The 72,089-nt window shown below is 40.2% G+C and overlaps 1 protein-coding gene and 1 long non-coding RNA gene across 2 annotated transcripts; one reads left to right on the top strand and one right to left on the bottom strand.

Moving 5' to 3' along the window:
* Nucleotides 1–15,680: 15,680 nt before the first annotated feature.
* On the bottom strand, nucleotides 15,681–40,176 carry LOC122435465. Its single transcript, XR_006267675.1, has 3 exons — nucleotides 40,166–40,176; nucleotides 30,722–30,724; nucleotides 15,681–15,827 (listed from the first exon to the last, which is right to left on the bottom strand). It is a non-coding gene; the product is annotated as an uncharacterized LOC122435465 (long non-coding RNA).
* Nucleotides 32,997–35,173, top strand: LOC122435464 (calcium-binding and coiled-coil domain-containing protein 2-like). The gene has a single exon (XM_043459659.1). The coding sequence runs from the start codon at nucleotides 32,997–32,999 to the stop codon at nucleotides 33,846–33,848; it is 852 nt and encodes a 283-aa protein (XP_043315594.1). The 3' UTR covers nucleotides 33,849–35,173.
* Nucleotides 40,177–72,089: the final 31,913 nt, after the last annotated feature.

The raw sequence follows: 72,089 nt of genomic DNA on the forward strand, positions 1-72,089 counted from the left end.
TTTTTATTCCTTTCATCATTAGACATTATTTATAGAATAAGGTCTATGCTCTGGACACTGTGCTTGTCACTGAATATAGAAAATCAGACAGCTGCAACCACTGTCCTCTGGAGCTAGTGGAAGCTTGTGCAAATGGGGAGGAGGGAATTTACCTGTGATACATGCCTAGGCCTATGGAAGCTTCTCAGTATATACCTGTGGTCATCTCACCATATTTTGAAGCCATAGCACCATATTATGCTGTGTAGAGAAAACACATGGATTTTGAAATCTAACAAGCTTCTCTTTGAATCTTGGTTCTGCCTCTTCCTAGATGTGTCACCTTGGACAAGCTATGCTCCAGTTGCTTCATCTGTAAAATGGGTGCAATAGTGGTACTTAGTTTATCATATTATGTACACACAAAACACTAGATTTGCTCCTTTCATCCCTCATAATTTGAAAGTAAAGCCATTGGTCCTCCATTCAGAATGTGCACATTTGGACAATTTCTTAGTGGTGGAGATGGGTAATGCTGATCCATTTATCCTTTTTAATTTCTCTTTGCCATCCTTCATGCTGGCCTGGGTTGCAGTTAGTAAAAAGTCCAGGAATCCTGGCCAGTGGTGTGCAGAAGTCAACTTGCATCAGCTTGTAAGAGCAGTTTGGGCATGTTTCCCCACTCTCTGTTTGGAGACATTTCACTGATTGCTTCAAATGGGCCATGTGGGAATATTTACACCACAGAAATTGGCAAACATTGTAAATCACAGTTCACCCTGCAAAGAGATGGTTGGTAAGCATTTACCTCCATTCCACTGTTCAGGACTAGATGGAACCCCCCACTAGGTCATCTGGTCCATCCTCTGCTTTCAGGGCTGGTACTGGGGTGAACAAGCAAGGTGCCTAGGCTGAAACTGTAAGGTGTCACTTTCTTAAGGTTATGGAAAATCAGGCTTGGGGTTTGAGAGTGAGTGCTTTCTTAAATATGCCTTGGGCACCTTGCTTGTTTCATCCTAGTCCCCACTCTGCTTTGTTTCCATACAATGATGCTTTCAATCAGTATTTATTGATCATCCACTATTTGCCAAGTTCTTGTCTAGAAACAAACAGCATCTTTGGCTTTATGGAGCTTCAATTGTAGTGGGGAAGGGCAGGAATAAACACAATAAATAATCAAACATAATATGTTAGATAGTGTGAAGTGCAAAGACAAAAATAAAAGAAGCAAGGAAGGGGATATAGGAAATATTTTGGGTGAGTTACAATTTTAGATAGCGGGGTCAGGGTAGAACCTCACTGAAAAGTAACCTTTGAATAGAGACCTAAAGAGAGTAAACAACTTAAGACTAATGGCTTCGTCCATAGTTTGAAAGCTCTCTAGGCAAAGAGAATTCACAGGCTCGTACATTGATCCATTTATCCAACACTTTGATTGAATGTCTGGTGCCCAGTGTTGCACATAATAGCTAATACTTATCTGTGTGCTCACCCTAGGCACTGTTCTATGCATTTTACAAGTATTAACTTTTTCTCATCATAACAACTCCAGGAGGTAAGTACTACTAATATCGCCATTTACAGATAAGGAAATTGAGACACAGGTATGGGGGTAACCAAAACATGCTACCTATTCCCCCAAAGCTCTCACTCTGATGAAGAATATAGATATTTAAATAATTATAATGTAGTTTGATTGAAGGAAGGACAAGATGTTATGGGAACATAGAAGGGCCCTATTTCAGCCTTGAGAAGCTGGGGGTGGTAACCAAGAAAGATTTCTCAGAGGAAGCGATTGTGTTGCAATGAGGAATATTAATAAAATAAGCAATTTCCTATCAAATTCATCGTAGGAGTGTTGTGGAGAATTCCATCCAATTCATCTTGCAGTATCTCTTTTTTTGAGAATCCTTGGAGGATGTTTCTCTCATATCTGAGGGGAAAAAAATGAGCTTCTTTTTAAAATGAAGGGGGTAGGTATTTTTTTTAACTTATGGAAACTAAGAATCCTGTAACTAATCAAGTTTCTATCCTTGCCTTTGCTGCTAGCAAGCTTAGAAATAAATTTGTGGCCCACATCTTCAGAAACAGAGAGTCTTTTAACAAGCACTTTTTTTCCAGGTGAATCTTGCCTCACTGGGTTTTTGTTTCTTTTGATAATTCTAATTTTCTTTTGGCTTTGCTTTTAGCATTTCTTTGTTTTTCTTGTTTTCACTATGAAAGCCATCTCAAATAATTTTCAGAATAAAGTGGAATATAAAAAGTAGAGTAATCATAAGAGACAATGACATGAAGTGAGTCTTAAAGGATGGGCTTATAGGATGGACAGAGAAAAAAGGATAGGGTTGGCAGCAGGAGCAGAGAAACCAAAGCATGAGAATTAATGGTGTGCACTGGGGAGACTGAGATGGACAAGAGAGGGGGTCCAAGGAGAACTTCTGGAATCAGACAAACTTGGGTAGGAGTCTCAACGCTACAACTTTTATGAGTTTTTAAAAAATTTTTTATTGAAGTATAGTTGATTTACAATGTCATGTTAATCCCTGCAGTACAGCAAAGTAATTCAGTTATACATAGATACACATTTAAAAAATATTTTTTACTATATGGTTTATCATAGGGTACTGAACATAGTTCTCTGTGCTATACAATAGGACATGGCTGTTTATCCATTCTATATACAATAGTTTACATCTGCTAACCCTCCTGCCCATCCTCCCCCATTTCTCTTCCCCTTGGCAACCACAAGTCTGTTCTCTATGTCCATAAATCCATTTCTGTTTCATAAATGAGTTCATTTGCATTATATTTTAGATTCCATGTATAAGTGATAGTGTGTGTATTTGTCTTTCTCTTTCTGAGTTACTTCATGTAAGTATGATTGATAATCTCTAGGTCCATCCATGTTGCTGTTAATGGTGTTATTTCATTCTTTTTTATGGCTGGGTAATATTCCATTGTGTATATATACCATATCTTCTTTATCCCTTCATCTAAACGTTGGTGGACATTTAGGTTGTTTCTATGTCTTGGCTATTGTAAATAGTGTTGCTATGAACATAATAAGGGTGCACATATCTTTTTTTTTTCATTTATTTTTATTAGTTGGAGTCTAATTACTTTACAATATTGTAGTGGGTTTTGTCATACGTTGACATGAATCAGCCATGGATTTACATGTATTCCCCATCCCGATCCCCCCTCCCACCTCACTTTCCACCCGATTCCTCTGGGTTTTCCCAGTGCACCAGGCCCGAGCACTTGTCTCATGCATCCCACCTGGGCTGGTGATCTGTTTCACCATAGATAATATACATGCTGTTCTCTCGAAACATCCCACCCTCACCTTCTCCCACAGAGTCCAAAAGTCTGTTCTGTACATCTGTGTCTCTTTTTCTGTTTTGCATATAGGGTTATCATTACCATCTTTCTAAATTCCATATATATGTGTCAGTATGCTGTAATGTTCTTTATCTTTCTGGCTTACTTCACTCTGTATAATGGGCTCCAGTTTCATCCATCTCATTAGAACTGATTCAAATGAATTCTTTTTAACGGCTGAGTAATATTCCATGGTGTATATGTACCACAGCTTCCTCATCCATTCGTCTGCTGATGGGCATCCAGGTTGCTTCTATGTCCTGGCTATTATAAACAGTGCTGCGATGAACATTGGGGTGCACGTGTCTCTTTCAGATCTGGTTTCCTCAGTGTGTATGCCCAGAAGTGGTATTTTATGAGTTTTATTTAATGTAGCTGAGCCTTGGTTTCTTATCTATAAAATGAGAACAAGCTATATGCATCTGATAGAGTTGTTGTGAGAGCTAGATTCATTCAGGAATGAAGAAATATTTACTGAGGGCCCCCCATCGGCCAGGCACTTGGCTGGACAGTGTGGGTACAAGGGTAAATCCATGACAATGGTGGCCTTGCTCCTCATGGAGCTGACAGTCAACTGGTAATGAAGCCTATGCTTAACACATGGCAAGTGCTCAACAAATGACCTAAATAATCATATAAATAACAAATAATTACAACAGGCTAGATAGTCTTGCATGTTCAGGGCATGAGAATTATGGGAATTCTTGTCTGAGCTGCAGTGCAGAGGAAAGGGATAGGAAGATGATGAAGCTGGAAAAATATAAAGAGGACAGAGATCTTGAAAGGCTTTGTATATGATTCTATGGAGTTTGGAGTCATATAGAGTTTTTAAGTGTGTATGTGTTTTGTGTGTGGCGGGAGTGGGAGGAGGAATCAATTTAGAGTCACTCTATAGAAAACAAAATTACAGTTACCAAAGGGGAAAGGCAGGGGAGAGGAATAAATTAGGAATATGGGATTAACAGATACACACCTCTGTATACAATAAACAACAAGGATTTACTGTATAGCACAGGGAACTATATTCAATATCTTGTAATAACCTATAATGGATAATAACCTGAAATATATATATATATATATGTATGTATGTATGTATAACTGAATCACTTTGCTGTACACCTGGAACTTTGTAAATCAAATATACTTCGATAAAAAAATTTTGCATCACTAAGTTCTTATGTCTAAGTCAAATCTCTTCCTGCAGTTTTTGCGTACATTTCTATCCTCTTCCTCCTTCTTCTCCTCCTCCTCCTCTTCCTCTTACTACTCCTACCATTACTACTAGCTTTCACTTCTTAAATGATTACTCTGCCAGGCACTGGTGCTATGTTTTTAATCTGTATTTAGTGGTAATTAAAGTAAGTAGTGGTATAAATGAACCTTCAAGTTGCGAACTTTCAAAGATGTGAATGTGTGTTCAAATGTCCAATCACCTGTTAGTCTATGTGTCTGGTGTACATTGTCGTGTGAGTGCGTCCTCAACGAGTGGTTGTGCTTTTGTGTACTTTACAGTACTGTATAGGGTACAGTACCTTTATTTCAAGCCCAGGATGTCTGGAAGCAAATGTAAAAGCAGTGGTGACGTAGCTGGTATTGCTAAAAGGAACCAAGTGATAATGATGGAAACAAAAGCGAAAATAATTGAGAGAGTGGAGTGAAGTGAAAAGATGGAGGAGAAGAGAGAAAGGACGGAGGGAGACAAGAGGAAGAAGTAACTGAAAAACCAAAAAGATTCATGATGCAGGAAATGGCAAGATTTTCTTTATTTAAGGAGGCACTGTTAGTTTTGAGGCACAGGACCCAAACCTAGAAGAGTACAGGTAGGTTGCAGCAGACACTCAGAATGCAATCCAGTGCCACCATGTCACCATGTCACCTATGACAAGAAAGAAAGAGCTATTACCCAGACATCACTGGATTATTTTTTCAAGAGGGTAGAATCCAGCAAGGAACCAGAACCTGTGCCATCAAAGTCAGATGTGAGTGAAATTGTAGCTTGCCCTCTGTCTCCTATTGCTGACGATCCTTTAGCTCTACCATCCCCCACCCCCTCCATCCTCCAGTCAGTATCTCGTCTTGCCTGTTCACTCAATGCCAGCCCCTGTATGCCAACCGTTGTACTGTACTACTGTATTTTCCAAGGGACTGAGCTGTAAGATTAAAAATGTTTTCTTTATTTTTTTGTCCTTGTTTTTTATGTATTACTTGTGTGAAAAGTATTGTAAACCTATACTATATAGTACAGTACTATATAGCCAACTGTGTTAGTTGGGTACTTAGGGTAACTTTGTTGCACTTAAGAACAAATTGGACTTACTAACACACTCTCCGAATGTAACTTGTTCATATGTAGGGGACTTACTGCCCTTCCTCATTGGCCTGTGAAGATTATTATTTCCTATTTAAAGATATGAAAATTGAAGTTTAGAGAGATTAGGGAGCTTCCTAAAGATTAATAAATGGTTAATAAATGCTGGAGTTAACTTCTTTTTTTTTTTTTTGGAGTTAACTTCTGATCCCTGGGTATATGCCTTAATGGCAGATAATGCATAACTTTATCTCATTTCATCCTCACAACCCCCTTGTTAGATAATATTATCTTCATCTTATAGACTGAGTCTCAGAGAGGTTAAGTAACTTTTCCAAAGTCACACAGCTTATATGTAGTATAACTCTACATGCAAATTTTTGCTGGTACTACTATTTAAATGGGCAGATTTACAACGTTTGTACTTAAATTCTATGTACTATATAGCTTTATGGATTTCCCAGGTGGCTCAGTAGTAAAGAATCTGCCTTCCAGTGCAGGAGATGCCAGAGACACGAGCTTGATCCCAGGGTCAGGAAGATCCCCTGGAGGAGGAAACAGTAACCCACTCCAGTATTCTTGCCTGGAGAATCTGCATGGACAGAGGAGCGTGGCGGGCTATGGTCCATAGGATCACGAAGAGTCAGACATGACTGAGCACATGTGCTATAGCTTTAATGTTTTAGGTCAATAGACAGATCGACTGAACAGTTGTTATTGTTTTAAATGGGCCACCTTTTTCCATGTGTGCCCTGGGAAAGAGCTAGAAGCAACTCTTGAACTTTACCTCCCATTGAAAGAGCTTTATAGATGTTTCTGAGGCTTCTGCATTTTAACAAAGGTTGGAAACCAGAGCTCATATCCAAGTTAGCCTTGTCCCCTGCCCTTCACACCCATATATCCCCTCTCCCACAAAGCTTGTTGCCACAAAAGCCACTGGAGAAGGGAAGGGGGAGCTGTGCACAGGGAGATTTGGCCTGTCTACTAAAGAAGCCAACAGCAGCAGAAGCTAATGAATCTGGGCTTGACAGGTCTCTTTCTGCAAATATATATATAATTATAAAATGTCCCTGTCTCTTGAAGCCTCTCAGCACTGCTTCTGATTCATGGGAGATAAGCTTAGAGTTGCAAGCCTGCCACCTTATTGCCACACAAAACATTAATCTTCTGGGTTTTTTCACCCTCCTGACAGCACAGAGTAATCAGACAGAATTACAGCTCTGAGACATTCATGATCATAGGATTTGTGCCAAATAAACTGCCCAGGTTTTTATATCAGTGGCTGGTTATAGCTTTTTCTTTTCCTATCTTTTTTTTTCTTCTGTTTCTGGGAAGTCAAGGGCACCTTTCTACGTTTCTGTTCCACATATATTTCTTCAAAAAGCCTCAATTCTCCACTAGCAAAAGAAATTCATTTATGCTACCCAAAGCTAGCATTTGCAGATATACAGCCAGGAACCTGGTATTAGCCCTGGATTCTAGGAGCCTACCTTCCAGGCTCTGTTTCCTGAATGTGTGGGCAGAGTGTAGAGCTGGGGATGAGAGCAGGGGCTGCACTTAGGAAAGGCAAACTCTGTGTAAAGTCACGATAGGGGATAGGATTGAGGGGGTGGGGTGCTCTTCCTTCCCCTCTTCCTCAGTGGAAGGCTTCTGTTGCCTGAAATTTCACCATGCATGTTTGATTTCTTTGGCTTCAGGTTCGAGTCCCTGTTTGAAGGCACAGGTATTTGGGAGAAGCACATGAATATGTTTCAGGGACTGAGTTTGTCTTTTTCGATGTGTAACTAGCTGAAAGTAGGGCTGTTTTTTAGGTAATGTAATGCTTTCAAACAGGTGGCACATTCACATGATTCCAAAGTTTAAAGGATCAAAAATTGATCCTATTTAAAAAGGATACATTAAGAAGTCTTCTTTCTACCTTGTCTTAAATTACCCCAGTCTTTGCCCAATCCTCTTGCCATTTTTATCAACTTCTGGTTTAACCTTTAATATTTGTGCAAATATGTGTGTGTGTTTCATCTTTTCCTCCTTTCTTTCATGAAGGTAACATATTATATAGCCTTCACTGTACTTTGCTTTCTTCGCTGTAGTATGAATCATAAAGATACAGTAGTTCTTCGGTATCCACAGAGGATTGGTTCTGTGACACCACAGAGATACCAAAATCTGGGGATGCTCAAGTCCCTTATATAAAATGATATAAAATGACATAGTACAGTTGACCTCCATATCCAAGAGTTCTGCATCCACAGATATGGAAGGTCAACTATACTTCAGTATCAGTACAGAGACAGCTTCCTCAATCATCTTTTAAAAAAATATTTATTTATTTGGCTGCATGGGGTCTTAGTTATGGCATGTGGGATCTTCACTGTTGCACTCAGGCTTCTCTCTAGTTGTGTTGTGCAGGCTTAGTAGTTGCAGATTGTGGACTTAGTTGCCCTGCAGCACATGAGATCTTAGTTCCCCAACCAGGGATTGAACCTGCATCCCATGCATTGTAAGGTGGATTCTTCTTCTTTTTTTTTTTTCCTGTAAGGTGAATTCTTAACCACTGGACCACCATGGAAGTCCCTCAATCATCTTTTTAAACAAGTGTGTGATACTACATTGTACAGATGAACCACAGTTTATTTATCCAGTTCCCTGTGGACATTTGGGCTATTTCTAACCTTTCACCATTCTAAACAAGGAGTAACCCTGTGCATGAGTTGTTTCACAAGTGTGAAAGTTTACCTGTAAGATAAATCCTCAGAAGGCTAAATGTTTTTAAATGTTGATAGACATTGCCCAGGTGGCCTCTCTGGAGGTTGGACCATTTTGTAATCCCAACAGCAATGAATGAGAGTGTTCATTTCTCTACTGCTTTTCAGTGGAGTGTTGTCAAGCGTTCAGACTTTTGCAAGTTGAATAAGAAGGAAATAGTTTACAACTTTAGTTTTAATTTACACTTATTACGAGTGGGGTAGAGCACCTTTTCATATGTTACAGGTCTGTGGGCTTTGTATTCATTTGTTTCTTCATTAAACCTTCTGCAACATTCAACAGTTACTTGTTGAGCACTGACTATGTAGCATTTGGGATACATCAGTGAACAAAGAAGACAAAAATCCCTGCTTTCCCTAGAACTTACATTCATTTGCTCATTGGTTCATTCCTTCTGTTGCTGGTGAATTCAGAGATGAAGTTATAGGTAAGAAGGGAGGGGGTTTCCAGGAATTGGGCCACCACCCACTTTTTGGCCTTTTACAGTTAGCCTCAGAACTGTCATGGCGCCTGTGGGTGTCATTTAGCATGCTAATGTATTACAAGGTCTACTGGAAGTGGCCTCTTCCACCATCTTGAACGGAATTGGTTCTAACCAGTTTATGTCAAATCCTTAGGCTATATCATTCCTTTAGAGGCTATCCACTCCCTTCCCTCCTGTTTCAATTCTACAGACCCTCAAGCAGGCACTGGGAATGAGCAGATGAGTAAGACATAGTTTCTCCCTCAAGGTTCAGTGGTGAGATAATAGCTGTAAGAGAGGTTTTTACAGAATATTAACTGAGAGGAGAACAAGATGGCAGAGGAATAGGTGGACGTGAAGTACATCTATCTCCATGGATACATCAGGAATACACCTTCAGACACAGAAGTGCATGCAGAACACCAGCTGAGAGCAGACAGGAGTACCTGACCAGCAGAAAAGAATATATAGAACCACACAAAACTTGGTAGGATGAAGGAACTAGGGAAAAATAGGAGTGTTAGGAGGACTGGACCTGCCCTTGGCGGGTAGGGGAACTGAAGCAGGGGTCCGATCCCCACATCAGGGCAACGATCTGAGTCAGAGGAGAAACATTTAAGGCTGAGAGTGAAACAGCTGATCTGTGGCAGCCTAAATGGAATGAGAATCAGACAGTCCTTGCCACAGGCATATGTACCCCTGTGGGTACAGACAGGGAGGCGGGTCCCTTGCAAGGGGACTGGGAGCTGGAGTTTGGGGAGTCTGGAGTGATCCCAGGGCAAGGGCTGCTATTGACTGTGGAGAGACTGATCGAGGAGAGGTGAGGGAGGAGATTGTCTGGGGGAATTGCCTGTGGAGGAAAGCCGGGCAGCCATGGAAGCCAGGAGATACTGCTGAGTCATGCATGGGGGGTTGGAGCCATCACCATAGACTCTCTCTCCCTACACGCCAGCATGGGCAGCTGAACAAGAGAGAGGCTGGCCCATCAAACGCCTGATGCAATGTACTACAGAGGAGGACCCCACCCAGGGTGCCTGTTTAAGTGCCTGACGCATTGAACAATAGAGAAGGACCCCAGGCAAGGGAACCCTCTAAATGCCTGAACTGGCAGAGCTATGGAGAAAGACTGGCCAAAGGGGCCTTCTGATTGCCAGCTACAAGAGGCTTGAAAAAAGACTCTGATAGGACCATAACTCCTGCAGCAGAAGCAGTCCGTGTCCCTGCACACTTGGAGCTGCCAGGGTACCCACAAGCCAAGCAGCTGCGCCACCTTCACGCTCAACTCTCGCTGGGGCGGAGCTGCCACAGGCAAAAAAAGTCTTGCCTCTATGCATGCAGGGTCGCTTTGGTCATGTCCAACTCTTTGTGACCCTGTAGACTGTGGCCTGTCAGGCTTCTCTGTCAGGGAGGGGGGTTCTCCAGACAAGAATACTGGAGCATATTGGCCAAGACTGGTTGCCATGCCCTTCTAGAGCACTATATTTCCTGCTGCCCTGGCCGCCAACCCCCCTGAGTACCTGGTGCTGCCAGAACCCCTGTGGCCCAAGCAGCTGCACCACCTCCACACCTGGCCCTCACTGGGGCAGACCCAAGCCCTCCAGGGCAACCTCAGGAGCTAAACCCCAGTGGGGGACCCACATGCAGAGGTGGAAATAAAACCACAGTTGAAAACCAGGGGCAGGGTGGCTAAGGAAGATGATCCAAAACCTTCCCACCAGCTGTACAAGCTGCAGATTGAATCCACATGATCAACTAGGCAGACTCTGTGTCTATGGAATATATAGAAGATCATTGAGAGCTCCCACAAAAGAAAAACACAGTAGTTCTGATAGCTATGGACATTGGAGGCAAGAACACACAGGAGTAGGACCAGACTAGACTCTGAGCTGCCCCCACAGCAGGTCCAGAGATCAGCACAGTGATGGAGAGCATCCTAGGGAGGTGAGGTGGACTGTGACTCCCAGTGAGAGAAAGGACTCTGACAGCAGTGACTCAAGAAAAACATTTATTAGTCTTATGTTTTGACTTGCTTTGTAGATTCTTCTGGATTTTTTTCTCTACGTTGGGCTTTTTGCAGTTCTGTGGAGTTTTCCTTTTCTTTTTTTCTTTTCTCTTTAATTTTAATTTTTAAACCTATTATTACTTTTTTTCTACATTTATTCTTTTGTTTGCTTTTCCTACTGTTCTTTTCCCCTTGAACTTAATCTTTAATGTATATAATTCTTCTTTATCTATCTCTGTTTAACTTTGTATATGTATTCTTTCTTTCTTTTCTTTCTTTCCTTTCCTTAACATATTTGTTAGTTTTATTTTCATTGCTTTATTCCCCAATTGGCACCTTGCTCTAGCTTTGTTTTCCAGTTTGTGCTTTAGTTAGTTTTGTTTTGGTGGATATAATTTTTGGTTTCCTTTGTTCCCTGGGTCAATCTATTGTATTTTATTTTTGTTGGGCTGTTTTGATTTTCCTTATAGGTGTATACGTATATGTGTATCTTCAGTCACAATTTTTCCTGTTGCTATAAACCTATGCCTCTATGTTGGGCTTTTGCAGTTTGGTGGAGTTTTCCTTTTTTTCCCCCTTTCTTCTTTCTTCTCCCCCCCCCTTTTTTTGTTTGTTTTGTTTTTTTTCTCTCTTTTTTATAATTTTAATTTTTTAAAAAACCTATTATATTTTTTCTACATTTATTCCTTTGTTTGCCTTTCCTACTCTTCTTTTCCCCTTGCAGTTAATCTTTAATGTATACAAATCTTCATCTACCTCTCTTTAACTTTGCATATCTATTCTTTCTTTCTTTCCTTTCCTTGCAACATATTTGTTAGTTTTGTTTTCATTGCTTTATTCCCACTTGGCATCTTGCTTTAGTTTTGTTTTCCAGTTTGTGTTTAAACTAGTTTTGTTCTTAACTCATAACTGTAATTTTTTATTTCTTTTGTTCATGGATCAATCTACTGTACTTTATTTTTGTTGGACTGTTTTGGCTTCGCTCATGGGTGTATGTGTATATGTGTATATTCCATTACTAATTATTATTTGCCTGATTTTGTAACTGCCATTTGTCTGGGGTTCATCTTTGGTTTTTTGTTTTTGGATATTTGTTTTCCTCTCCCTTAATGCCATTACAAACCACTTGTAGAATCGTCATTCCTGACCAAAGATCAAGACTTGAGCCTGTGGAGTGGGAGCACTGACTCCAAGACCCTAGACTAGCAGAGAACTAAACTAAGCCTAGGGAGTATCAAATAATGAGAACTCACACAAAGGAAACCACTTGAATACCAGACTCAGCATTACCCAACCACCAGTAGCACCCTGGGCAGGATGCCTCATCTAAACAACAAACAAAACAAAAATACACACCAAATCATCTGCAGAGAGGATTACCATCTCACTCAACCTTGCCCATCAGAGGAAAAATGAAAAAAACAAACAAACAAAAACTCAGCACAAATCTTACCCTATACGAAGCTCACACAAACCACTGGACCAACCCGAGGAGGGCAGAAACCAAAGGGAAGAAAGAATTCAACCTTGAAGCCTGGGGAAAGGAGACCTTAAACACAATAAGTTAAAAAAAAAATAAAGAAAAGGCAGAGAAATAACTACACAAATGAAGGAGCAAACTAGAAACACAGAAGTCCAAATAAATGAAGAGGAAATAGGCAAACCACCTGAAAAACAATTCAGAATAATGACAGTAAAGATGATCAAAAACTTTGGAAACAAAATGGAGAAAATGTAAGAATCAATTAACAAAGACCTAGAAGAATTAAAGAATAAACATACAGGGACAAACAACACAATTAGTGAAATTAAAAATACTCTAGAAGGATTCAATAGCAGAATATCTGAAGCAGAAGAACGGATCAGTGAACTGGAAGATAAAATGTTGGAAATAACTTCTGAAGAGCAGAATAAAGTAAAAAGAATGAAAAGAACTGAGGACAGTCTCAGAGACTTCTGGGACAATATCAAATGCACCAACATTCGAATTACAGGGGTCCCTGAAGAAGAAGAGAAAAAGAAAGGGTCTGAAGAGTTGAAAATTTCCCCAACATGGAAAAGGAAATTGTGAATCAAGTCCAAGAGGCACAAAGAGTCCAATACAGGATAAACCCAGGAGAAACACACCAAGACACATACTAATCAAACTAACAAAGACAAAACACAAAGAAAAAATACTAAAAGCAGCAAGGGAGAAGCAACAAGTAACATACAAGAGAAGCCGCATACACTTAACAGCTAACCTTTCAGTAGAAACTCTACAGGCCAGAAGGGAATGGCAGGATATATTTAAAGTACTGAAAGGGAAAAATCTACAACCAAGATTACTGTACCCAGCAAGAATCTCATTCAAATTGATGGAGAAATAAAAAGCTTTTCAAACAAGCAAAACTTAAGAGAATTCAGTACCACAAAACCAGCTTTACAACAAATGTTAAAAGGACTTATACAGTCAAGAAATACAAGAGAAGAAAAATGATCTACAAAATCAACCCCAAACAATTAAGAAAATGGCAATAGGAACATATATATCAATAATTACATTAAATGTAAGTGGATTAAATGCTCCAACCAAAAGACACAGACTGGCTGAATGGATACAAAAACAAGACCCATATATATGCTGTCTACAAGAAACCCACTTCAGACCTAAAGACACATATAGACTGAAAATGAAGGATGGAAAAATATATTCCATGCAAATGGAAAGCAAAAGAAAGCTGGAGTAGCAATCCTCATATCAGACAAAATAGACCTTAAAATAAAGATTACAAGGGATAAGGAAGGACATTACATAGTGATCAAGGGATCAATCCAAGAGGAAGACATAACAATTGTAAATATCTGTGCACCCAACATAGGAGCTCCTCAATACGTAAGACAAACACTAACAGACATAAAAGGAGGAATTGACAGTAACACAATAATAGTAGGAGACTTTAACACCCTACTCACACCAATGGACAGATAATCAAAACAGAAAATTAATAAGGAAACACTAGTCTTAAGTGATACATTAGATGAAATGGATCTCACTGATATCTTCAGGACATTCCATCCAAATGCAAAAGAATACATCTTCTTCTCAAGTGCACATGGAACATTCTCCAGGATACAGCACATCTTGGATCACAAAACAAACCTCAGTAAATCTAAGAAAATTGAAATCATATCAAGCATCTTCTCTGACCACAACGCTATGAGACTAGATATCAATTACAAGAAAAAAACTGTAAGAAACACAAACACATGGAGATTAAACAACGCATTTCTAAATAACCAACAGGTTACTGAAGAAATGAAAAGGGATATCAAAAAGTTTCTAGAAACAAATGACAATGGAAACATGACAACTCACACCTATGGGATGCAGCAAAAGCAGTTCTCCAAGAGGGAAATTTATAGCAATAAAATCCTACCTCAAGAAACAAGAAAAACATCAAATAGACAACCTAACTTTACACCTAAAACAACTGAAAACAGAACAAAAAATCCCAAAATTAGTAGAAGGAAATAAATCATAAAGATCTGAGCAGAAATAAATGAAAAAGAAATGAAAGAAACAATAGTAAAGATTAATAAAACTACAAGCTGGTTGTTTGAGAAGATAAACAAAATGGACAAGCCTTTAGCTAGACTCATCAAGAAAAAAAGAGAGAAGAATCAAATAAAAAAATTAAAAATGAAAAAAGAGAGGTTACAGCAGGCAATGAAGAAATACAAAGGATTATAAGAGACTATTATGAAAAACTATATGGCAATAAAATTGATAACCTGGGAGAAATGGCCAGATTCTTAGAAAAGTTCAGTCTTCCAAGACTGAATCTGGAAGAAATAGAAGTTATGAACAACACAATTACAAACACTGAAATTGAAGCTGTGATTTAAAAAAATCTCCCAAAAAACAAAAGCCCAGTACCAGATTGCTTCAGAGGAGAACTCTATCAAACATTTAGAGAAGAGCTAATGCCTATCCTTCTAAAACTCTTTCAAGAAATTGTAGAGGAAAGAACACTTCCAAACTCACCAGGTGGCCACCACCACCCTGATACCAAAACAAGACAAAGACAACACAAAAAAATAAAACAACAGGCCAATATCACTGATGAACATAGATGCAAAAATCCTCAACAAAATTTTAGCAAACAGAATTCAGCTACACATCAAAAAGCTCATACACCACGATCGAGTTGGGTTTATTCCAGGTCTGCAAGGATTCTTTAATATATGCAAATCAATCAACGTGATACATCATATTAACAAACTGAAAGATAAAAATCATATGATCATCTCAATAGATGCAGAAAAAGCCTTTGCGAAAATCCAGCACCACTTATGATTAAAACTCTTCAAAAAATGGGCATAGAAGGAACCTACTTCATCATAGTAAAGGCCATATATGATAAGCCTACAGCAAACATTATTCTCAATGGTGAAAAACTGAAAGCATTCCCCATAAGACCAGGAACAAGAAAAGGGTGTCCAGTTTCACCACTATTATTCAACATAGTTTTGGAAGTCCTAGCTACAGCAATCAGAGAAGAAAAAGAAATAAAAGGAATCCAGATTCGAAAAGAAGTAAATCTCTCACTATTTGCAGATGACATGATACTGTACATAGAAAACCCTAAAGATAGGATCAGAAAATTACTAGAGCTAATCAGTGAATTTAGCAAAGTTGCAGGATACAAAATCGATACTCAGAAATCACTTGCACTTCTATATATTAACAATGAAAAATCAGAAAGAGAAATTAAGGAATCAATCCCATTCACCATTGCAACAAAAAGAATTAAATATCTAGGAATAAACTTACCTAAGGAGACAAAAGGACTGTATGCAGAAAATTATAAGACACTGATGAAAGAAATCAAAGGCAACATAGACAGATGGAGAAATATTCCATGTTGCTGGGTAGGAAGAATCTACCCAGAATACAGATGGCTAGGAAGAATACAGATGGCTAACAAACACATGAAAAGATGCTCAGCATCACTCATTATTAGAGAAATGAAAATTAAAACTACAATGAGTTACCACCTGACACTGGTCAGAATGGCCATCATCAAAAAGTCCACAAATAGTAAATGCTGGAGAGAGTGTGGAGAAAAGGGAACAATCTTGCACTGTTGGTGGGAATGTAAATTGATACAGCCACTATGGAAGATATATAGAGATTTCTTTTAAAAACTAGGAATAAAACCACCATATGACCCAGCAATCCCACTCCTAGGCATATACCATGAGGAAACCAAAATTGAAAGAGACACGTGTATTCCATTGTTCATTGCAGCACTATTTACAATAGCTAGAACATGGAAGCAACCTAGATGTCCATTGACAGATGAATGGATAAAGAAGTTGTGCTACATATACACAATGGAATATTACTCAGCCATAAAAAGGAATGAATTTGAGTCATTCTAATGAGATGGATGAACCTAGAACCTATTACACAGATTGAAGGAGTCAGAAAGAGAAAGATAAATACTGTATTCTAATACATATATATGGAATCTAGAAAAATGGTACCAAAGAATTTATTTACCAGGAAGCAATGGAGAAACAGACATAGAGAGTAGACTTATGGACATGGGGAGAGGGGAAGAAAGGGTGAGATGTATGGAAAGAGTAACATGAAAACTTTCATTACCATATGTAAAATAGATAGCCAACAGCAATTTGCTCTATGGCTCAGGAAAGTCAAAGAGGGGCTCTGTATCAATTTATAGGGGTGGGATGGGGAGGGAGATGGGAGGGAGGTTCAAAAGGAAGGGGATTTATCTATACCTTTGGCTGATTCATGTCGAGGTTTGACAGAAAACAACAAAATTCTGCAAAGTAATTATGCTTCAATAAAAAAATAATTAAAAAAAATTAACAGCACAAAAATGAAGCATGTAACTTAGACTGAGAGCTATACAGTAATCCTACTTTGAGGAAGACTGGAAGGTGGCTGGGATAAAAAAAGAAGCAAAGGATAGCCTTGGGCAGCACAAAAGCACCAAAACATGAAAACTCAGATCACTCTCATGGGGTTGGGGGGGTGAGACAAACGTGGCGATGTGGATAAAGAAGTAATTTTCATATTTGGTGCTCGTACTAGCACCAAATATGAAAATTACTTCTTTGACTGAGCAACTGAACTGAACTAAACTGATTTTTCATACTTGGTACTCATTATGTAGTTATTGGTTGTTTGGTTGAATGAATGAATGAATAAAGTTTGAGGACATATACTAGAGTGTTGAATGAGTTATCCATCACTATGTAACAAATTTCCCCCAAACTAGTCTGTTTAAAACAACAAGCACTTATTATCTCACATAGTTGCTAAGAATCAGGAACGTGGGAGTGATTTATTTAGGTAATTTGGGCTAAAGTTGCAATTAAACTGTTGGCTGAAGCAGCCATCTCAAGATTTGACTAGAGCTGGTTAATCAATCTAGTTTCAAGCTTACTCACATAGTTGCCAGGTCTTGGTTCTTCATTGAATGTTGGCAATATATATCTCAGAGGAATACCCAGCACATATAAGCAAGATATGAATACAAGCTTTTATTATTATTACCCAAAAACTCTAAGGTGTTGTCAAAAGATTTTAAGCAGATGAGTGACCTGATCATCTTTGCTGTTTCAGAACATTCCTTCCAACTTTAGTGTGGGGAATGGACAGCAGAGGAGAAAAGCAGAAGGGAATGACACTCATTAGAAAGCTGTTACAAGTGAGAGATGGTGCTATTCGGGTGGTGCTAATGAAAATGAATGGCAACCCACTCCAGTATTCTTGCATGGAGAATTCCATGTACAGAGGAGCCTGGTGGTTTACAGACCATGGGGTCACAAAGAGCTGGACACAACTGAGCAACTAACACTTTCACTTTCAATGGAAATGAAGAGCAGTGGATTCATGCAGGGTATATTCTAGAAGTAGAGCCACCTCCACATGGATTAGATGCAGCTGATGACAGAGACAGAACTAGGGAACATAGGAGGAGGAGCAAGGTTCTTCATGGAGATGAGGTGAGGATGGTGAGTTGAATTAAGACCATGTGGAATTTGAGGTGCTGGTAAGACATTCATGAGGAAATGTTCAGTTGGCAATTGGATCTATGGGTGTGGAGCTCAAAAGAGAGATCTGGGCTAGAGATTTAAGAGTCATCAGCATATGGGTCACTGAAGCATGGGTGTGGATAAGATTACCTGAGGAGAATAGGTCTAATGAGAAGAGAAGGTTGCCTAGGGAAGAACCCTGATGGTCACCAGCAGTGAAGAGATGGCTGGAGGAAGAAGTGCCTGTGAAGGAGAATCAGAAGGAGTGGCCAGAGAGAAAGAAGAAAACCTGGAGGGTGTGGTTGCATACAAGCCAAAACCACATCTCATGGAAAGAAGGAAACCTAAACAGTGCCAGTGTTGCCTGCTGAAAGACGAGGTCACAGAAGATAAGGGTTGAAAATGATCCATTGAATTGACCAAGAAAGAGGTCATTGGTGGTCTTCACAATAATCGTGTCACTGGAATGGAGTGGGGGTGGGGGTCCCCACCGCAGCCTCCTTCTCTCAGCTATGAATGTACCATCATGGAATTTCTAGACCTTGGAGTTGAGTACCATTTCCTCTTTGCAAACAGAACCTTTGATCCCACAGGTGTCGGCCTCTTAGAGATCTAGATCTATGGGTGGAATTTACTGGAACTGGAGTACTCCTTGACCAGGATAGTAGTAGTAAATAATAAGATCTAATATTTGAGTACTAACCACTTTATTTGGATAATCTGATTTAATCCTGACACTAACTCTATGAGACGGGTACACAGCTGCATACATCAACTTTCTTTATTATCCTCAGGTAAGAATCTGGTGGCCCACATCACAGTGTAGACCTGGGCTGAGCTGAGTCTGGCTAGGATCAAAGAAGACAGAAACCAAGACCCTCAGTCATTGGAGAACTTCTGCAACCTCTGGGCTTCAGGAAGTCTTTTCTGAGGACTGTAGAGTTATGAGGGTATTTTCTCAAGGGAATTGTTGGAGCGGGACTGTCTGGAGCAGGGGCTGTCAGTTCAGGGACTGTTTTAGAATATCATCCTGGAGACCATGATAAATAGCCCCAGGAGCCATCTAAAATGATACTCTGTAAGCACTGGGAAGCCTTTAGCCATGGTTTTCCACTCTTCTTGGGTGGAGAGGAAGCTCTAAGAACCTCAGAAATCTAATCTAATGAAGACCCAAGTCCTCAAGGGAGCAGAGAGAGCAGATTGCCATTTTAGATGGTAGCAGAGTGGGGACTGTGGTACTCCCAGCTCCTCTGTTAAGATCTCCAGGCACGCACAGGTGTCCATATGCCTGGCATATGGAGACTTCATTGCCCTCGGTGCCTCTCCTGTGGCACTCAGCCCATTAAATCACAGGAAGGTGGGAGAAGCTCATCTCCTCCATCAGGCCATGAATTTCTCAATCATGGAGAGGAAATACTTTTCGTGTGTTGTCCCCCATGCCTTTTCAGCCTCTAGCACAGTGCTAGGTTCAGAGTGATCCTCAATAAGTATTTGTTGAATTATTGAATGAAAGAATGAATGGCTTTTTCCTAGGGCGGTCCTTGTTCCAGCTTACTTCTTATTTGTATTCAAAACCAGACTAACCTCCCTAACCAGCAGAGCATCTGTTGCTTTTTCTAAGGCAAGGATAATGAACAATAGTGTGAGAGGGCTAGGTCAAGTTGATTCAATTCAACAAGTATTTAGTAAGTCTGCTATGAAGCCAGTACTGTGTTACGTGCCCTCTTAAAACAGACACAAGCCTATGGGATGCAAAGGTTTTAAAAATCAATCTTTCATTAAAAAATTGTGAATCACTACATTGTATACCTGAGACTTATATAAATCCACTCTACCTCAATTTAAAAAAAAGAAAGAAAAAAATGAATAACAGAGGCAAGCATACATACTCTTACTTAATATGTATAATATGTAAAGAATGCCATGACTATATATTCATACTAATAGATAAAAATGTTCAAATTATTAAGTAAAAAAGGCAATTTCTGTGACATGCAAAATGTGCTATCAATTATAATTATGTTATCAATGTCTAATTTATTTTTTAAAAAGTATTTATTTATTTATTTGGCTGCCCTGGATCTTAGTTGCGGCAACTGGACCTAGTTCCTGACTAGAACCTGTTCTCTGACCAGGAAGTGAACCCAGGGTTCCCATACTGGGAGCATGGAATATCTTAGCTACTGGACCACCAGAAAAATCCCATCAATGTCTAATTTAAATGTACTACCATCAGAGAAAAGATGGTATGATACCAATTCTTCAAATTTGAAGCTTACTTTACTGAAATGTTATTTGCATTAAAGTCTACTTTTGCACCTCCCCAAATTGACATTTCAGATATATAAAAAGGTATAAATTAATATGATAAACATCCAGGTATCCATGACCCAGATTTAAAATTTAGACATAAGCAGTTCACACAGTTCAAAAAGCTCTAAAAGTCAAGAGATTTTTTTAAGTTTGGCGTCAAAATTCTTCTGATCACAAAACCTAACCTGGACTGACCTAAAGCTATTTCATAATCTCCATCTGTCCCACTCTGTGAGCAACCATGCATTTCACAGCAGAAATAGTAATATGTTTGATTACGAGGTATTGCCCCAGACCATACTGGTTATGTTACTTAGTGTTGAGTACATACTGTATGCTGCTGCTGCTGCTAAGTCGCTTCAGTCGTGTCTGACTCTGTGCGACTCCATAGATGGCAGCCCACCAGGCTCCCCCGTCCCTGGGATTCTCCAGGCAAGAATACTGGAGTGGGTTGCCATTTCCTTCTCCAATGCATGAAAGTGAAAAGTGCAAGTGAAGTCGCTCAGTCATGTCCGACTCTTAGCGACCCCATGGACTACAGTCTACCAGGCTCCTCCGGCCATGGAATTTTCCAGGCAAGAGAACTGGAGTGGGGTGCCATACTTTTTCTAAAATCCAAACAACTCTGAATTCCCAAACACACACGGTCACATGGTCCGTAGGTAAGGCATTTGCAAGTTTGTGGTCTGTTGGGCCACAATTTGGGGCTTGGTTACTGAACAGTGTTTCCCAATGTTCCCCCAAAAGAAGGAGGAAGGGATGGAAACCGGCTAGGCAGCCCAGTGTCAGGTACACCTCCTTGTACTCCTCAGCATCCACCCCCATGCCTCTTCCTTAGGCTCCCCCTTTCTTTTGGCCTCTGGCTTGCCAAACTCAGCAGCAGCCTCACCTTATATAAATTTCTTATACCAACTTTTCTGTATTTGTCTCAGCTCCTCCCTATCCCCTAGGTTCTATGCTTTCCTCATCCTATCTTTTGCCCTGGTTTTCCCTCTGTTTTTTAAAATTATAATTCCCTGCCTCTTATATGTGTATGCTCAGTTTCTCAGTAGTGTCTGACTCTGCAACAGCTCCACTGTCCATGCCATTCTCCAGGCAAGAATACTAGAGTGGGTTGCCATTTCCTCTTGCAGGGGATCTTCCTGACTCAGGGATCGAACTCGAGTCTCCTTTGTCTCCTGCATCAGCAGGCAGACTCTTCACCACTGTGCCACCTGGGAAGCCTCTCACGTACACACTCCTTATTTATTTTATTTTTGGCTGTGCTGGGTCTTCATTGCTGTGGGTGCTTTTCTCTAGTTGCAGCAGGTGGGGGCCACTGTCTAGTTGCAGTGCTCTGCCTTCTCATTGTGATGACTCCTTTTATTGCAGAACACAGGCTCCAGGATGCTTGGGCTTCAGCAGTTGTGGCACATGGGCTCCAGAGCACAGGCTCTGCAGCTGTGGGGCACGGGCCCAGCTGCTCCGCAGCATGTGGGATACTCCTGGCCCAGGGCTCAAACCCATGTCCTCTGCATTGGCAGGTGAATTCTTTACCACTGAGCCACCAGGGAAGCCCCTCTCTCTCAGTTTTGCAATTCCTTTTTTTCTCATCTGCTCCCTCCATCTCTCTGCTATTGATCTGAGTCCCTTGAGTTCTGGATCATCAGCTTCAGACCCATTATCCTTTCCCATTAATATTTGGTGCAGCTCTTTCACTTTGGGGCCATTGTGTTGAAATATACCTCTCTTTTTTCTACCCCTCATCTTCCAGTTTACTTCTAAAATAAGCATATTTAAGTTAAAAATTGTCAATTTAAAGAAAAATATTTTAAAAGTATATAGTAGTGTGCTGTGATATGGCTCAAATTCATGATGGCGATACTCAAATGATTGTGGGAAACTTTTTTCCGAATGAAGGGATAATTTTTTTTATTTGATTGATGGGCCATCTAGTGGTGAATGGAAGATGACAATCCTAGTCTGAGAAAATACAGTAGATCTTTAAAAGAAAAGCCAGTTTCAACCCTCAGCCACTCTAACAGGTCCAAAGCACTGTCCTATGAAAATATGTGGACAGCAAAGGTCTAGTCCCACCTGGAACATAGCTGCATGTGATATATGACTTTAGCTTGGCATTGTTGAGGTAAATAATATGTATGATGTATGTGTGTTCATATCACATACATGCATCTCAGATGACCTGGCCAAATTCAGAAACTCCACAAATGCTCCTTACAGCCATCCCAAGGATGTTTTGACTGCCTTGTGCATGCATGTGTGTGAAGTTACTTCAGTCATGTCCAACTCTTTGTGACCCTATGAACTATAGCCCACCAAGCTCCTTTGTCCATGGGACTCTCCGGGCAAGAATCCTGGAGTGAGTTGCCATTTCCTACTCCAAGGGATCTTACCAATCCAGGGACTGAATCCACATCTCTAACATCTCCTGCATTGGCATGTAGGTTCTTTACTGTGAGTGCTACCTGAGAAGCATGGTGGCTGCAATGTATCAAACCTTTATTCTGGGAGGCCACATTAAGAGAGAATTAGTGCTGTGCGAGGGAGGAAATTGTTATTTGAGAAGGGAATGACTTAAAAATCATATTTCATAAATCAAGGCTCCAAAACACTCAAGTCTTGACATATTGATTGGTAGCCAGTTATTCATCTAACATTTATTGAGCTACCAAAGAGCATTGTGGGGTTTCCCAGAGGGCATTTGTGGTAAAAAAAGAAAAAAACAAACAAACAAAAAACTACCTGCCTGACAAAGCAAGGTCAGGAATATTCCCTAGAGGAGGAAATGGCAACCAGCTCCATTATTCTTGCCTGGAAAATTCCATGGACAGAGGAGCCTGGTGGGCTATAGTCCATGGGGCCACAGAGATGGTCATCACTGAGCGACTGAGCAAAGAGCATTGTAAGACTACTCCAAGTCCTGTTAACACACATCTGGGGACTTCCCTGGTGGTCTAGTGGTTAAGAATCCACCTTCAAACGCAGGGGAACACAAGTTCAATCCCTGGTGGAGGAACTAAGACCCCATATGTCTCGCGGCAGCTAAGCCTAAGTCCTCTAGAGCCTGCACCACAAGGAAGACCTGATGCAATCAAATAAAATAAAAAACACATGGCTACATGTTTACCAAAAGAAATATATCACCTAGTCTAGAAATACACACAGCAGAGCTGGGCACATTTCAGATACAGGGATTTCCAGGGAGCCGAGAAATGTGTTCCCCCTATGAGCTTCTCTCCAAGTCTCCCAAGTTAGAAATTTTAGCTAGAAAAGGTAATTGATATATAGTCAAAGCTATGGTTTTTCCAGTAATTATGTACAGATGTGAGAGTTGGACCATAAAGAAGGCTGAGCATGGAAGAATTGATGCTCTCGAACTGTGGTGCTGAAGAAGACTCTTGAGAGTCTCTTGGGCTGCAACGAGATCAAACCAGTCAATCCTAAAGGAAATCAACCCTGAACATTTATTGGAAGGACTGATGCTGAAGCTGAAGCTCCAATACTTTGGCCACTTGATTTGAAGAGCTGATTCATTGGAAAAGATCCTGATGCTGGGAAAGATTGAGGGCAGGAGGAGAAGGGGTGCGACAGAATGAGATGGTTGGATGGCATCAGCCACTCAATGGGCATGAGTTTGAGCAAACTCTGGGAGATAGTGAAGGACAGGGAAGCCTGGTGTGCTGCAGTCCGTATGACTTAGCGACTGAACAACAACAACAACATATAGACTCTAAGATAACTTTCAGCGATTATTTTGAAGTACTTGAAGAGCTTCAAAAGTGTCTACCTTTGGAGGCTTCTCTGGTGGTCCAGTGGTTAAGACTCTTTGCTTCTAATACAGGGGACACGGGTCCAATATCTGGTCAGGGAACTAAGATCCCACATGCTGCATGGTGCGGCCAAAAAATAAAATTAAGGTCTGCTTTTAGAGTGACTGATCATCACAATTTCCCTTGGACAGTCTTGGTTTTTAGCACTGAAAGTTGTTCGTCCTGGGAGACCTCCCTGTCCTCGATCAATGGGTACTGTTGTTCACTCTAACTCCTGTAGGATCTTCAGAGGATTAAACCTGAGCAAAGGATCCACCATCTAAACAACCAAGAAACAGTAATAATTTAAACCGGGTTTGAGTGGTTACTAAATGCTATTTAGGTACCACCCTCAAATGATCTTATGAGGCAAGAAGAGAGGAAAGTGAATTTCTTTGCAAATGAGGAGACAAGCTCAGAGAGGAAAATAACCTAGAACTTGCCTGAGATGACTTAGTTAACAAATAGCAGAGACAGGATTTGGACCCAGACCAACACAGCTTGAAATTCTGCATCCTTAAGCAGCATGCCATATTTCTGCTATCCAGACAGAGCACTCCATCCCAGCAGTGGATGGGTTATCAGACTCCAATGCTGGTCCCAAGTCATTGACTAAGGGGACTCTGGAGTTATCAATGACTTCAACATTTCTTTAAAGCAGCTTGGCAGCAAACCTTCAAGAGCTTAGAAGTTTAGACAAGCAGTTTTCCAAGCTATAATTTTTTCTTTTGATTTTTTCACTTTTTCATTTGAACCACTCTATGTGCCTACTTAAAAAAAATTAATGCAGAAACTTGAACCCTCACTCAGAGCAACTAAATCAGAAAGTCTGTGCATCTGCACTTAATTTAATGAGTGGCCAGATTGACCCAGGTATATGGTCATTTGAGAAATGCTGGGCTAGAAGGTTCTGAAGAGAAGAGCCAAGGTTCAAGAAGTTTGCTTCATCTACTCACAGACTTAGAGAATGAATTTATGGTTAGGAGCAGGGGTGGGGGAAGGATGGGGGGAAGGGATAGTCAGGGAGTTTGGGATCGACATGTACACGCTGCTATATTTAAAATGGATAACAAACAAGGTCCTACTGTATTGCGTAGGGATCTCTGCTCAATGTTATGTGGCTGCTTGGATGGGAGAGGAGTTCAGGGGAGAATGGATACATGTATATGTATAGCTGAGTACCTTTGCTGTCTACTTGAAACTATCACAGCATTGTTAATCAGCTATACTTCAATACAAAATAAAAAGTTTTTTTTTTAAGTAACAACAGCAACAGCAGTTTACTTCATGCATTTTCTCTATTCTTGTTGTGTTCTCCCACCCCATCTAATGTGGACACACCCCAAGTTCCATAATTCTGTCCTCTGTCTGCCCTTCTCTCTCTTCATTCTTCCTCAGAGGCCTCCATTATTGCCTCTGCCTGGTTCATTATATGAAGAGCTGGAGACCTAAGTCCCACCTCCATTCCACCATTAGTCTTATGACACTGAACAGATCAGTTTTCCTCCCTGGAATGCAGCTTTCTCACCTGTAAAATCACAGCAGGATCATATGATACCTGATTCTTATGTGAAGGCCTTTCCAGGCTTAAAGTTTATGATCTACATTATTATTTTCAAGTTGTGGTATGAGGTCCAGCTTTAACAATTGCCCAAGGTGTTTATTAGAAAAGCACATCCATTGACAGATGAGTAGATAAAGAAAATGTGGTATGTCCGTACAATAGAATATTATTCAGCATGAAAAAGGAAGGAAATCTTGCCACATTTACAACATGGATGAAACTCAAGGACATTATGCCAAGTGAAATAATCAGTCACAAAAGAATAAATGTGTGATTCCACTCACATGAAGTATCTTAAGTAGGCAGAATGATAAAAACAGAAAATAGATGCTGAGGGCTGGGAAGGAGCAGAGGGGAAATTAATGTCGAACAGATGTCAAATTACAGTTTTGCAAGATGAAAAAGTTCTTACAGTCTATTGTACAACAATGTGAATATAGTCAACACTACTGAACTGTGCACATAAAGATTGTTAAGATGGTAAATTTAATGTATATTTTAAATATCTTTTTAAAAAATTAAGTATCTTTTATTTTTTGATCATGCCATGTCACATGTGGGATTTTAGTTCCCCGGCCAGGGATCAAACTCCCACCCCCTGTGTTGGAACCATGGAGTCTTAACCATTGGACAGACAGGCAAGTCCCTAACGCTCTGTATTTTTATCACAATAAGAAAGAAAAGCATAGTTCTGAGTCCCACTTCCAACCCAGAGCTACTGTATCAAAATTTTAAGGGTTGGGGCTGTGACGGTGCATTTTTAACAAGTTCCACATGTGATTTTCTATCTCCTCTGAACTTGAGAACCACTAAACAAATGTAAAGTAAATCCTTTGTTCATTGCAACAAATTTGATACCCTGATCTCAGCTTCCCCCTTTCCCCAGGAATATTTGTGTATTTTCACTTGCTGCCAGCTAGTGTGCTTAGAGAATGTACATTTATTTTATTATTAGCCAAAGCAGAAAAGAATCCAGAAAGCAAATGTGCTGCAGAAGAAGGGCATCCAGTCCATTTCCAAGCCAAACAGAGATGACTTTGGATCTGGCAGTTCTGGATTACACATGACTCTGATCTTGTCCATTAGAGTGAGTAATTGAAAGCTGGCTCTGTGTATGCTTACCGAAATTATTATTTTAAATTGTTCACATTACATAAATCTCGGCCTCTGATGCTGTCTGTAAGAAAAGGTGGTAAGAATATCAATGAACATATCCCCTAGAATGAGATTTTGTAACTTTTAAGCAACCTTGAAGGCTCCTGTTTTCACTGTCACTAGTTAGGGAGTTATTGAGAAGGGGCTTGCATTATTCAAGGTCAGAGTCAAGCAAGGGGTAAGATAATTAGTTCATATTTATGGGGCACTTACCATGTGCTGGGCACTGGGCTCAATTCTTTCAATAGAAGTTCTCATTCTATCCTTCCTCTGGGTGTTATTATTACTTTCTTCTTTGTAGAAATGGGGGCTCAGAGAGCCTCAACAATTTGCCGAAGACCACACAACATGTAAGACATAGAGCTTTCTAGCTGCAGAGCCCATCCTTTTAACCACTGTCTCTATGGCTCTGCTTATACACAACCTTCATCTTCCCGTACTTCCTACCTATTAATAGCTTCTGTCCCAGATCAATAGTGCTGTTGGATGAGGGACATTGAATAAGAAGCTTTAGTTAGCTGCTTAGAGGCTAATTTTTCACCTTGTCTCTAGTACCTGGGCTTTGCTCCTAAGGTAAGTACTCTTCGAAGCTCAGACCTGATACCTGGATCCCTATCTTATTACCTAGCTTGCCCTGTGCCTCCACTTCTAAGGCTAGAAGCCTGACTTTCTCTTGCTCTCTAACTTCCCTCCTTTCTTGGATGTTCCTGTTCACCTGTTTCAGCATGCCTAGATTCCTTGCTGCTGCTCTGCTCATGGGGAGGATGCCTTCTTACCTCAGCTGGACCTTTCTGATGCTGACTTCATAGACTGAAACTTAAACTACCATTGGAATCACAGCCCACAAGAATATTCTAGTACCTGTGTGCTAAACCTAAACAGGGTAATTGTCTGACAAACTTGAGGATTTACATAATCTCTAGAGTCTCCTAGAGGTTTCCCAGGTGGCTGAGTGATAAACAATCCACCTGCAATGCAGGAGATTCGGGTTTGATCCCTGGGTCAGGAAGATCCCCTGGAAAAGGGAATGGCTACTCACTCCAGTATTCTACTTTTTCACTCCAGTATGCTTGCCTGGTGAATCCCATGGACTGAGGAGCCTGGCAGGCTACAGTCCATAGGGTTACAACAGTTGGACATGACTGAGCACTCACAAGCACAAACGTTCGAGTCTCCTAATAGGCAAAATGTTCAGCTGGTATTGAAAATCACCTATCATACCAAGAACAAACAACATACCTTGAATTAGAAAGACAATTTATTGACAACAACATTGAGAGTAATCAGATGTTGGAATTATCTGACCAAGATTTGAAAGCATCATAAAAATGTTTCAACAGTGCAAATTCCCCAGAAACAAGTTAAAATTGTAGCAAACAAGCAGAAGTTACCAAAAAAAGGGAAATTATAGAACTGAAAAGCACATAGCAGAAATGAAAAATTCACTGGATAGACTCAATAGCAGAACGGAGATAACAGAGGATAGAACCAGTGAACTTGAGAACAGATCAATACAATTTACCCTTTCTGAATAACAGAACAAAGACTGAAAATGATGAGATCTTTGTGAATCTGTGAGATGATAACAAAATATTTAACATTCATTCTTATCATCAGAGGCCCTGAAGGAGAGAAGTTCTTTTCTCCTTTTGGAGCTGAAAAAACATTTGAAAAAATAATGGCTAAAGACTCCTCAAATTTGATGAGAGGTAATACAAACCTTCAAATTTGAGAAGCTGAGCATACCCCAAGCAAGATAAACCCAACAAAATCCATGCCAAGACACATCATAATTAAACTTCTGAAACTAAAGACAAAGAAGAAATCTTGAGAGCAGCCAGAAAAAACCCCAATAAATTACATATAGGAGAAGGCCAATTCAAATTATATCAGATTTCTATCAGAAACCACAAAGACAGGAATGAAGTGATGCATTTTACAAGTGTTGGCAGAGAAGAACTGTCAAGGGAAAATTCTATACCTGCAAAAATGTCCTTCAGGAATGAGTAAGAAATAAAAGCAATTACAGATGAAGCATATCCAAAATAATTGTTTGCTAGCAGACCCAATCCTTAATGATGCCTAAAGGAAGTTTATTTAAACAGTAAGAAAATTGTAAAAGAAGGAATATTGGAGCATCAGGAAAAAAAATACAACGGCTAGAGCAGAAATATGGGCACATACAACAATCACTTTCCTCATGAGTTTTATAAATCATATTTGATAGTTAAAACAAAAGGTATAGCACAATCTGACAATGATAATTAAAAGAAGGGAAGGTAAAGGAACTTAGTAATATGTGGCAGAGACTGCTCATTAAAATCTACTCCTTTACCTCTATGATAATCGATTTGTCACTGGGACATGGCTGCCTAGCTAGTAATTCCCTTTCTAGTCCTTAGCCCTTTTGCAATTAGAGTGGCAGTATAATTGACTTTTCACCAATAACATATGAGTGGAAGTGATGTGTGTTACTTCCAGACCTGAGCTAAGCAGAGGCCAGATTGTCTAGGATCTAATAACCCATGGAAAGAGTTGTGAGTTTATTGTATCACTGGTGGGAATATAAAATGGAACAGTCACTCTGGAAAACAATTTGGCAACTTCTTTAAAAATTAAACATGTCCAAAAATCTTAAACATGTCCTTACAATAAGACCTAGCAACTATACTTTTGAGCATTTATTCCAGAGAAATGAAAACATATTTACATAGGACCTGTACGTGAATGTTCAAGAACAATACAAATGCCATCCATGGGTGAATGGTTAAATTGAAGCACCATCAGTATCATGGCATACAACTCAACAATAAGAAGGAGTAAATTATGGTTACATGTAGCAGCCTAGATGAATCTCTAGAAAGTCATGTTCAATGGAAAAAAAAGTGTTTCAAAGTGACATACTATTCAATTCCATCTGTATAATGTCTTTGAAATGACAAAATTAGAGAAATGGAGACCAGATTAGTGGTTGCCCATGATTCAGCAAGTGGGTAGGAGAGGGAAGCGAGTGTGGTTATAAAAGTACAACACACGAGAGATCCTTGTGGCCTCATTGTGGGAATTACCGTTTGGTATCTTGACTGTGAGAGTGGATACACGAGCAGTCACAGGTAACTAACACACATGAATATAAGTAAAATGGGGGAAATCTTAATAATATTAGTGGATTGTATCAGTGTACCAATATCCTGGTTGTGATATTATAGTTTTGCAAAGTGTTACCATTGAGGGAAATCGGGCCAAGTGTGCAAGGATCTTTCTGTATTATTTTTACTACTGCATGTGATTTTGCATTGATCTCAATAAAAAATTCAGTTTTAAAAAAGGCCAGTGTTTCTGGAGCTTAGTGGACAAGCCCTTAGTGGAAACCACTGGAAAGGAGTCACACGAACTGATTTATTTTCTAACTCATCATCGTGGTGGTTGTGTAGAGACAAGCATGGAAGCAGGGAGACCAGTTAGAGGTCCATTGTGGCGGACCAGTATTTCTCTCTTTATTGCAACCATTGTACCAGAAATTCTGGTAGTTTGGTTTGGAACTGAGTGAAGATGGAGAGAAGCAGATGGATTCAGGATATTTTTGTAGGTAGGGCTGACAGAAGTTCATAGATGAACTTAATGGATGACTATGAAGTTAACAGTCCAGAGGACTTTCCAGAATGGGCTCAATTAGACTGTCTCTTTAACTTTTCAACTACAGGGTCTTCTCGGTAGCTTGCTCTTCTTGCTATGTATGGGATAGAAAAATAAAACTGCTTGAAGGTGATCCACCTCTTCTGGCATGGGCTCAGTTTTAGGGTCTACCTTGGCTTCCCTAAGATGAAGTGATCTAAAGACAGGGGTTGTTGGGCTCCTAATGGCTGTGCTCCTGAACTTCAAAAGGAGAGTTGATCACTTACAGCTCTCATTTCCACACTGGCACCAACTGCCTTGAGACAGGCATAAAGGTGGCAGTTGCAATGCATGAAATCTCTTTGGGCAGGATGCATGTATATATTAGGCTTTGGTTTTGAGGGTATAGATCTGGCTGGATTGAGATTCATCAAGATTGGGGTATGAGTAGGCTTTTTGGAGGCAGGAATATGGTCACTGGGCAGGCACCAGACAAATAGTTTTCGTCTTTTGAGATGAATTATTTCTCTGGGTAAGAAACAGAGCATGAATCATTGGGATAGTTTCTGGAAAACTAAGAATTGCCAGACAACATTAATCATCCTGGAAGCCTCCAAGCCTAGGACCTTGCTTGGCATCATGCTTGTCTTTTAAGAAATCCCACTTGAACACTTAAGCATTTTTTCCCAAATGGCCCAGAAGTGGTTCTGTCAGTTAGTCCAGGCTGATTTGAGGCCGAATGGAATAATATCTACCAAAATGTTGTTTAGGTGGATGACTACTTCTCCATTTAGTTATTCATACAAAGATCCTTTCATTGATCACTTTGTTAATTAGGATACTCCTTGACTGCTGTAACAAAAGGACTCAACAATAGTTCTGTGGCTTAAGGAAATTTCTCTCTCAGATAACGATGAGAGTGAGTAATTCAAGTATGCAGGGGTATTCAGCTCCACATGGTCATTCAGGGACCCAGGTTCAATCTATTTCACATCTCCATCTCCCTTGAACTTTGGCCTTAGTAGGATAGCTGCCAGAGAAGGCAGTGGCACCCCACTCCAGTACTCTTGCCTGGAAAATCCCACGGGCAGAGGAGCCTGGTAGGCTGCAGTCCATGGGGTCGCTAGGAGTTGGACACGACTGAGCGACTTCACTTTCACGCATTGGAGAAGGAAATGGCAACCCACTCCAGTGTTCTTGCCTGGAGAATCCCAGGGACGGAGGAGCCTGGTGGGCTGCCGTCTATGGGGTTGCACAGAGTCCGACACGACTGAAGTGACTTAGCAGCAGCAGCAGGATAGCTGCATCCAGGTCATGTGCACCTATGTGTCAATTGGAGGGGAAAGACCACAGAGAAGCACTTGTGTGTTCGAGCTCAGTTGCTTAGTCGTGTCCAACTCTTTGCAACTCCAGGGACTGTAGCCCGCCAGGCTCCTCTATCCATGGGATTTTCTATGCAAGAATACTGGAGTGGGTTACCATTCCCTTCTCCAGGAGATCTTCCCAACCTGGGGATCAAATTCGGATCTCCTGCACTGCAGGCAGATTCTTTACCATCTGAGCCATCAGGAAAGCAAGCAAGTAGGCGATGTGGAGATTTCTAAATAAGAGTTGGAAAAAATGAACACTGTGGGCAGAAAAACTAGAGAAAGAGGTCAGCCTCCTGGTGGAAGGAGCCCTGTGCATTGAGGAGAGGACAGGCTGAATTTCAGGCTCACAACACCTTAGCCTAGCACTTTTATGCCCTGCTGCCATTCCTAACAGAAGCTTAGCTGCCCTGCCTGCTGTTGTTACTGCTCTGTGGACACGAGGGGGCAGCCAACTACATAAATTGCATCATCCCTTGAACCCTCATGGGAGGATCTGCTGTGCCCAGGAGATGTGGGACAGCCTTCTAACAGTTCAAGTAAAATCTGTTAGCTCCCAAGGGCTCCCAGGCTCAGCTGATCTAGGCAATTCATTGCACATTGATCCTTTGAGACCTTGAAGAATTGGGTTGCCAGTTCATTCCCCTCCAACTGCAGCCCCTGTTGCTTCAGGAAGCAAAACTAACCTGGTTTCCTACAGACTTGATTATACCTTAGCAGGTGGAGCCATAGAATGTTTCTTAAAACAGTTTGGAAATCTCAAGCAAAATCTGGAAAATTCTAGCATAAGCCACATTATTCCAACAAAATTCCAATATATTCCTGTTTGCAAAAACATGGTCCCACTGTATGGCCTTTCTGCCAACAAGGAAACAAGAAATATGATTTATGCAGCATTCCCTCAGGACTCTTAGAACCCAGTGTTTCCAGTCATAACTGTATCTGCCACCTCAGAGATTAACCCTTGTTAACCTACCCTTGTTAATCTCTGGAGTAGCAGCACCAGTGGTGGTGAGGGGGTAGGTCAACAAGATTGTGAGAAGAGTCCCACAATTTCCTTGATTGACACTGAAGCACAAGACACTGCAGTAATGCTCTTGAGTGGGTGATAGGTGGTTTCTGGTATCCCCAACCTGAGGGAGCAGGTCAACCCCGTCTAAAGGAATGGGCACCTGTTGCTATTGCACTGCCGCTGGCTGCAGCCCCTGGACCCCTACCATGGAAGAGACAGTAGAAGATCCCCCCACATCAGCTGTCTTGCTGGACCACTGTCATTTCTCTCAGGTCATCTTTAACAGTGTGGAGAAGTTCTACATCCCTGGGGGGGACATCACGTGCTATTACACCCTCACGCAACATTTCATTCCCCGTCGAAAGGATTGGATTGGCATCTTTAGAGTTGGATGGAAGACAACCCACGAGTACTACACCTTCATGTGGGTTACTTTGCCCGTCGACCTAAACAGTGAATCAGCCAAACAGCAGGAAGTCCAGTTCAAAGCTTATTACCTGCCCAAGGATGACGAGTATTACCAGTTCTGCTATGTGGATCAGGATGGTGTGGTCCGGGGAGCAAGTATCCCTTTCCAGTTCCGTCCAGAAAATGAAGAGGACATCCTGGTTGTTACCACTCAGGGTGAGGTGGAAGAAATTGAGCAGCACAACAAGGAGCTTTGCAAAGAAAACCGGGAGCTGAAGGACAGCTGTGTCAGCCTCCAGAAGCAAAACTCAGACATGCAGGCCACGCTCCAAAAGAAGCAGGAGGAGCTGGAAACCCTGAAAAGCATCAATAAGAAGTTGGAACAGACAATGAAAGAACAGAAGGACTGTTGGGAGATGGAGCTGCTTCAACTGAAAGAACAAAACCAGAAGATGTCCTCAGAAAATGAGAAGATGGGAGTCAGGGTGGATCAGCTTCAGGCTCAGCTGTCAAATCAAGGGAAAGAAATGGAGAAGCTTGTTCAGGGAGTTCAAGATAAGACGGAGCAGCTGGAGCACCTGCAAGAGGAAAATGGCCAGCTCTTTCTCAGTTTAACTGAGCAGAGGGAGCACCAGAAGAAGCTCGAGTAGACAGTGGAGGAGATGAAGCAGAGAGAAACTACTGCAGCGAAGAAACAACAGGAGTTAATGGACCAGAACATGGACCTGTCAAAAGGACTGAGTGAGAACAAGATGACATATAATGTTCTACAGAGAGAGAAAGAGAAAATGGAAGAAGAAAATGATTTTTTGAAGAGAGAGAACAGCAGACTGCTGAGTTACATGGGTCTGGACTGTGACTCTTTGTCATATCAAGTGCCCACTTCGAATCAAGGTACAAGACAAGACCCAGGACTTGTCTTTGGAAACCCATATTCTGGTATCCAAGAAAGTTCTGCCCCAAGCCTGCTCTCCATCAAGAAATGCCCCACCTGCAAATCAGACTTTCCTGATGATGTTTTTGATCACAACTTGGCCTTGGAGCAGCACCTGCAGACCCCTAGTTTGAGTTGTCCAATATGTGACAAGACCTTCTCAGCAAAAGAGAAGCAGATCTTTGAAGACCATGTATTCTGCCACACTCTCTAAGTGTCCCAGCCTCTTGGATCTATACTGTACATGTATTTTATACAGTAGAACCTATAGCTTCTTCTATGAGTTATGACCTAAGATCCTGCCTAACCTCAGTTATTAGGAATTTACTTAGTCCTACTGCCCTATAGGTGGAGTCATGTCAATTATCTGAAGCATAGTGTTAAGGGCTATTACTTCCATCCTTGTGAGTTACAACCTTTTAAGTCACCTAACTCCAGCTATATCAGCCTCTCACATAAAATGCCTAGTCTTCTGAGGGTCTGTAGCATAAAGGCCCTGCCTGCAACAGAGCTGACCTGGCTCTTCACAGCCAGCCTGACTCAAGTGAGTAGTTTCCCAGGTTGTCCCACTGTTGTCCAAGGTCAGACCTTGAGTATGTTTGTACTTAGTCCTCACTCCTGACCCTGGGACTGGCGACTGATCTGGAATTGAGAATTTCTTCCTCCTCCTCAGGCCTAGCCCAAAATGGCATGGCAGAGAACCCGAACATCCAATTTGGATACCAAAGTTTTCTCACCTTGATTTCATAGCTCCCAATAGAAGCATTCCTGAATCATGGACATGAAACATTATTTAAATCACAGAAAGTCTTCTTTCTCTTTGTATTATACCTCTGAATGACATTTTTCTACTCTGGTTTTTCATGTGCACATAACTTTTATTGTTATAAGTCCTTTCTTAATGGTTAGTGGGACTTGGTAGAAACTGTATGGGTTTGTAACTTTCTGAGCAAGTAAGTTTGAAAAAGGATAAGTCAAAATAATGAGAACTATTGTTAGTCACATTAATACCAAAAATAAACTAGTCCTCTACTTCAGGGACTTTGGTAATTTAAAATAAAAAAAAAAAAAATAAGGGAATGGGCAGAAGGTGAGTGTGTGAGGCTGTGGGGAAACTAACAGAATTTGAAGAGAGCTTGTTGAGATCCAGATTGAAGAACTCTTGAAAATGGGGCATAGGAACAGAGAGAGACTGAGGGGGAGTATCAGGAGTCAACAAGCTGAGTCAATTAGGTTCCAGAGACCAAGATGCTTGGTAAATAAGACGGCTGAAGTGGAGCTGAAAGAACAAATAAGAACACGGGCACCCAATGTTGCTGGGCTATTACATACCTGGATTCCTCTGGACAGACTGAGCATAGTTAATGGGGCCAGGATGGGGAAAATAAAACTGATGCATCCTGTGCTTCTCCTCCAGGCTGTAATAGGACTGTCTGTCCTGTGTGGAGGAGGTAACGGACCTGCTCTGCCTTGGGGCTCTGCATGTCCTCCTCTCAGGATGAATGCATTTCAGTTGGTAACCTGGCACTCTGAATTGTTCTTATTAAGAACATGTGTCATGGGCTTCAAACCATTAACCCACAAAGTTTTTCTAGAAGCTACATATGGCTGTGCAACCTCTGAGGAGGCAGAATTTTCCAAAAGAGGGCAGCATCCGCTGGTCATATTTTTCCATCCTGGAAAGTCTAGCGACAGCTTTAGAGAAATTAAGGGCATGGAGGTTGTGGTCTGGAAAATGGGAAGGAGGGTGGATTTCCTCTTGTGTCATCTCCTCGTATAGCATCATGGTATATCTGGGGACTCAGCTACTTATTGAATATTTCTTCTCTCCACTGAGTATGTGCAAAGCCATAGAGGGACCCAAAAGATTGAAGGGGACTTAGGTTTTCTTTCCAAAGAAGCTTGGATAAAGAGTGATCCACTTCTGCAGGAAAAATAGCTACCAGCATTGCTTGCGGTGTGGGTTTGTTTCCTACAGCATGTGAAAATACTGACTTTATCTAGTTTTACTCCCCCCAAGAATGATCTATCTCAATATGAACTCATCTTCCTTCCCCTTTCCAAGGAGGCCCTTCTCAAGTTCCCGTATCAGTAGCTGTCTCACTTCCTCATAGAAGTTCCTATCCAGTCGTGGTCACATTTCACTTTGGTGAAAGGAATAAGGAAGAATGGGTAAACGGGCTCAAACTTTAATTACCTTCCTCGTAGGGGCTCAAAGCTGACTAGACCCCCCTCTCCTCAAGGTCAGTCAGCAGCATAACAGGAGACCTGTCTGTCTGCAACTGCTGGGAACTCTTGGTGAGGGGCTTGCCCAGAACTTGGTTCCCCTTTCCGCTCGAGAACCCAGACTTAGTCACTCGCTGATAACACAATGAGTAAGAAGCAGATGTGGTTTTGAACAGAGGTCTTTTAACTGAAAATTTAGTGCTTTTTCTATGATACTGGAGGGCCTTATGAACAATAGGCACTGAATTAATGTTCATCGAGAGGCAGTATATTTAACACTGTGGTTTAAAGCCTAGCTTCTGACAGCTATTTTTTTTTTTAATGTGTGGTAAAATATGCCTTGAAATTAAAAGACGCTTGCTCCTTAGAAGAAAAGCTATGAAAAACCTAGAAAAAAACCTATGACAAAATTAAAAAGCAGAGACATTACTGACAAAGGTCCGTCTAGTCAAAGCTATGGTTTTTACAGTAGTCATGTATGGACGAGAGATAAAGAAGGCTGAGTGTTGAAGAACTGATGCTTTTGAACTGTGGTGTTGGGGAAGACTCTTGAGAGTGTCTTGGACTGCAAGGAGATCCAACCAGTCCATCCTAAAGGAAATCAATCCTGAATATTCATTGGAAGGACTGATGCCAAAGTTGAAGCTCCAATACTTTGGCCACCTGATGCAAAGAGTCAACTCATTGAAAAAGACCCTGAAGCTGGGAAAGATTGAAGGCAGGAGGAGAAGGGGATGACAGAGGATGAGATGGTCGGATGGCATCACTGACTCGATGGACATGAGTTTGAGCAAGCTCTGGGAGCTGGTGATGGACAGGGAAGCCTAGCATGCTGCAGTCCCTGGGATCGCAAAGAGTCAGATACGACTGAGCAACTGAAAAACAATAAAAATACACATAAAATAAAATTTACCATTTTTACCATTTGTAAGTGTAGCATTCAGTATGTTAAACACATTCACAATGCTGTGCAACCGTCACTACTATTCCTTTCCATAACTTTCTCATCATCCCAACAGAAACTCTTGACAATTGGTTTTGAATTTAGGTTCTGCCACTTGCTAGCTGTGTAAACTTGCACCAATTCCTTAGGGGACCTCAATTTCCTCATTAATAAGATGAAGATAATAATACGTCGTCATAGCACTGTGTGTGTGAACACCAATATACATTGTGATATTAATGAATATGGATTAGTAATATAAATGGACTGGTTAATTGATTCATGTTTATTTCATATGTATTCATGTTTATTACTCTGTGTCAAGCACTGTGCTGGAGCGACAAAGTGGCAGGGCTAAGTCTTAAACTCAGGTTGGTTTGACTTCAGGGCTTACATCTATAGTGCTTGTACTGTGAGGATTAAATGAGATAAGGAAGGTTCAGTGCCAGCCACGTAGCATTTCCTCCACAAATGCTAGTTATTTAATTGCTATCAGTACTATTACCAAATTTAGTTTGAAACCCATGCCTCCTTTGTGTCTAGGGTGATAGTAGGCTGCTCTCTTTCACTGCACAGGGAATGTTCCAAACTTAGCATCCTTGACACATAAGTAGAAGAGAGAGGCAGGGAGCTTCTTTGAGGTGTGTGTATAACTAACTACAAACGCCTGCCACCTAGGAACTGCCACCATGGAGGAGGCCCACTTCCCCCTCTATTTGTCCCTCATGGCAGTCCTGGGGCCTAGAGCCTGGCCCCAGCAGTGACAAAGAACATCTTTCAACAGGCGAAGAAGAAGGAAAAACTGCCTGGGTTTATTCATCAACCCCTGCCTCCTAGAGCTGATCATCTCTTCCCTCACCCCCCAACCCCTCCCAGCAGTAGATGACAGTGTCAAGGGGCAGAAAGGGAGGAAAAAGAACCCTATCCTACTCTGCCAGTGCTGCTACCACTGAAGTTTCCCCCTTTACCCTCTAGCTGTTGCAGTGCCAGTCCCATGGGCTGGCCAGGGTTGAAGGAGAGGACAAAGGGGAAGGGAGGCAGAATGGGAGAAAGTGGGGCACCTCTGGCCTCAGTGTCCTACTTCTTGCTCATGGGGGGACATCACCCAGGGCTTTGCCTCCAAATCCATAAGTCTGTTCTGCATCCCTGAGTCCTATCTCCAGCCACTCACAACCTTCAACCTGCTGGACTCCCCATCTGTACCCCCTCACCCTGCCTCGCCTGAACTAGAGGGATCGTTGTCCAACTGCAAAAAAGGGTGGTGGGAGAAGGAGATCGTCCTTGTTCCTGCTGTCAAGGAGAACCAGGGATCTTCAAGTGACATACCTGAATTGTCCCCTAATATTTTGGCTTGACATGAGGGATTATTTGCCACTTCTAGGCCACATGTTGTGTGTTCCTGCTTTCATGTCTTGGTTTCTGTTGTTCCTACTCCTTAAAATAGTCAACCCTCTTTGTTACTGCCATTATTCATCTCAAATTCCAATGCTTTATTAAAGCCTTCCATGGTTTCTCTTGCCCAGGTGTCATATCTTCCTCTCTTTGGGCTTCACTTTTTTCTGTGTGCACCCCTCCAATGGACACTTCTAAGAGTCTTTCTTTTAAAGTTACTCATGTTAATGTCTTCTCTCCCCTTAAAAGATAACTGTCTGAGAGGCAAGGACTCTGAATCACATCAGGAGCCCTGCAGTGCCTCACACATAGGAGACAACTTGGTGAACACTTGATCCTGTTTGAAGGCACTTTCCATAGAAATATGGGTAGGCTTTGATTACTTTATGAATTTGGAGGGGATGACAATGGGGGCTCAACCACTGTGTGAAACATGGCTTTTGTTTATAGGAAAATGCAGGCAAGCTATAAACAGCAGATTTCAACATGCACACTGTGTTTATAAATTGCATATGGCCTCAATTAATAGCTGGAAAAGAATGCTTTAACTCATCAGCCAAAAGTTGAATCTTCCACCAGTTGGGGGCAGCATCCAAGCTGAAACAACTGTGAACCCAAGCTCCCTTCCCTGTGTGGTTTTCCTTTTTATCAGTGGGGGAGTCAGGGAATTCTCTGGCAATAGGCAATGGAACCCCCTATGTAGAAATTCAGAGTTGAGCTGGGAGGTACCTGCAGAAGGAAAAGGCCAGGATTGGGCCCCTGTACATTAAATTTCCTCTCATTGGATCTTTAGGAGAGGAGAATTTGTCACCCCCAAATATGTCTCTTTGGCATAAGGATTATTTTTAAGAAACAGCAGACAGGGGAGAAGCTCTGAAAATCAAGAAGGACTTTCCCTTTGTGAAAGATATTTAAAATCATCAGGGAAATCTCTACATATCAATCTCTACAATCATCAGGGAAATTCCCTACACATTTGTAAATGTGTCTCCCTGGTATACTAGGAAGAAGGGGACAGTCTCTCGAAACCCTTATTGTTGTATTGTTATTGTTGTTCAGTCACTAAGTCATGTCCACCTCTTTGTGACCCCATGAACTGCAGCACATCAGGCTTCCCTGTCTTTCACGATCTCCCAGAGTTGACTCAAATTCATGCCCATTGAATCGGTGATGCCATCCAACCATCTCATCCTCTGTCATCCCCTTCTCCTCCTGCCTTCAATCTTGCCCAGCATCAGGGTCTTTTCAAATGAGTCAGCTCTTCGCATCAGGTGGCCAAAGTACTGGAGCTTCAGCTTCAGCATCAGTCCTTCCAATGAATATTCAGGATTGATTTCCTTTAGGATGGACTGGTTGGATCTCCTTGCAGTCCAAGGGACTCTCAAGAGTCTTCTCCAACACCACAGTTCAAAAGCATCAATTCTTCAGCACTCAGCCTTCTTCATGGTCCAACTCTCACATCCATGCATGACTACTGTAAAAACCATAGCTTTGACTATATGGACCTTTGTTGGCAAAGTAATGTTTCTGCTTTTTTGCTGTCTAGGTTTGTACTAGCTTTTTTCCTAAGGAGCAAGCATATTTTAATATCATGGCTGAGGTCACCATCTGCAGTGATTTTGGAGCCCCAAAAAATAAAGTCTCTCACTGTTTCCATTGTTTCCCCATCTATTTGCCATGAAGTGATGGGACCAGATGCCATGATCTTAGTTTTCTGAATGTTGAGTTTTAAGCTAGCGTCTATCGTTGTATAGAAGGCAATAACTCAGATTTGCATAACAACCTTACACTTGTTTACTGCATTGTGCTTTTCCTGGTAACTGCCCATAATCAACTCCCTATTTCTAATATCTTCTTTGATCTTTCCCCGAAGACGGGACAGAAGGCGATGGTTTCTCCCACTTCTGAGAGTTACTCAGTTTTCCTAAGTCTCCTCTGTATACATGTTCCTAAACGTTTGTTTTTCTCCTATTAGTCTATCTTATGCCAATTTAATTATTAGGCCAGCCAAAGAACCTAGAAGAGGAGAAGGAAAAATTTTCCTCTGCTACAGTTGGCATGGATAGCAGGATATTTCACTGGAAGAACTCTACCCACTCCAGAGCTGACAAAAAGTTTGCAGAAGATACGATTTCCCACCACATCAGTCCCCCAGATCTCTGCCTTCAGGGTCTAATGGAAGTGAGAGTGATAAGAATCCTTTCCTCTCCCTCAAATTTAGGTAAGAGAAAAATACTTGTAGAACCAGTTCCTTAGACTCAGTGACTGGTAAAAATTTGGTAAATGAAGGAGTGTTGGTTTTTATTGATCTTTTTCCTCTCAGAGGAGATTACTGTTTTTCTTTGTCTCTCTCTCTCTCTGTTGTATCATTTGTCTTGCTCTATGTCTTGGGAGTTTGGCTTTATGACCAGTAAGAATACTGTTTCTGGTCTCTGCCAACCAGGGGGTGCATGTACTGGCGTGTATTTGGCAGGCAGCCCAATAAGCTGTGGTTCCAGTAAGCCCTATTCCTTGTTCAAATGTGCCAGCTCTCAGGGGAATTTGTTATATGGGATCCCTGTCCATAAGAGGACTTTGTTTTCTCAATATTTGTCTCTTTAGTTCTGGAGAAGTCCCAGTCCAGAAGCAGCTGGCTGGTGTCATAGACTAGTGAGTCGATGACTGGAAGTATCTCATGTTCTCATGGGAAACCAGAGACACTGTTTTGTACTACATCATTCTTACTGCCTGTGACAGTGCAAAGTCTTTGCTTTCAGTTATTGCCTTCTTGTTTGTGTCATTTTTTTGTCCTAAGAACTTGTCTTGGCAGCCATCAGGTGGGAGCTCCCAGATTTGACCAGAGAGAAACATGAGATGCACCCCATTTGCAGCTAGATAAGTCTCTTTCTTTAGGTTTTCTTTGGGAGCTGAGACAAAAACACCTCTGTCTTATGAGTCTTACATATACTAATTAAAATGTTAGGCATATTAATAATAGAATGGGGAAGAGACTAAGGAGAGGGTCATAGGACTCTTGCCAGCGGGTAATATTTCAGTTCAGTTCAGTTGCTCAGTCATGTTCAACTCTTCGAGACCCCATGGACTGCAGCACGCCAGGCCTCCCTGTCCACCACCAACTCTCGGAGTTTTCTCAAACTCATGTCCATTGAGTCGGCGATGCCATCTAACCATCTCATCCCCTCTCGTCCCTTTCTCCTCCCGCCTTCAATTTTACCCAGCATCAGGGTCTTTTCAAATGAGTCAGTTCTTTGCATCAGGTGGCCAAAGTATTAGAGTTTCAGCTTCAGCTCAGTCCCTCCAATGAATATTCAGGACTGATTTCCTTTAGGATGGACTGGTTGAATCTCCTTGCAGTCCAAGGGACTCTCCAGAGTCTTCTCCAACACCACAGTTCAAAAGCATCAATTCTTCAGTGCTCAATTCTTTGGGGAATCTTTAGATGGTTATTAAGAAATGGGATGAATTAAACAGACATTGATGGGGTTGGAACAAAGGTTTAAATACAGCACTGTCAGCACCAAAGAGATCTCACGCTTGTCCTGCAGTGTTAAAGGGCCGCAAGCAAGTCTACTCTATTTACCTTTATTTGGAAAAAATTTAAAAGCCAGGAAGGGAATTTAGCAAAAAGCACCTGAGATGAGTGATAAGGTTTTGTTGTCTCTTATAACTCCCCCTATCTTCTAGGGCTCTGTAATCAGGCTGTCAAACTCAGGCCCTTATTATGCAATGCCCTTCATGCGTCTGTCATGGACCTCCACCCAAAGAATTCATGTCCTCTGGACAGCAGCAGATTTTTTATGGGTGGGCCGGCTCTTAGATATGCAGACTGCAACCAATTCTTTGAGAAATTGGAAGCAAATGTCTTTGTCTTGCAAATCTCTGCAAGGCTAGAAGTAAAGCCCTAAAGACAATTCAAACCAAGCCCCAGACCTCCCCTATTCATCTCAGAATGCTTTTAGGTATTGGGATATTGGAAACAAAATTGTCTTGCACTTAAGAAAAAGAAAACAAAAACTATTCCAAATAGTAGTTATCCTAGATCTCCGATAATAGGCAAATACATTCCCAAGATTCCATCTTGAAGAAAACTTGGACACTTTCTCTGTGCCTTTGTGATGTTCCTACCTATCCATTTTCTCTAAGACCCATGAGCCATTCTTTGAACTGCAATCTTTAGGGAGATGACTCTCATCAAAAGAAAAAATATTTGGAAAATGGGCAACTGAAAAATCTTAAGTGCTTGTCTGTACATTTGTGTGTGTCTATATATTGACTCTGTAAGGTTTTTTTTTGTTGTTGTTGTTTTCCACCTCTGAATGGTGTTACCAAAATTAATTTGTAAAAGAACTCTAGTTAGCTTGAAGGGGCAAATGATTGTAATGATCAGGTATTCTGAAACTCTCAGAAATATAAAAATTATCCTTATCCCTTTTCAAATTCATGTGATCTAGGATACTTTGGTAAATAAAAGCCAATTTAATTTTGTTGGTTTAATTAAAATAGATATGTCTTTAGAATTATCAACACAGAATGTAATGCAGACATGCAACTTTTATTCCAGCTGGTTTTATTCATCAAATAAGTTCATAGTATCTATACAAAATTCATCAGCAAGAGAATTAGTTTGAGATGACTGCTGACTTTGTCTAATATCTCGTGAAGTTTTAGTGAGTAGTCTAAACATAATTGCTGAGAACAAATTATTTAGATAGTTGTAACTGGGATAAGAGCTTTTAGGCATATAAAACATATGTTTTATAGTGTGTACTTAAAAATGAGCTTTAAAATCAGTAAGTAATTATATAAAACTAAATTTTAATTTTCTTTCATCTACTAAAAAGATAACATTTTTTCTGTACTATTGGTCAGTTCTTGATAGTAAAATATTATGAAAGGTTTTTTTCTTTTCCGTTTAAGTAATATCTGCCTAAAAAGCAAATATTTTGTGTTTTATGAAAATAATTTCCTGTGCTTTATGAAGTCTTTGATTTTGCTCACCGCTATGTAACCTTAAGTATTTGTCTTTGAAATCTTTTATTGTCACTCTGGTTAAATAGATAACTGAGTATTATTTCATAGGACTTCCTTTGTAGCTCAGTCGGTAAAGACTGCCTGTAATGCAAGAGACCTGGGTTCAATCCCTGGGTCAGGAAGATCCCCTGGAGAAGGAAATGGCAACCCACTCCAGTATTCTTGCCTGGAGAATCCCATGGACAGAGGAACCTGGCAGGCTACAGTCCATAGGGTCACAAGAGTCGGATAGACTTAGCGACTAAACCACCACCACCATTATTTCATAATCTATGATCCTGTTTAGTCAAGTGTCCAAACTTTTTGATATCTTTGTCAAACTTCCTAAAATCAAATTCTAAACGAAGTGCCTTTGACCTTTAGCTAACCAGGAATTTTTCAGGGGGCCCCTTAAATATCTGAGAGATATTTAAATAATTAAGTTTATTTGGCATGTTAAATTGCATAGGAAGCACTGTCACATAAGTGATGCTAAATGTTCCTTTATTATATTTGTGTCAGTATATGTTATTGGCTTAGGCTTCCCTGGTGGCTCAGACAATAGAGAATCTGCCTGCAATGTGGAAGACCCGGGTTCCATCCCTGGGTTGGGAAGATCCACTGAAGAAGGAAATGGCAACCCACTCCAGTATTCTTGCCTGGAAAATTCCATGAGCAGAGGAGTGTGGCAGGCTACAGTCCATGGTGTCGCAAAGTGTTGGACATGACTGAGCGACTAACACTTTACTACGTTATTGGCTTGGTGGTAAAGAATCCGCCTGCCAATACAGGAAATGCAGGTTCAATCCCTGGGTTGGGAAGATATCCTGGATGAGGAAATGGCAACACACTGCAGTATTCTTGCCTGGAAAATCCCATGGATGGAGGAACCTAGTGGGCTTGGTTGCATGCCTAGCATGAGGCTGCAAAGAGTAGGACATGACTGAGTGACTAAGTACAGGAATGTGTTATTAACAGAAATGTTCTGGAAATTGTATGAAATTCCTAAAATTTAATGTTAATATGTCCTGTTATACACAATGTTATCATTTGTAATTCTAGTTATCATCTTAATTGTATATTATGGAAATAACCAAATTTCCTTTTCAATTGCTTTGTAACAAAGTCTAATCAGATCTTTAACTATTGTCATTTTTAAGTCTTTTGTCATTTATGGTTATTGCTTTACTCTGATGCTTTTATAAAAGTGCTTCATCTTGAACAAGACTCATAGAAAGAATTCTGAACACAGATTTCTGATAAATGTTCTAAGAATTTACATAACTATAATGGAGAAATGATGGCTTCATAGAATTTACAGAACTATAATGGAGAAATCGATGGCTTCATAAAACTTCTAACAAAAGATTAAGATCAACAAGAATTGATTATGTGGACTGAAGAAGCTGAGGAGGATGAGTATAATTTTTTAATGACTTTTTGTTTGAAATATTGGTGCTTCTTTAAGCTTTTGTTTTCCAGATATAAGGATACCTTTCCTCTTAAGATAACTGTGTGTGTGTGTGTGTGTGTGTGTGTGTGTGCACACTTAGTTATGTCCAACACTTTGTGACCCCCATGGGCTGTAAGCTTCCAGGCTCCTCTGTCCATGGAATTCTCCGGGAAAGAATACTGGAGTGGGTTGCCATTTCCTTCTCCAGGGGAACTTCCTGACCCAGGGATTGAACCTGCAAATCCTATGTCTCCTGCATTGCATGGAGATTCTTTACTCACTGAGCAATCAGGGAAGTTTAAGATAACTATGATTTACAGCAATTTGGTAAATTATACCTCTGTAAGCAGAATTAAAACACTTATCTTTTTCTCCCTACCTGATCCATCCAGAATTCAGAAACTCATAGTGATTGTTCTTATTTTCATGGAATATATTTATTTGTGTAAATTCAATAGGGCTTCCCTGATAGCTCAGTTAGTAAAGAATCTGCCTGCAATGCAGGAGACCCTGGTTCAAATCCTGGGTCCAGAAGATCCGCTGGAGAAGGGATAAGCTATCCACTCCAGTATTCTTGGGCTTCCCTTGTGGCTCAGCTGGTAAAGAATCCACATGCAATGTGGGAGACCTGGGTTCGATCCCTGGGTTAGGAAGATCCCCTGGAGAAGGGAAAGGCTACCCACTCCAGTATTCTGGTCTGGGGAATCTCATGGACTGTATAGTCCATGGGGTTACAAAGACTCGGACTTGACTGAGCGACTTTCACTTTCAAATGAAATAAGCAGGAACCTGCCAGGAAGCGACCTTCTTTACTCATATGGTTAGACTATTGGGAACCCTGTAAGCAAGGTACCAAACCAATATCTCCAAGGGGCTTTATTGGCTCCATAAAGTCAATTTTTGTTTCCTTAAGCTGTCCGATCATATCTGAATCTATGTCTGTCTGTCTCAAATATGACATTAAAATCAAGCTTTGGTAATATAACCAGCTTCCAACTGTGTCCTGTTACAAGGAGATTCATGCTTATTGCTTATGGTTGGTCTAAGAATTAAACTGACATGGGGACTTCTCTGGTGGTGCAGTGGTTAAGAATCTACCTTGCAATGCAGGAGACTCAGGTTTGATCCCTGGTTGGGGAACTAAGATTCCTCACGCTGCAGGGCAACTAAGCCTGAGCACCACAAATACTGAGTCCTTGCACTCTGGAGCCTACAGGCTACAACTGGAGAGAGAAGCCCAGGTGTCACAACTAAGACATGATGCAGCCAAAAATAAATAAATATTTTTAAACAAGAATTAAATTGGCATGAGACAGGCTAACACAAGAAAATCAAACCAAAGTTGAGTAACATGTATAAAAAGAGAGAGACCCAGGAAACCTGAGAATCTCATGAAAATGGCTGAAATCCTCACTTTAAATATCCTCTTCAGTTAAAAATAAAAGAAGATGTTGAGGGTAGGGGTTGGGGACTTCAAAGGGGAAGAAGGAAATTGACATGGAGATGGAAAAAAAAATGTTTGGTTAAAAAAAAATGTTTGCTTGACCACGCAAAGACAGTGGGATGCAGAGTGGATCCTAATCTTTAGGCCCACCATATCTAGCCCATATTCTTTGCAGATATCTCTGGTGATAGCTCTGTTCCAAGAACATGACTTTTACTTAAAGTTTTTAGGCAGCTAAGGGAGAGGTAAAAAGAAAGACGTTCTGAGTCTTCTGTTTCTTAAAAATAATCTACCTAAATTATCCTCATGCCAAAGAGAAATATTTTGAGATGGTAAATTTTGCTCCCTACAGATACTTTGAGACTAGTACTAGAAATCTTGACTAGCAACTTTTAAGACTCAGGCATAATTTCATAGGTTCATAATTTTCTTCAACCATTAATTTTGGTTTTCTTTTGTTTTCACAGAAATGCCTTATTAAATACCTGATTTCTTTCACAATATAGGCCTAACTTTAGGAGCCCAGCTACATCAGCCACTTTCTGAAATGACATAACTGTTTAGTTGAATTGACCTGAAACAGGAGGGAAGGGGGCAGGGCACAACCTTTAAAGGAATGACATAACTGTTGGGTTCACAACATAAATGGTTAGAATTAAGTAGATCCAAGATGGTGGAAGATTCAACTTCTGGTGGACCTTGAGCCTCATTATATGTTCATCATAATATATTAGCATCTAAATGACATACCCACCAATGCCAGGACAGTTCTGAGACTAACCATGTAAGGCCAAAAAGTGGGCAGTGGCCCAATTCCTGGAAATGCCTGCCTCTTCCCCCAAATAGTAGGAATAACCCTCTCACTCATTAGCCTGTGAAATTACCCAGAGCATAAAAACCAACCTCCCCAAATTTCAGGGTCTTTTACCTTCTGAAATTGGCCCACACTGTCCGTGGAGTGTGTTTCTCTATATATAAATCCACTTCTTACCTATCACTATGTATCTCACTGAATTCTTTCTGCCATGTGACATAAAGAACCTGAACTTCATTAATTCCTGAGACCAGGTGTGTGATCCCAATTAAAAGACTGTGGATTCAGCTTATTCTGTCTGACAGCTCCAGGCTGTTATCCCCCTCCTTCTTTTGAGGTCTACAAATCAGGGAAGTGATCCTAGAAGAAACTGAAACTCCAGCAGTTTGAATGTCTAGAGTCACCTATGTGACTCATTTGTGGAAGAAGAGGGAACAATGATCACAGAATGCAAACACTAAAAAACTGAGGTCAAGAACCACAGAGTGACTTCTTAGCAAACCACATATAGACTCTTCATTCCTGAATAGAGACAAAGCCCTGAGCCTTTGGAGTGGGAGCACTGACTCCAAGACCCTAAAATACCAGAGAACTAGCCCTAGAGAGTATCAAATAGTGAGAACTCACACAAAGGAAACCACTTAAACACAAGACCCAGCATCACCCAACCATCAGTAGCACCCTGTGCAGGACACCTCATCTAAACAAGAAACAAAACAAAAATACAAACCAAATCATTAGCAGATAGGATTACCACCTCACTCAGCCTTGTCCATCTGAGGAACAATAAACGAACAAAAACTCAGCACAAATATCATCCTATATGAAGCTTACATAAATCACTGGACCAACCTGAGGAGGGCAGAAACCAAAAGGAAGAAAGAATTCAACCTTGAAGCCTGGGAAAAGCAGACCTCAAACACAATAAGTTAAAAAAAAATGAAAAGGCAGAGAAATACTACACAAATGAAGGAGCAAACTAGAAACACAGAAGTCCAAATAAAGGAAGAGGAAACAGGCAAACTACCTGAAAAAGAATTCAGAATAATGACAGTAAAGATTATCAAAACCCTTGAAAACAAAATGGAAAAAATGCAAGAATCAATTAACAAAGACCTAGAAGAATTAAAGAACAAACATACAGGGACAAACAACACAATTATTGAAATTAAAAATACTCTAGAAGGAGTTAATAGCAGAATATCTGAAGCAGAAGAACGAATCAGTGAGCTGGAAGAAAAAATGGCGGAAATAACTTCTGAAGAGTTGAATAAAGTAAAAAGAATGAAAAGAACTGAGGACAGTCTCAGAGACCTCTGGGGCAACATCAAACACACCAACATTTGAATTATAGGGGTCACCGAAGAAGAAGAGAAAAAGAAAATGTATGAGAAAATTTTTGAAGAAATCATAGTTGAAAATTTCCCCAACATGGAAAAGGAAGTAGCGAATCAAGTCCAAGAGGCACAGAGTCCGATACAGGATAAACCCAGGAGAAACATGCCAAGACACATACTAATCAAACTAACAAAGACAAAACACAAAGAAAAAATACTAAAAGCAGCAAGGGAGAAGCAACAAGTAACATACAAGGGAAACCGTATACATTCAACAGCTGATCTTTCAGCAGAAACTCTACAGGCCAGAAGGGAATGGCAGGATATATTTAAAGTACTGAAAGGGAAAAATCTACAACCAAGATTACTGTACTCAGCAAGAATCTCATTCAAATTGATGGAGAAATAAAAAGCTTTTTAGACAAGCAAAAGTTAAGAGAATGCAGTACCACCAAACCAGCTTTACAACAAATGTTAAAGGGACTTACATAGTCAAGAAATACAAGAGAAGAAAAAAGATCTACAAAATCAACCCCAAGCAAGACAATGGCAAGAGGAAATTATATATCAATAATTACATTAAATGTAAGTGGATTAAATGCTCCAACCAAAAGACACAGACTGGCTGAATGGATACAAAAACAAGACCCATATATATGCTGTCTACAAGAAACCCACTTCAGACCTAAAGACACATATAGACTGAAAGTGAGAGGATGGAAAAATACATTCCATGCAAATGGAAAGCAAAAGAAAGCTGGAGTGGCAATCTTCGTATTAGACAAAATAGACCTTAAAATAAAGAAGATTACAAGGGATAAGGAAGGACATTACACAGTGATCAAGGGATCAATCCAAGAGGAAGACAGAACAATTGTAAATATCTGTGCACCCAACATAGAAGCACCTCAATACATAAGACAAACACTAACAGACATAAAAGGAGAAATTGATAGTAACACAATAATAGTAGGAGATCTTAACACCCCACTCACACCAATGAACAGATAATCAAGACAGAAAATTAATAAGGAAACACTAGTCTTAAGTGATACATTAGATGAGATGGATCTCATCGATATCTTTAGGACATTCCATCCAAATGCAGAAGAATACATCTTCTCAAGTGCACATGGAACATTCTCCAGGATACAGCACATCTTGGATCACAAAACAAACCTCAGTAAATCTAAGAAAATTGAAATCATATCAAGCATCTTCTCTGACCACAACGCTATGAGACTAGATATCAATTACAAGAAAAAACTGTAAGAAACACAAACAGATGGAGATTAAACAACACATTTCTAAATAACCAACAGGTTACTCAAGAAATGAAAAGGGAAATCAAAAAATTTCTAAAAATAGATGACAATGAAAACATGACAACTCACACCTATGGGATGCAGCAAAAGCAGTTCTCCAAGAGGGAAATTTATAGCAATAAAATCCTACCTCAAGAAACAAGAAAAATTATCAAATAGACAACCTAACTTTACACCTAAAACAACTGAAAAACAACAACAACACCCCCCCCAAACTTAGTAGAAGGGAGAAATCACAAAGATCTGAGCAGAAATAAATGAAAAAGAAATGAAAGAAACAATAGTAAAGATTAATGAAACTAAAAGCTGGTTCTTTGAGAAGATAAGCAAAATGGACAAACCTTTAGCCAGACTCATCAAGAAAAAAAGAAGAATCAAGTCAACAAAATTAGAAATGAAAAAGGAGAGGTTACAGCAGACAGTGCAGAAATACAAAGGATTATAAGAGATTATTATGAACAACTGTATGGTAATAAAATGGATAGCTTGGGAGAAATGGACAGATTATTAGAAAAGTTCAATCTTCCAAGACTGAACCAGGAAGAAATATAAATTATGAACAACCTTATTACAAGCACTGAAATTGAAGCTGTGATAAAAAGTTTCCCAAAAAACAAAAGCCCAGCAGCAGATGGCTTCACAGGAAAATTGTATCAAACATTTAGAGAAGAGCTGATGCCTATTCTATAACTCTTTCAAAAAATTGCAGAGGAAGGAGCACTTCCAAACTCATTCTATGAGGCCACCATCACCCTGATACCAAAACCAGACAAAGACAGCACACAAAAAGAAAACTACAGGCCAATATCACTGATGAACATAGATGCAAAAATCCTCAACAAAATTTTAGCAAACAGAAATGAAATTTCAGCTACACATCAAAAGGCTCATACGCCATAATCAAGTTGGGTTTATTCCAGGTCTGCAAGGATTCTTCAATATACACAAATCAATCAATGTGATACATCATATCAACAAATTGAAAGATAAAAATCATATGATCATCTCACTAAATGTGGGAAAAGCCTTTGAAAAAAATTCAGCACACATTTGTGATTAAAACTCTTCAAAAAATGGGCATAGAAGGAACCTAACTCAACATAGTAAAGGCCATATATGATAAACCTACAGCAAACATTATTCTCAATGGTGAAAAGATGAAAGCATTCCCCCTGAGATCAGGAATAAGACAAGGGTGTCCACTTTTACCATTATTATTCAACATAGTTATAGAAGTCCTAGCTACAGCAATCAGAGAAGAAAAAGAAATAAAAGGAATCCTGGTCAGAAAAGAAGAAGTAAAACTCTCACTGTTTGCAGATGACATGATCCTGTACATAGAAAACCCTAAAGATAGGATCAGAAAATTACTAGAGCTAATCAGTGACACAAAATCAATACCCAGAAATCACTTGCACTTCTATATATTAACAATGAAAAATCAGAAAGAGAAATTAAGGAATCAATCCCATTTACCATTGCAACAAAAAGAATTAAATATCTAGGAATAAACTTACCTAAGGAGACAAAAGGACTGTACACAGAAAATTATAAGACACTGATGAAAGAAATCAAAGACAACATAAACAGATGGAGAGATATTCCATGTTGCTGGGTAGGAAGAATCAATTTTGTGAAAATGACTATACTACCAAATGCAATCTACAGATTCAATGAGATCCCTATCAAATTACCAATGGCATTTTTCACAGAACTAGACCAAAAACTTTCACGATTCATATGGAAATACAAAAGACCCCGAATAGCCAAAGCAGTTCTGAGAAAGAAGAATGGAGCTGGAGCAATCAACCTTCCTGACTTCAGATTATACTGCAAAGCTATCAAGACAGTATGGTACTGGCACAAAAACAGAAATATAGACCAATGGAACAAGATAGAAAGTGCAGAAACAAACCCATTCACCTATGGGTACCTTATTTTTGGAAAAGTAGGCAAGATATACAATGGGGCAAAGACAGCCTCTTGAATAAATGGTGCTGGGAATATTGGACAGCTACATTTTTTCATTGGAAGGACTGATGCTGAAGCTGAAACTCCAGTACTTTGGCCACCTCATGCTAAGAGTTGACTCATTGGAAAAGACCCTGATGCTGAGAGGGATTGGGGGCAGGAGGAGAAGGGGATGACAGAGGATAAGATGATTGGATGGCATCACCAACTTGATGGACATGGGTTTGAGTAAACTCTGGGAGTTGGTGATGGACAGGGAGGTCTGGCATGCTGCAATTCATGGGGTTGTAAAGTGTCAGACACACCTGAGCAACTGAACTGAAGTGAACTGAACATGTAAAAAATTGAAATTAGAACACTTCCTAACATCATACACAAAGATGAACTCAAAATGGATTAAAGACCTAAGTGTAAAACCAGAAACTATAAAACTCTTAGAGGAAAACATAGGCAGAACACTTGATGATATAAATCAAAGCAAAATCCTCTATGACCCACCTCCTAGAGTAATGGAAATAAAAACAAAAATAAACAAGTGTGACCTGATTGAATGTAAAAGCTTTTGTGCAGCAAAGAAAACTATAAGCAAAGTGAAAAGAGAACCCTCAGAATGGGAGAAAATAATAGCCAATGAAACAACTGACAAAGGATTAATTTCCAAAATATATAAGCAGGTCATACAACTCAATGCCAGAAAAACAAACAACCCAGTCAAAAAGTGGGGAAAAGACCTGAACAGACATTTCTCCAAAGAAGACACACAGATGGCTAACAAACACATGAAAAGATGCTCAACATCACTCATTATTAAAGAAATGGAAATCAAAACTATAATGAGATATTACCTCACACTGGTCAGAATGGCCATCTACAAAAGTCTGCAAACAATAAATGCTGGAGAGGGTGTGGAGGAAAGGGAATGGTCTTGCACTGTTGGTGGGAATGTAAATTGATACAGCCACTATGGAAGACGTTGTGGAGATTCCTTAGAATATTAGGAATAAAACCATCATTATTTCAGTTCAGTTCAGTCACTCAGTCATGTCCAACTCTTTGCAACCCCACGGACTGCAGCATGCCAGGTCTCCCTGTTCATCACCAACTCCCAGAGTTCTCAAACTCATGTCCATTGAGTCGGTGGTGCCACCCAACCATCTCATCCTCTGTCATCCTCTTCTCCTCCTGCCTTCAATCTTTCCCAGCATCAGGGTCTTTTCAAATGAGTCAGTTTTTCACATCAGGTGGCCAAAGTATTGGCGTTTCAGCTTTAGCATCAGTCCTGCCAATGAATATTCAGGACTGATTTCCTTTAGGATGGACTGGTTGGATCTCCTTGCAGTCCAAGAGACTCGCAAGAGGCTTCTCCAACATCACAGTTCAAAAGCGTCAATTCTTCAGTGCTCAGCTTTCTATATATTCCAACTCTCACATCCATACATGACTACTGGAAAAACCATAGCTTTCACTAGACAGACCTTTGTTGGCAAAGTAATGTCTCTGCTTTTTAATATGCTGTCTAGGTTGGTCATAGCTTTTCTTCCAAGGAGCAAGCATCTTTTAATTTCATGGCTGCAGTCACCATCTGCAATGATCTTGGAGCCCCCCAAAATAAAGTCTGTCATTGTTTCCATTGTTTCCCCATCTATTTGCTGTGAAGTGATGGGACCAGAGGCTATGATCTTAGTTTTCTGAATGTTGAGTTTTAAGCCAACTTTTCACTCTTCTCTTTCACTTTCATCAAGAGGCTCTTTAGTTCTTCTTCACTTTCTGCCATGAGGGTGGTGTCATCTGCATATCTGAGGTTATTGATATTTCTCCTGGCAATCTTGATTCCAGCCTTGTGCTTCATCCAGTCCAGTGTTTCTCGTGATATACTCTGCATATAAGTTAAATAAGCAGGGTGACAATATACAGACTTGACGTACTCCTTTCCCGATTTGGAACCAATCTGTTGTTACATGTCCAGTTCTAACTGCTGTCTCTTGACCTTTATACAGATCTAAGGAGTCAGTTCAGGTGGTCTGGTATTCCCATCTCTTTAATAATTTTCCACAGTTTGTTGTGATCTACACAGTCAAAGGCTTTGGCATAGTCAATAAAGCAGAAGTAGATGTTTTTCTGGAACTTACTTGCTTTTTCTATGATCCAGTGGATGTTGGCAATTTGATCTCTCGTTCCTCTGCCTTTTCTAAATCCAGCTTGAGCATCTGGAAGTTCCCTGATCACGTACTGTTGAAGCCTGCCTTTGAGAATTTTGAGCATTACTTTGCTAGCATGTGAGATGAGTGCAATTGTTCGGTAGTTTGAGCATTCTTTGGCATTGCCTTTCTCTGGGATTGGAATGAAAACTGACCTTTTCCAGTCCTGTGACGACTGCTGAGTTTTCCAAATTTGCTGGCATATTGAGTGCAGCACTTTAACAGTATCATCTTTCAGGACTTGAAATAGCTCAACTGGAACTCCATAACCTCCACCAGCTTTGTTCATAGTGATGCTTCCTAAGGCCACTTGACTTTGCATTCCAAGATATCTGGCTCTAGGTGAGTGATCACACCATCATGATTATCTCGGTCATGAGATCTTTTTTGTACAGTTCTTCTGTGTATTCTTGCCACCTCTTCTTAATATCTCCTTCTTCTGTTAGGTCCATACCATTTCTGTTCTTTATTGTGCCCAACTTTGCATGAAATATTCCCTAGGTATCTCTAATTTTCTTGAAGAGATCTCTAGTCTTTCCCATTCTGTTGTTTTCCTCTATTTCTTTGCATTGATCACTGAGGAAGGCTTTCTTATCTCTCCCTGCTATTCTTTGGAACTCTGCATTCAAATGGGTATATCTTTCCTTTTCTTCTTTTCCTTTAGCTTCTCTTCTATTCACAGCTATTTGTAAGGCTTCCTCAGACAACCATTTTGCCTTTTTGCATTTCTTTTCTTTGGGGGTGGTCTTGATCCCTGCCACCATATGACCCAAAAATCCCACTCCTAGGTCTATACCCTGAGGAAACCAAAATTGAAAAAGACACATGTATCCCATTATTTTTTGCAGTACTATTTACAATTGCTAGAACTTGGAAGCAACCTGGATGTTCATTGATAGATGAATGGATAAAGAAGTTGTGGTAAATATACACAGTGGAATAAAAAGGAATGCATTTGAGTCAGTTCTGATGAGGTGGATGAACCTAGAACCTATTACAGAGTGAAGTGAGTCAGAAAGAGAGAGATAAATATCGTATTCTAACACATATATACAGAATCTAGAGGAATGGTACTGAAGAACTTATTTACAGGGCAGAAATAGAGAAACAGGCATAGAGAATAGACTTATGGACATGGGGAGAGGGGAGGAGAGGGTGAGATGTAGGGAAAGAGTAACATGGAAACTTACACTACCATATGTAAAATAGATACTCAATGGGTATTTGCTGTATGGCTCAGGAAACTCAAACAGGGGCTCTGTATCAGCCTAGAGGGGTGGGGTGGGGAGGGAGGTGGGAGGGAGATTCAAAAGGGAGGGGATATATGTATACCTATGGCTGATTCATGTTGAGGTTTGACAGAAAACAACAAAATTCTGTAAAGCAATTATCTTTCAATAAAAAAATAAATTAAAAAGGAAAAAATAAAAAAGACCGTGGGTTCAAGTCCCATCTGAGTTTTGCAGTTTCAGAGCTGAATTCTGAATTCTCAGATGTAAGAGACTGGTTCAGTGAGATGGAGCAATTTACCTTCTGGACTGTGAAATTTCTTGGGGATGTTTCATATCAGGTATTCCAGGGTAGCAGAATTTGTCACTCGAAAATATGTCTCTTGGCATAAGGATTATTTTAGTCTGATTATTTTTAAGAAACAGCAGATGTGGAAGAATCTCTGAAAATCAACTAAAGTTACCCCTTGTAAAAGACATTTACACTTGTAAGGAAATCTCCACTTGTAAGGGTATCACCCTGCTGTACCAGGAAGCGAAGGATGACTCAGTCTCAAGAAAATCTTATTAATGCAGAAGACGAGAACTTAAATTTGCTTAATAACCTTACACTAGTTTATGGTGCCCTGGTAACTGCCCATAACTGACTCCCTATTCCCAATATCTTCTGTCTTTAGCAGAAATGGTATTTAAGCTAATGGTTTCCACTATTTCAGAAAGTTACTCGGTCTTCCTAGATCTCTCCCATGTATACATGTTATATAACTTTTTAAAAATGTTATATAACTTTTGTTTGTGTTTTTCTCCTATTAATCTTTCTTCAGTTCAGTTCAGTTGCTCAGTTGTGTCCAACTCTTTCTGACCCCATGGACTGCAGCATGCCAGGCTTTCCTGTCCATCACCAACTCCTGGAGTTTACTCAAACTCATGTCCATTGAGTCAGTGATGCCATCCAACCATCTCATCCTCTGTCATCCCCTTCTCCTCCAGTCTTCAATCTTTCCCATCATCAGGGTCCTTTCCAATGAGTCAGCTCTTCGCATCAGGTGGCCAAAGTATTGGAGTTTCAGCTTCAGCATCAGTCCTGCCAATGAATATTCAGGACTGATTTCCTTTAGGATGGACTGGCTGAATCTCCTTGCAATACAAGGGACTCTCAAGAGTCTTTTCCAACACTACAGTTCAAAAGCATCAATTCTTCGGCACTCAGCCTTCTTTATGATCCAACTCTCATATCCATACACGACTACTGGAAAAACCATAGCTTTGATTAGACAGACCTTTGTTGGCAAAGTAATGTCTCTGCTTTTTAATATGCTGTCTAGGTTGGTCATAGCTTTTCTTCCAAGGAGCAAGCATCTTTTAATTTCATGGCTGCAGTCACCGTCTACGGTGATTTTGGAGCCCAAGAAAATAAATGTCAACTTAATTATTAGGCCAACCAAAGAATCTAAAATGGGAGAAGGAAATTTTTTCCCTCCTTGAGGATTCAATTGTTAAAGAGAAAAGCCACAGGTGTAAAATTGTATCACTTATGCTAAAGCTCATGATAGCAATCTGAAGATTTAATATGCAATCTAATTGCAGTTTGGATCTTCACTAGAATTGTAATCTTCATCAACTGGCCTGGAATTTTCTCTTTAGCACCAATGAGGTCATCTGCCACATGGGTTCTCTACACCCTCCTTCCCCCAGGGGAAAAAGATGTTGTTTGCATGATAAAACCCTTGCAGTTTCCTTTCCTCACAAAAGATGTAAAAATAATCATTTCTTTTATTTGCTAATAGCTCCCTTGCCCCGTCCTTCTTCTGATAAGAACTTTCCATTTTGGACAACTACTCAAAGCCTTCTTCTAATTGTCAAGTCAGATGCTACCCAATCTGTGAATTTTCTAATAAGGCCAAACAGATCTTCAAATTTACTTGGTTGAATTTTTTAACACAAGTGACTATAGTTTTTTACACTTTGATATTATCATACACATTAAAATGGCATAAAATGACAAATGACATAACTTATGCCGGTTATGGTTTTTTAATTCATTTTGCCCTGAGATCCTATTTTGATTGGATTTCCATATGTTTTAAAACTGGAAGGATATTTAAAGGATTAGTAGTCTAACCACTTGAGGCCCTTGTGGAGTTAAAAGAAAAACCTTTAAATCAAATATTTCAGGCATATAAAAAGTAGAAATAATAGAACCAACACTCATGTACCCACCACTCAGCTTAAGAATCAGAACTACAGATACAGAGCTGGTTACACAGGTATGCTCATTTTGTGAATGTGTACTGGGCTGTACTGAGATAGGAGGGAAGGGGGCAGGGCACAACCATTAAAAGAATTCCATAACCTTTGAGGATATGACATAAACTTCCTAGAATCACCTAGGCCCAAGATGGCAGAAGATATTACTTCCAATAGAACTTGGGCCTTATTATCTCATTGTAATATATTAGAATGCTAAATGACACACCCACCAGTGCCATGACAGTTCTGAGGTTGACTATAAATGGCCAAAAAATGAGCGGTGGCCCAAATCCCAGAAATCCCTGCCTCTTCTCCCAAATAGTTGGAATAGTCCTCCTCCTCATTAGCCTATGAAATTACCCAGCCCATAAAAACTAACCACCCCTGCACCCCAAGGCCACTTTCACCTTTTGAGAAGGACTGCACCATTCTGCCTTTGGCGTGTGTATCTCTCCTATCACTTTACTATGACTTCTTTCTGAATTGTTTCCCGTGTGAAGTCAAGGACCTTCACTTGGTAACCTGTCCCAAGGACTCACCTGAGACCTGGGATGTGATCATTCTCTTGTGCCCCATTTCCCTGCAACTTCTTTACAAAGGATATTAATAAATCTACTTCTTTCCTATTACTTTGCCTCTCACTGAATTCCTTTTGCCCCAAGACATAAAGAACCTGATCTTTGTTAAGTCCTGAAACCAGGTGTGTGGTTTCAGCTAGAAACCCGCTCATACTTCCCCTGCCAGGCCCCAAGACTCCACCAAAGGTTGTACCTAAAACTTGCTTGTTCAAGGCTTAAAAATATTCAACCAGAAATTTCAAACAACAAACACTTCCTAAAAGGCATCTTTTAACATTTCTGAAATGCAAAGTTGTGCAGGAAGGTATTAGCATGCATATGAAAATGTTACATAGGCAACTCTGATTCCTTCTGAAATGTTAATGATTTATCGTCTTGAAATTTACACCTGTTCAGTTCTGCATCTCAATTTTTAAAAAGTTTCCACCCTCAAACAGGGGCACGTTGAATCAAGTGAGGCAAATATTTTGTGTATAAATCTTGATCTCATTTTCCTATTAAGACCCAAGAGAAAATAAAACCCCTCAAATAATATCCCCTCTCTCCTTCTCCTCACACTGTACCATTTATTTTATGCAAATGACTGATTAAGGTCAAACCAGGATATCACACAAGTTTTCTGCCATTCCCCAGACAAAGATATAACAGACTAATACTGCTCTTTTAGAAAGATCTCCAGTTTAGAAACATGGGAATAGTGCAAAACATGTTTTAATTTGTATCTAAGGATGGGAAGTCCAGGTATTTTGCAAAGTGCCTCATTTTCAAAGAAGAAAGCCTCAATTTACAGTTTTACTATGTTGGGCATCTCACTCATTTTACTCACCAGGGTTTCTTTCCTGCAACATTTCTATTTATTGCAATCTTAGGCAGTTGCCACTAAAGGCGTACGGCTCTGGTTCCACAACTTTGGGTGAAGGGGCAGATAGGAGGTACAAATCTAGGTCAAATTATCCACATGTTCTTCGCTTTTGCCACTTCTTTCTATAATTTAAATGGGTATTTTGACTTTACCTGAAGAAGAGTTAAGGAAATAGAAAAGCACTAAAATAGACATATTTTTGTGGATAGGCCCTGTGGTAAGGAAAAAAATCCCAAACGTTCCTGCCATGGATTCATTCAAGTAGTCAATAAATACTTTAGGAGTTCCAACTATATGCTGAGTATAGTTGCTGAGGGAACAGCAGTGAGAAAGATTGACAAGGTCTCTGTCCCTGTGGAGTTGATGTTCTTGTGGGGAGACACAGTTGGCAAATAAGTATACTAACAAATAATATTTCTTTAAGCAGTGGTAAGGGCATGTGGAAAACAAAGTGTGATAAAGTAATGGAGAGCTATGATGGTGGTGGGGTGATTATTTTTGATGGAGTGGTCAGGGAAGGTCAACAAAACATGGAGTTGCCACATGACTAGGCAATGTAACTCCTCTATGTATAGAAATGAAAACTTATGTCCTCAAAAAAACTCATACATAGATATTCACAGCAACATTATTCATGACAACCAAAAGGTAGAAAGTGCCCAGTGTCCTTCAACTGATAAATGAATAAACAAAAGGTGGTTCTTTCCCACAATGGAATAATATCTTAACATTAAAAAGATCAAAGCACTCTTATAACATGGATAAATTCTGAAACTTTTATGCTAATGGAAAAGAGCCAGTTAGAAAAGACCACATATCATGTGATTCTGTTTATATGAAATGTCCAGAATAAGCAAATTTATGGAGACAGCAAATTAATGATTGCTTAGGGCTGGGGAGGAGATGGCAGGTGGGGTTTAATAGTGAAAGAGTTTCTTTATAGGGTGATGAAAATAGTATAAAATTAGGTTGTGGTGATGGTTGCAAAAACTCTGTGAATATACTACAAACCATGGAATTGCATACTTTAAAATGGGTGAATTGTATGGTATGTGAACTATAGCTCAATTTTTTAAAAAGAACTGTATCAAGAATGCTTGAGATACAGTACTTTGCTACTCATTTTGAAGTGAGAGTAAAACATTTAAAAAGAAGAAAAAAAAAAGAATGACTAAATTATTCACATGGCTTGCAAGGAAAAGGAGTATGGCAGGTGCAGAGGTTTTATGAGTGGGGAGAGCTTGGTTTATTTGAGGAACAGAAAGAAGACCACACATGGCTGTCATTTAGCAGAGGAGGAAGAGAGTGATGAGAGATAAAGTGGTAGATAGAGTCTAGGTAGCATAGTTTTTTTTTTTTTTGTTTGTTTGTTTTTCCGGCTGTTTTAATGAATTTGGATTTTTTTCCTAAACACAATGAGAAAGCATTGGAGGATTTTAGGCAAGGAAAACACGATCTGGTTGAAATTTTGCGAAGATGTTGTTGGCTGCCAGATGAAGAATAATGTGTGAACTGGACTATGAGGAGAGGCAGGGAGACAATTGCAGTAGCTGGAAGACAACTGCAGGAGTCCAAGCAAGCTGTGATGGTGGCCTGGACTAAGAGAAGACGGAGAGGAGTGGATAGATTCAGAACATGACTCTTTGCAACCCCGTGGACTATAGAGTCCATGGAATTCTCCAGGCCGGAATATTGGAGTGGGTAGCTTTTCCCTTCTCCAGGGAATTTTCCCAACCCAAGGATCACACCCAGGTCTCCCACATTGCAGGTGGATTCTTTACCAGCTGAGCCACAAGGGAAGCCCCAAGTATAACTATCAGGATATGCTAATTCAGTGAGTGTAGCATGTAAGGGAAAATGAGAAATCAGATATAACTTCTAGATTTTTGGTTCTTTTTTAAAAAATAATTTATTTTTAAAACTTTTTATTTTGTATTGAGGTGTAGCCGATGAACAAACAATGTTGTGATAGTCTCAGGTGAACAGTGAAGGGACTCAGGCATATATATACATGTATCTATTCTCCCCCAAACACCCTCCTATTCAGGTTGCCGCATAACATTGAGCAGAGTTCCCTGTGCCATACAGTAGGTCCTTGTTGGCTATCCATTTTAAATATCGCAGTGTGTACACGCCCATCCCAAACTCCATAACTTTATCCCTTCCCCTCATCCTTCCCCCAACCTCTCCCAGCCACCATACATTCATTCTCTAAGTCTGTGAGTCTCTTTCTGTTTTGTATAACTTCTAGATTTTTGGTCTGAAATACAAATAAATAATTGTCCTTATTTCCAATTTCTCTACAGATCTTTGGACTATGGGAAAACATCAGACTGCATCTAGTTTTAACTCAAAAAAGCAACATGTAGATCTATCCTTTTTTCCTTAGTCACTCAGTTACTATTATATTTCAGTTTTCACCCTTTAGTCTTTCAAATAATCCAACTCCCATCAACAGCTGTGTGATAATAGCAATGAACAGTCTTTTAATGTTAATTTTACGCTTCATCGTTATTATGTTATTACTTCCTCCCACTGTTTTTTCTTACCTCTTATTTATAAACTTAGACTTTCTAGAACATAAACTTGCCATAAAGGTCACCGCCTGACCATTTATATCTGCCAGTGAGGCCAACTCAGGGTTCCAAAGAACTACAGGAGGCCACATTTTTCTTAAGAGTTGTCCATGGAGCTTTGAATTGTCTGAGGTTTTCAATTACTTGTGCTATTCTCCTTTCCATCAGCATAGCTAATTGAGTTGGCTCTAAGTCTTTGGAAAAAAAGGCTTTATAATGAAGAGGGAAGGGCTGACCAACTTATTTCATGCAACTCAGCTAAAAAGCTCTACAGGAGAAACTTAATAAGGTCACAATAATGTATTTTTTTCTTCTTGTATGCATTCCAGCTTTAGAAAAGCTTTGGTGTCTAAAATTGCTTTTTAAATTAATGAAGATTTCTAAATACAATAGACTTCTCACTGAGAAATCAAATAATTGGTATTAACTTAATCTTCAGTTTTGTTACCCATACAGAACCCAAACAAAATGCAATTTCTCATTAAGCTACTTGGAAGGTGGTCACCTTTCCTTCAGGTGCTGTTTATCTAACAGAATTTGAAAGAGACCTGATACATCCAAAATGTGTCTCATTATTTTCCCTCAGGCCTTGACTTTTCCTGTATCCTCTGTTATAAATAGCATTGCCATCCAGCTGACCAGCAGAGTCAGAAACCTCCCTCATCTCTCTCATTTAATCAGTTACTAAGTCTAGTCACCTACCTCCTAAACATCCCATTCATGTGCCTTGTCACTCATCACTATTCATCCCCATTGCTACTGCTTTGGCTCAGGCCTCTTTTTCTTTCTCCTAGAATATTTCAATAATGTTCTGATGAATCCTCTTATCAGTTGGCTTCCTTGCCAAGGAATTATTTATTTCTTATTTAATCCTACTGTCATAGATTTTTCTCAGTGTAAATCTGATTTTTAGTCTCCTACATAAAAACTTTCAATGGCTCCCTATAGCCTGTTTGATAAAATCCAAACCCTTAGCATGGTGGGTTACAGCCCATGGAGTTGCAAGAGTTGGACACACTGCCACTTTCCTGTGCCATAGGCATCCCAGGTTATAAGGCTCCTATATTTGTTATGAGTTTTATGCCCCACTGACTTTGTACATATTGTTCCTCTGCCCAGAATTCCTTATTCATCCCCGACCCCATTCCAGAAAACTCCTATTCTCCTTCAAGATCTAACTCAAATGTTTTCTCTAAGAAACTTTCTGAGATCCATTCCTTGGCTCTGGACCTGGATAAAAAGCAGGTACTGGGACTTCCCTGGGTGGTCCAGTGGTTAAGAATCTGCCTGTCCATGCAGGGGACATGGATTCGATCCCTGGTCTAGGAAGATTCCACATGCCATGGGGCAAATAAGCCCATGTGCCACAACTGCTGAGCCTGCCCTCTACAGCTTGTGAGCCACAACTACTGAAGCCCATGAGCTCTAGAGTCCATGATCCGCAACAAGAGATGCCACCGCAATTAGAAGCCCGTGCTCTGCAACCAGAGTAGCCTCTGCTCACCACAACTAGAGAAAGCCCACAAGCAGCAATGAAGACTCACTCAGCACAACCAACAATAAATAAATAAATGCAATCTTAAAAAAAAAACAGATACTTAATGAACACTGCTAAATGGGTAAATACATTGAATGGATGAAAGTTAGCTCATGAGGCCAAGGGTGAAAGAGTCAGGAATGAAGACTCTGGGGCATTGAAGAGTGTGAGAAGCTGAACCAGAGAGGATGGATTACAGATGAGAAAGGAAAGAAAGTTGTAGAGAACAGAGGGAGGAGCAAAGGCAGATTTGTGGTTTTTCAGGGTCAAGATGACTTTCCAATACTTAGGTAATTCTTTCATAAAAAGGGAAACATGGCGACAACTGAACTAAAAATGCCTACAGAGGAAAGGCACTGATAGGCCTTTGTATTACAGAAAGGGGAAGGAAAATAAGGCCATATGGAGACACATATTGCTTTTGTTGTTATCATTGTTACAAATAGAGTCATATGTTTTCACATACCTCAAAAAAAAAAAAAAAAAGCACACCACAAGCAATACATGTTTATTGTTCTCCTATCTCTTCTTCCTGCTAATGTCCTCTGGAAAGATGACTCATCTCTGCCCACCCCAACCCTCCCTGCCTGGAAGGATTTTGGAAAGAAAGTTAAAGTCCCTTTCACTACAACTTGTAACCCACATTCAATGTAGGGAAGAGATGTACAGTCATAGCTCAACCCCCAGATATCCCATGACACTAAATGAAGAAATATTTTAGAATAATAGGGCTTGAAATGCTCTTGAAGTTCATTTGGTTCAACCCTCAGGTATCAGAGATGAGGAAGCTAAAGCCAAGAAGGCTTTGGTGAGTAGCAGGGCTGTGACCAGAACCCAAGTTTTATGGTCCTTTTTCCAGCAAAATTTTCATGGCAGCAAATTCTTATTCATTCAACAGAGTTGACCACGGTTGTGTGCCAGACACTGTGAAATGTCCTAGGGATATAGAGGTGAATAAGCCATGACTTTGGCTCTCAAACACTCAAGGTCTCATGGGGGAGGCAGAGAAATAGGCCATTTACAGTAGTTCAGAGCATGAACGAGAGGATAATGCCTAGGATATTACGGGAGAACAGAGGAGAAAGATGGAGAAGAGCTTAGGGGTTGGAGGGAGAGAGATGTCAAGGAAGGAAGTCTTCCTAGAAAAGGTGGAACCTGGTGCATTTAGAGAAGAAGAAAATTGAGCTAGTAGTCATGACTTCCGTGGATGATACCACATTTATGGCAGAAAATGAAGAGGAACTAAAGAGACTCGATGAAAGTGAAAGAGGAAAGTGAAAAGGTTGGCTTAAAACTCAACATTCAGAAAATGAAGATCATGGAATCCAATCCCATCACTTCATGGCAAATAGATGGGGAAACAATGGAAACAGTGACAAACTTTATTTTCTTGGCCTCCAAAATCACCCTAGACCATGACTGGAGCCACGAAATTAAAAGACACTTGCTCCTTGGAAGAAAAGCTTTGACAAACCTAAACAATGTATTAAAAAGCAGAGACATTACTTTGCCAACAAAGGTCCTTTTAGTCAAAGTTATGGTTTTTCCAGTAATTACTTGTGTATGTGAGATTTGGACCATAAAGAAGGCTGAGCGCCAAAGAATCGATGCTTTTGAATTGTGGTGCTGGATAAGACTCTTGAGAGTCTCTTGGTCCGCAAGGAGATCAAACCAGTCCATCCTAAAGGATATCAGTCCCGAATATGCATTGGAAGGACTGATGCTGAAGCTGAAACTCCAATACTTTGGCTACCTGATTTGAGGAGCTGAATCATTGGAAAAGACCTTGATGTTGGGAAAGATTGAGGGCAGGAGGAGAATGGGATGACAGAGGATGAGATGGTTGATGGCATCATCAACACGGTGGACATGAGTCTGAGAAAACTCTGGGAGATAGTGAAAGACAGAGAAGCCTGACAGGCTATAGTCCATGAGATCACAAAGAGTCAGACATGACCTAGTGAGTGAATAACAACATGACTTCTGATTGCTTATAGCCTACATCGTTTTTTTCCTCATTTAATGCAAATTGTGTCACAGATTCATGAAGTATGTCTTGCATTTCCCCTAAGGTTGTAAGTTTTTTGAAGGAAGGAGCCTGTCTTTGTTATACTGTCTCATAGGGCTTAGCTCCTTCTTGTGTACGGACTTGGTAGGTAGTAAACAAATAGTTGTTAAGTAAATGGATAAATGAGTGAATAAATAATTACATTTACTGAGTGCTTACATGTTTAACTCCTTGAAGCCTCACATAAATTCTGTGAAGAAGGAACTATCATTATCTCACATAACAGATGAAGAAATTAAGGCAGAATGAGGTTACTCATTATATAGTAGAAAGAATGAAGAATCAAGAAATCTAAATTCTTGACTCCAATAGGAACTAGACTAACAACCACTTGTGGTAAATAGCATATTTTTCCCCTGATAATGCATTATAATCAGAACGGACTAAAACAATACTACACTGGCAATGGTGGAAACAACTGGTCTGAGAAACAGCTTGGCTTTGGAATTGTAGGATAGCAAGACTGTTTGAACATAACTTTAAGTTGTTACTGTCTAATTTTCATCTTTCAATGAGCTTGGAAATCTGCCTTCTCCTTCCTCATCTACATTCAGTGTTGCACAAATCTCACCTGTCATCCTTCAGGTTGACTGGAGCCTATCTCATGGCCTGGCTGCAGAGGAGGTGTCCTGGCGGATCTGATTTCTAAGCAATTGGTCCAGGTTTGATTCCAACAGTGGCATTTTCTTTTATGTTAATACCACAATGAGACAAAAAACTGAAATCTTATAAATGTTTCAGGGAGATAGCTGTCCAAAGAAAAGATACAGAAACCCAAGGCCCAATAGGACTTTATTTTACATTTCTATTTGATCAAGGGTTGGCTTGGTAATTTGTTGATTTACTTATTTGCTTGTCTAGAGTTAGCATAAAAATTCAAATTCCTCTCCAGACATAGCTGGCACTCTAGTCTCTGCCCACTCATAATCTCACAGATTCTCTAACATGGATCTTGGGCTGTAGCTATACTGATCTTTACACAGAACTCATGCAAGGGCATGTTCAGTCCTGCTTTTCTTGGACCATTCCTTTGACCATTCCACCTGCCCACCCTCCAGCAATCCTTAACAGGCAGCTGCTATTGGAGCTTTAGCTGTTAATCCTCTCTGCATCTTTGCAGAGCATTGGGTCTATTTCTTGCAATTTTCCCCTTGTTTGCATGTGCCAGGGTGTGCCACTGATTCAAGATATACTGGAATCCTCAGCAAGTATTAGCAAAGTCCCCAAATATCCAAATGTTGAAGCAATGTGCTCAGAAGAGGAGGAAACACGTACAGACAGAGACATTGGAATGTCGTTGGCTTTGATGCATGAATGGGAGGATGCCAAAGTCATCTAAGCTAATTAATAATCAGTGCTGGCATTGATTTGCTGCCAAATCTTCAGTAGAAAGCACATACAGTAACCATGATTTCTAATATCATGGTCCTTTTTCTTACTGTTGCTTTTTTCACCCTCAAATAGAAATTGGTGACTGTCTTGTCAGATGGAAAGGGGAAAAGTTAGGAAAGACAATAAGCAGTGGTAAGTGGAGAGTAAAAAGTGGGGAAAAAAACACAGAGAAGGTAAAAAGAGCACTGGACAGTGGATCAAGAGACATAAATTCTTCTAGTCATAGCTCTTTTATTAACCGACTGTATGACCTAGGGCAAAGCATGCCACATCTCAGAGCCTCTAACCCTTCATTTCAAACGCCTCTTCTGGAATAGAGCTTGTGAATCAGGGAAACTTGAAACTGGACTAAGTGTTAACTGGTTTTAGGAAATTACTGTTAATTATATTAGGTGTTATATTGTGATTATGTTTTCTTTTCCAATATTATTGAGATATAATTGACATATAACACTGTATAAGTTTAAGATGTACAACAACTATTTGATATACATGTATAATTCAAAATGATCGCCACAATAAGTCTACTTAACATCCATTATATCACATAGTTAACATTTTTTTCTTGTGATGAGAATTTTTAAGATCTGACCTCTTAGCAACTTTCAAATATACAATAAAGTTCAGTTGTCACTTGAAATCCATGGGGGATTGGTTCCAGGACCCCCTTGGATACCAAAATACATGGGTACTCAAGTCCTTACAGCTGGCCCTCCATAACCATGGGTTCCATATGCATGGATACAGACAGCCAACTGTACTGTTATTAGTCACCAGGCTGAACATTACATCTCCAGAACTAAACTGTTTAAGATACATACTGATATTTTTTATGAGCGAAAGTATATAATATCTGAGATTTACTTTAAAATACTTTTATATATATATAATATAGAATATTTAAATTTTTATTTTATTTTAATTTAATTTATATAATTTAATTTTAATTTAATTTATAATATTTTAATTATTTAAAATAAAAAAATATATTTTTAATTTAGGGAGAGGGTTGGCTAGATGAAACAAGAAGGGCAAAATGGTAATGATGGTTAAAGATGGGTGATAGGAGTTATAATACTAGTTTCTTTTTCATATATTTGAAATTTTCAATAATAAAATGTTAAAAGAGATGAGAACTTGTTTGTTTTAAAAGAAGAGGAGATAGAACATAGAAAATGCATGAGGAAGAAAATTAGTTAACATAGGAGTTAAATGTTTTCTACATGTGTTTATTTTCAGCTATCAAATTAGCCTATCATCACTACTATAGGAAGACAACGTGAGTAAAATATTATTTTTGCATATTTTATTTGGATACCATGACTCACCAGTGCTGACACCTTTTACATGTCCTCGAGGCACAACTTCCTCTTACCAGACAACAGCACTACTTTATATCCTGGCCAAGCAAGCACCTGGAAACAGCTGTTTTCCACTTACTGAATGACAGCATCCATTCTGGCAATGTGATCTCATTGGAATGAAGAGTGTTAAACCCAAGTTGGTTGAAAGTACCCACAGGGACTGAATGGTGGAGTCATTATTGAATCAGGCATAGAATTTGAGCAATGAAAGGACAAAATCTGTCCATGAGATTATTGATTTCAAAGTAAACTCTTGACTCCCACCCCACTCAGGTTTATTCAAAATGTTGCAAGTTTGGAAGATCCACTCCTACAATGTAAACTTGCAGAATTTGTGGTGAGCAAATCTTATATCTTTCCAAGGGCACATCTGGGAATTGATTTTGCTTCAGAGAGGTGTGCTGGTTCGTTGGTCACTCTGGCTAAAGGTTACTTGTTACCACCTGCTGCCTCCAGGCCAGCCTTGCTTGAGATTGGGCCTTGCCAAAGTCAGGTGAGGAGTGGTGGAGAGGAGGAGACAGGTGAAACTTGGCCAGAAACCTGACTCAGTCACATGCTTTTTTCTTGTCATCATGTCCTGCAGCTATTCTAGAAGGCCTCTTAAAGTTTGGTATTTGTAAGGGTGGGGATATTTTAAACAATCTGGTCCTCTAGATCACTCACTATTTCTTCTCTTGGCCTATAGCAAATGTGTCCCAAGTTTTATTCTGTGAGGCCCCAGCTTCCCCAGGCCTGATTTCTTCCAGAATTCCCTGCGTCTTCAGTTCAGGTCAGTTCAGTCGCTCAGTCATGTCCGACTCTTTGTGACCCCATGGACTGCAGCATGCCAGATCTCCCTGTCCATCACCAACTCCTGGAGTTTACTCAAACTCATGTCCATTGAGTCGGTGATGCCATCCAACCATCTCATTCTCTGTCATCCCCTTCTCCTCCCACCTTCAATCTTTCCCAGCATCAGGGTCTTTTCCAATGAGTCAGTTCTTCACATCAGGTGGCCAAAGTATTGGAGTTTCAGCTTCAACATCAGACGTAACAATGAACACCCAGGAATGATCTCCTTTAGGATGGACTGGTTGGATCTCCTTGAAGTCCAAGGGACTCTCAAGAGTATTCTCCAACACCACAGTTCAAAAGCATCAATTCTTTGGTGCTCAGCTTTCTTTATCATCCAACTCTCACATCCATACATGACTACTGGAAAAACCATAGCTTTGACTAGATGGACCTTTGTTGGCAAGTAATGTCTCTGCTTTTTAATATGCTGTCTAGGTTGGTCATAGCTTTTCTTCCAAGGAGCAAGTGTTTTTTAATTTCATGGCTGTAGTCACCATCTTCAGTGATTTTTGGAGCCCAAGAAAATAAAGTCTGTCACTGTTTCCATTGTTTCCCCATCTATTTGCCGTGAAGTGATGGGACCAGATGCCATGCTTAGTTTTCTGAATGTTGAGTTTTAAGCCAACTTTTTCACTCTCTTCTTTCAAGAGGCTCTTAAGTTCCTCTTTGCTTTCTGCCGTAAGGGTGGTGTTATCTGCATATCTGAGGTTATTGATTCCAGCAGTCTTGATTCCAACTTGTGCTTCGTCCAGCCCAGCGTTTCTCATGATGTACTCTGCATGTAAGTTAAATAAGCAGAGTGACAATATACAGCCTTGGTGTACCCCTTTCCCAATTTGGAGCCAGCCTGTTGTTCCATGTCCAGTTCTAACTGTTGCTTCGTGACCTGCATGCAGATTTCTCAAGAGGCAGGTGAGGTGGTCTGGTATTCCCATCTCTTGAAGAATTTTCCACAGTTTATTGTGATCCACACAGTCAAAGGCTTTGGCATAGTCAATAAAACAAAAGTAGATGTTTTTCTGGAACTCTTGCTTTTTCGATGATCCAGTGGATGTTGGCACTTTGATCTCTGGTTCCTCTGCCTTTTCTAAACCCAGCTTGAACATCTGGAAGTTCATGTTTCATGTATTCCCTGTGTCTTAGCACAATAGAAGACAGATACTGCTCTTATAAGTTGGAGAGAATGAAGTAAAAAAAATCACTAACATTTATAAAACACTGACTGCCAAGATTTACTCATGTATTCTTCACAACCACCCTATGCAATAAAAACTATTATTATCCCCATTCTAGAGATGAGCAAATGGAGTCATGTGGTTGATGTTACATGGACCATAAGCTGCAGAGCCAAGATGTCTATTTCATACCCAAGTCCATTAAACCACCTCATTCTACACTGCCCCCTGAACTGTCATTTGTTGAAATATACCATAACTGCACTTGGTGAAGAAGTCACACCAACTTGAATGTCAAGACCACAGTTTATTCTTTTTTTTAAATTGAAGTATAGTGGATTTACAATGTTGCTTTAGTCTCAGGAGTATAGCAAAGTGATTCATATATATATATGTATTAATATATGTGTATATTATATATATATATGCATATTCTTTTTAATTCTTTTCCATTATAGTTTAATACAAGATATTGAATATAGTTCCCTGTGCTATAAGTAGGTCCTTGTTGTTTATCTATTTTACTAATATACACAGTAGTGTGTATCCATTAATTTCAAACTCGGAATTCATCCATCTTCCCGTTCCCCTTTGGTAAGCATACATTTGTTTTCTATGTTTGTGAGACTCTTTCTGTTTTGCATATCTTTTTGTAGGTTGCCACCACCCTTAACCCAGTTCCTTGTGTAACACAAGTCTTAGTTCATTAGAAGGAGTGAAAAGAATAGATTTTTGTCTAAGGTACAACTTGGTAACTCTTCTTTACTACAACTAAACATTTCTGTGGTTTAGGAGCAGTGTAGAGGATGAAGATGTGAGATCTTAAATCATGAGTCATATGAGTTAAAGACTACTCATCTGGGGGAAATGTTTACAAACCGGAAAGAGCAATGTTGATGAAAGCTAAAATAGACATAGGGATGGAATTTCTCTCCTAAAGACTCACCGTTTGCATGGGAGGGGGATTTTGGAAGGGAATATTTCCCCAGAGCTCTGCTAGACAGAATCACTGTTGTGGGGACTGCTGTAGAAATTGCAACTATATATGGGTTCTTTGGTGGAGGCATGTCTTCTGATGAAATCCAATAAATTAACCACCAGTGTTACATCAGGATTAACCACAGGGGTTACGTAACCACAGGAGTACGTCAAGGCTATAATATATCATCACCTTGCTTTATTTAACTTATATGCAGAGAATATCATGCAAAATGCTAGGCTGGATGAAGCACAACCTAAAATCAATATTGCCAGGAGAATTATCAATAACCTCAGATATGCAGATGACACCACCCTTATGGCAGAAAGCAAAGAGGAACTAAAGAGCCTATTCATGGGGGTGAAAGAGGAGAGTAAAAAAGCTGGCTTAAAACTCAACATTCAAAAAACTAAGATCATGGCATCCGGTCCCATCCCTTCATGGCAAGTAGATGGGGAAACAATAGAAACAGTGACAAACTTTATTTTCTTGTGCTCCAAAATCACTGCAGATGTTTACTGTAGCCATGAAATTAAAAGACGCTTGCTCCTTGGAAGGAAAGTTATGACCAACCTAGACAGCATATTAAAAAGCAGAGACATTACTTTGCCAACAAAAGTCCATCTTAGTCATGTATGGATGTGAGAGTTGGATCATAAAAAAAGCTGAGCACTGAAGAATTGATGCTTTTGAACTGTGGTGTTGGAGAAGACTCTTGAGAGTCCCTTGGACTGCAAGGGGATCCAACCAGTCCATCCTAAAGGAAATCAGTCCTGAATATTCACTGGAAGGACTGATGCTGAAGCTGAAGCTCTGATATTTTGGCCACCTGATGCGAAGAACTGACTCACTGGAAAAGACCCTGATGCTGGGCAAGATTGAAGGGAGGAGGAGAAGGGGACGACAGAGGATGAGATGGTTGGATGGCATCACTGACTCGATGGACATGAGTTTGAGCAAGCTCCAGGAGTTGGTGAAGGACAGGGAAGACGCGTGCTGC

The sequence above is a fragment of the Cervus canadensis genome, chromosome X (assembly GCF_019320065.1).
Source record: "Cervus canadensis isolate Bull #8, Minnesota chromosome X, ASM1932006v1, whole genome shotgun sequence".
Lineage (NCBI taxonomy): Eukaryota > Metazoa > Chordata > Mammalia > Artiodactyla > Cervidae > Cervus > Cervus canadensis.

Excerpts from the sequence above, each read along its gene's own strand:
- LOC122435464 (XM_043459659.1), top strand. The coding sequence starts at position 32,997 with ATGGAAGAGACAGTAGAAGATCCCCCCACATCAGCTGTCTTGCTGGAC.